At 42.5% G+C, this 72,089-nt stretch overlaps 1 long non-coding RNA gene across 3 annotated transcripts; it reads left to right on the top strand.

Moving 5' to 3' along the window:
• Positions 1–26,522: 26,522 nt before the first annotated feature.
• Positions 26,523–38,429, top strand: LOC123077605 (uncharacterized). Of its 3 annotated transcripts, XR_006436731.1 has the most exons (8): positions 26,523–26,921; positions 27,309–27,410; positions 29,606–29,904; positions 29,989–30,144; positions 30,226–31,083; positions 34,517–34,646; positions 37,528–37,695; positions 38,145–38,429. It is a non-coding gene; the product is annotated as an uncharacterized lncRNA (long non-coding RNA). The 3 variants fall into 3 exon arrangements; XR_006436730.1 differs by having other exon boundaries at positions 29,606–30,144; XR_006436732.1 differs by having other exon boundaries at positions 29,606–30,144; positions 34,478–34,646.
• Positions 38,430–72,089: the final 33,660 nt, after the last annotated feature.

Raw genomic sequence — 72,089 nt, 5'->3', positions numbered from 1 at the left:
CTTATTTTAAGCTTGACTTGATTCTATTTTTAACTAAATTCTACAAAAAATAATGCTCGCGTTCTAAAATTTGAGTCATCTAGCAAAATGTAGTTCAATCTATAAACTTGTTGGTGCAAGCATCCACTCTGCCTCTAAACCTCCATTTCTCTTTCTGTCATGGTCATATTTTTGCAGAATTTAGTTAGAACCATCAAGTGAGCTTTAGTTAACTCACAAGCTTATATACATCTAGAACTCTAAGTTATACTCAAATCTCTACAGAAAGGTGAAAAAACATGCAGGAACTAAGAACAGACCGTGAACTTCTAACAAAACCTCAAAACGTCACATGAGCGGACATATCCTAATATTGAACGTAAGTCGGCATGAAGATGTCCCAAGATACAAACTTCGTGTAATTTATTGATGGAAATATGCCCTAGAGGCAATAATAAAATGGTTATTATTGCATTTCCTTGTTCATGATAAATGTCTATTGTTCATGCTATAATTGTATTAACTGGAAACTGTAATACATGTGTGAATACATAGACCACAACATGTCCCTAGTAAGCCTCTAGTTGACTAGCTCGTTGATCAATAGATGGTTATGGTTTCCTGACCATGGACATTGGATGTCATTGATAACGGGATCACATCATTAGGAGAATGATGTGATGGACAAGACCCAATCCTAAGCATAGCACAAGATCGTGTAGTTCGTTTGCTAAGAGCTTTTCTAATGTCAAGTATCGTTTCCTTAGACCATGAGATTGTGCAACTCCCGGATACCGTACGAATGATTTGGGTGTACCAAACGTCACAACGTAACTGGGTGGCTATAAAGGTGCACTACAGGTATCTCCGAACGTGTCTGTTGGGTTGGCACGAATCGAGATTGGGATTTGTCACTCCGTATGACGGAGAGGTATCTCTGGGCCCACTCGGTAATGCATCATCATAATGAGCTCAATGTGACCAAGTGGTTGGTCACGGGATCATGCATTACGGTATGAGTAAAGTGACTTACCAGTAACGAGATTGAACAAGGCATTGGGATACCGACGATCAAATCTCGGGCAAGTAACGTACCGATTGACAAAGGGAATTGTATACGGGATTCATTGAATCCTCAACATCATGGTTCATCCGATGAGATCATCGTGGAACATGTGGGAGCCAACATGGGTATCCAGATCCCGCTGTTGGTTACTGACCGGAGAGTCGTCTCGGTCATGTCTGCATGTCTCCCGAACCCGTAGGGTCTACACACTTAAGGTTCGGTGACGCTAGGGTTGTAGAGATATTAGTATGCGGAAATCCGAAAGTCGTTCGGAGTCCCGGATGAGATCCCGGACGTCACGAGGAGTTCCGGAATAGTCCGGAGGTAAAGATTTATATATGGGAAGTCCTATTTTGGCCACCGGAAAATGTTCGGGATTTTTCGGTATTGTACCGGGAAGGTTCTAGAAGGTTCCAAGTGGGGCCACCTGCATGGGGGGACCCACATGAACGTGGGTAGTGGGGGCAAGGCCCCACACCCCTGGTCAAGGCGCACCAAGATCCCACCTTAGAAGGAATAAGATCATATCCCGAAGGGATAAGATCAAGATCCCTAAAAAAGGGGGATAACAATCGGTGGGGAAGGGAAATGATGGCATTTCTTTCCCCCACCTTTCCCAACGCCCCAATGGACTTGGAGGGCAAGAAAACATCCCCCTCCACCCCTATATATAGTGGAGAGGCGCATGGGAGCAGCACCCCAAGCCCTGGCGCCTCCCTCCCTCCCGTGACACCTCTTCCTCCCCGCTTGCGCTTGGCGAAGCCCTGCCGGGATCCCGCTACTTCCACCACCACGCCGTCGTGCTTCTGGATCTCCATCAACTTCTCCTCCCCCCTTGCTGGATCAAGAAGGAGGAGACGTCCCCGCTCCGTACGTGTGTTGAACGCGGAGGTGCCGTCCGTTCGGCGCTAGGATCATCGGTGATTTGGATCACGACGAGTACGACTCCATCAACCCCGTTCTCTTGAATGCTTCCGCTCGCGATATACAAGGGTATGTAGATGCACTCCTCCCCTCTCGTTGCTAGCATCTCCTAGATTGATCTTGGTGACACGTAGGAAAATTTTGAATTTCTGCTACATTCCCCAACAGTGGCATCATGAGCCAGGTCTATGCGTAGATTCTATGCACGAGTAGAACACAAATTAGTTGTGGGCGATGATTTGTTCAATTTGCTTACCGTTACTAGTCTTATCTTGATTCGGCGGCATTGTGGGATGAAGCGGCCCGGACCGACCTTACACGTACTCTTACGTGAGACAGGTTCCACCGATTGACATGCACTTGATGCATAAGGTGGCTAGCGGGTGTCTGTCTCTCCCACTTTAGTCGGATCGGATTCGATGAAGAGGGTCCTTATGAAGGGTAAATAGCAATTGGCATATCACCGTTGTGGCTTTTGCGTAGGTAAGAAACGTTCTTGCTAGAAACCCATAGCAGCCACGTAAACACATGCAACAACAATTAGAGGACGTCTAACTTGTTTTTGCAGGGTATGCTATGTGATGTGATATGGCCAAAAGGATGTGATGAATTATATATGTGATGTATGAGATTGATCATGTTCTTGTAATAGGAATCACGACTTGCATGTCGATGAGTATGACAACCGGCAGGAGCCATAGGAGTTGTCTTAATTTATTGTATGACCTGCGTGTCAATGAAAAACGCCATGTAATTACTTTACTTTATTGCTAACCGTTAGCCATAGTAGTAGAAGTAATAGTTGGCGAGAAAACTTCATGAAGAAACGATGATGGAGATCATGATGATTGAGATCATGGTGTCATGCCGGTGACGAAGGTGATCATGCCGCGCCTCGAAGATGGAGATCAAAAGGCGCAAGATGATATTGGCCATATCATGTCACTTTATGATTTGCATGTGATGTTTGTCATGTTTACATCTTATTTGCTTAGAACGACGGTAGCATAAATAAGATGATCCCTCACTAAAATTTCTAGAGATGTGCTCCCCCTAACTGTGCACCGTTGTGAAGGTTCGTTGTTTCGAAGCACCACGTGATGATCGGGTGTGATAGATTCTAACGTTCGCATACAACGGGTGTTGACGAGCCTAGCATGTACAAACATGGCCTCGGAACACAAGCAAAACACTTAGGTTGACTTGACGAGCCTAGCATGTACAGACATGGCCTCGAAACACAAGAGACCGAAAGGTCGAACATGAGTCGTATAGTAGATACGATCAACATGGAGATGTTCACCGATGATGACTAGTCCGTCTCACGTGATGATCGGACACGGCCTAGTCGATTCGGATCATGTATCACTTAGATGACTAGAGGGATGTCTATCTAAGTGGGAGTTCATTAAATAATCAGATGAACTTAATTATCATGAACATAGTCAAAAGGTCTTTGCAAATAATGTCGTAGCTTACACTTTAGTTCTACTAAGATATGTTCCTAGAGAAAATTTAGTTGAAAGTTGATAGTAGCAATTATGCGGACTGGGTCCGTAAACTGAGGATTGTCCTCATTGCTGCACAGAAGGCTTATGTCCTTAATGCACCGCTCGGTGTGCTGAACCTCGAGCGTCATCTGTAGATGTTGCGAAACATCTGACATACACGTTTTGATGACTACATGATAGTTCAGTGTGTGATGCTAACGGTTTAAAATTGTGGCACCAAAGACGGTTTTGAAACGTCGCAGAACATATGAGATGTTCCAAAGACTGAAATTGGGATTTCAGACTAGTGCCCACGTCAAGAGGTATGAGACCTCTGACAAGTTTCTTAAGCCTGCAAACTAAGGGAGAAAAGCTCAATCGTTGAGCATGTGCTCAGATTGTCTGAGTACTACAATCATTTGAATCGAGTGGGAGTTAATCTTCCAGATGAGATAGTGATGGTTCTCCATAGTCACTGCCACCAAGCTATTAGAGCTTCGTGATGAACTATAACATATCAGGGATAGACATGATGATCCTTGAGCAACTCGCGATGTTTGACACCGCGAAAGTAGAAATCAAGTAGGAGCATCAATTGTTGATGGTTAGTAAAACCACTAGTTTCTAGAAGGGCAAGGGCAAGAAGGGATACTTCATGAAACGGCAAATCAGTTGCTGCTCTAGTGAAGAAACCCAAGGTTGAACCCAAACCCGAGACTAAGTGCTTCTGAAATGAGGGGAACGGTCACTGAAGCAGAACTACCCTAGATACTTCATAGATGAGAAGGCTGGCAAGGTCGACAGAAGTATATTGGATATACATTATATTAATGTGTACTTTACTAGTACTCCTAGTAGCACCAGGGTATTAGATACCGGTTCGGTTGCTAAGTGTTAGTAACTCGAAATAAAAGCTGCGGAATAAACGGAGACTAGCTAAAGGTGAGATGACGATATGTGTTGGAAGTGTTTCCAAGGTTGATGTGATCAAGCATCGCATGTTCCATCTACCATCGAGATTGGGGTTAAACCTGAATAATTGTTATTTGGTGTTTGCGTTGAGCATAGACATGATTGGATCATGTTTATAGCAATACGGTTATTCATTAAAGGAGAATAATGGTTACTCTGTCTATTTGAATAATACCTTCAATGGTCTTGCACCTAAAATGAATGGTTTATTGAATCTCGATCGTAGTGATACACATGTTCATGCCAAAAGATATAAGATAGTAATGATAGTACCACATACTTGTGGCACTGCCACTTGAGTCATATTGGTATAAAACGCATGAAGAAGCTCCATGTTGATGGATCTTTGGACTCACTCGTTTTTGAAAAGATTGAGACATGCGAACCATGTCTACTAGTATATATGCATGAATAAAGTCCATGCAGATGGATCATTTAGACTCACTTGATTTTGAATCACTTGAGACATGCAAATCATACCACATGGGCAAGATGACTGAAAGGCCTCATTTTCAGTAAGATGGAACAAGAGAGCAACTTGTTGGAAGTAATACATTTGATGTGTGCAGTCCAATGAGTGCTGAGGCACGCAGTGGATATTGTTATGTTCTTACTTCACAGATGATTTGAGTAGATGCTGAGAATATTTACTTGATGAAACACAAGTCTGAATTATTGAAAGGTTCAAGTAATTTCAGAGTGAAGTTGAAGATCGTCGTGACAAGAGGATAAAATGTCTGTGATATGATCATAGAGATGAATATCTGAGTTACGAGTTTGGCACACAATTAAGAAATTGTGGAAATTGTTTCACGACTAATATCGCCTGGAACACCATATTGTGATGGTATGTCTGAACATCATAACTGCACCCTATTGGATATGGTGCATACCATGATGTCTCTTATCGAATTACAACTATCGTTTATGGGTTAGGCATTAGAGACAACCGCATTCACTTTAAATAGGGCACCACGCAATTCCGTTGAGACGACACCGTATGAACTATGGTTTAGAGAAACCGAAGCTGTCGTTTCTTAAAAGTTTGGGGCTGCGACGCTTATGTGAAAAAGTTTCAGGCTGATAAGCTCGAACCCAAAGCGGATAAATGCATCTTCATAGAATACCCAAAATAGTTGGGTATACCTCCTATTTCAGATCTGGAAGCAAAAGTGATTGTTTCTAGAAACGAGTCCTTTCTCGAGGAAAAAGTTTCTCTCGAAAGAATTGAGTGGGGGATGGTGGAGACTTGATGAGGTCATTGAACCGTCACTTCAACTAATGTGTAGCAGGGCACAGGAAGTTGTTCCTGTGGCACCTACACCAATTGAAGTGGAAGCTTATGATAGTGATCATGAAACTTCAGATCAAGTCACTACCAAACCTCATAGGACGACTAGGATGCGTACTACTTCAGAGTGGTACGTAATCCTGTCTTGGAAGTCATGTTGCAAGACAACAATGAACCTACGAGCTATGGAGAAGCGATGGTGGGCCCGGATTCCGACGAATGGTTCGAGGCCATAAAATCCGAGAGGATCCATGTATGAAAACAAAGTATAGACTTTGAAAGAACTACTTGATGGTCGTAAGGCTGTTGGGTACAGATGGATTTTAAAGGGAAGACAGACAATGATGGTAAGTGTCACCATTAAGAAAGCTCGACTTGTCGTTAAGATGTTTTCCGGCAAGTTCAAGGAGTTGACTGCGATGAGACTTTCTCACTCGTAGCGATGCTAAGAGTCTGTTAGAATTATATTAGTAGTTACTGCATTATTTATGAAATCTTGCAGATAGGATGTCAAAACATTGTTTCCTCGACGATTTTCTTGAGGAAAGGTTGTATGTGATACAACCAGAAGGTTTTGTCAATCATGAAAGATGCTAACAAGTATGCAAAGCTCCAGCAATCCTTCTAAGGATTGGAGTAAGCATCTCGGAGTTGGAATGAACGCTTTGATGAGATGATCAAAGATTTTGGGTTTATACAAAGTTCATGAGAAACTTGTATTTCCAAAGAAGTGAGTGGGAGCACTATAGAATTTTTGATGAGTATATGTTGTTAACATATTGTTGATCAGAAATGATGTAGAATTTCTGGAAAGCATCCAGGGTTATTTGAAAAGTGTTTTTCAATGGAAAACCTGGATTAAGCTACTTGAACATTGAGCATCAAGATCTATAAGGATAGATCAAAACGCTTAATAGTACTTTCAAATGAATGCATACCGTGACAGGATTTTGAAGGAGTTCAAAATAGATCAGCAAAGAAGGAGTTCTTGGCTGTGTTACAAGGTGTGAGTATTGAGTAAGACTCAAGACCTGACCACGGCAGAAGAGAGAGAAAGGACGAAGGTCGTCCCCTATGCTTTAGACGTAGGCTCTATAGTATGCTATGCTGTGTACCGCACCTGAAGTGTGCCTTGCCATGAGTTAGTCAAGGGGTACAATAGTGATCCGGGAATGGATCACATGACAGCGGTCGAACTTATCCTTAGTATCTAGTGGACTAAGGAATTTTCTCGATTATGGCGGTGGTAAAAGAGTTCGTCGTAAAGGGTTACGTCGATGCAAACTTTGACACTAATCTGGATGACTCTGAGTAGTAAACCGGATTCGTATAGTAGAGCAGTTATTTGGAATAGCTCCAAGTAGCGCGTGGTAGCTACATCTACAAGATGACATAGAGATTTGTAAAGCACACACGGATCTGAATGTTGCAGACCCGTTGACTAAAACCTCTCTCGTAAGCATAACATGATCAAACCCTAGAACTCATTGAGTGTTAATCACATGGTGATGTGGACTAGATTATTGACTCTAGTAAACTTTGAGTGTTAATCACATGGTGATGTGAACTAGATTATTGACTCTAGTGCAAGTGGGAGACTGTTGGAAATATGCCCTAGAGGCAATAATAAAATGGTTATTATTGCATTTCCTTGTACATGATAAATGTCTATTGTTCATGCTATAATTGTATTAACTGGAAACCGTAATACATGTGTGAATACATAAACCACAACATGTCCCTAGTAAGCCTCTAGTTGACTAGCTCGTTGATCAATAGATGGTTATGGTTTCCTGACCATGGACATTGGATGTCATTGATAACGGGATCACATCATTAGGAGAATGATGTGATGGACAAGACCCAATCCTAAGCATAGCACAAGATCGTGTAGTTCGTTTGCTAAGAGCTTTTCTAATGTCAAGTATCGTTTCCTTAGACCATGAGATTGTGCAACTCCCGGATACCGTAGGAATGCTTTGGGTGTACCAAACGTCACAACGTAACTGGGTGGCTATAAAGGTGCACTACAGGTATCTCCGAACGTGTCTGTTGGGTTGGCACGAATCGAGATTGGGATTTGTTACTCCGTATGACGGAGAGGTATCTCTGGGCCCACTCGGTAATGCATCATCATAATGAGCTCAATGTGACCAAGTGGTTGGTCACGGGATCATGCATTACGGTACGAGTAAAGTGACGTACCGGTAACGAGATTGAACAAGGCATTGGGATACCGACGATCGAATCTCGGGCAAGTAACGTACCGATTGACAAAGGGAATTGTATACGGGATTGATTGAATCCTCGACATCGTGGTTCATCCGATGAGATCATTGTGGACCATGTGGGAGCCAACATGGGTATCCAGATCCCGCTGTTGGTTACTGACCGGAGAGTCGTCTCGGTCATGTCTGCATGTCTCCCGAACCCGTAGGGTCTACACACTTAAGGTTCGGTGACGCTAGGGTTGTAGAGATATTAGTATGCGGAAATCCGAAAGTCGTTCGGAGTCCCGGATGAGATCCCGGACGTCACGAGGAGTTCCGGAATAGTCCGGAGGTAAAGATTTATATATGGGAAGTCCTATTTTGGCCACCGGAAAATGTTCGGGATTTTTCGGTATTGTGCCGGGAAGGTTCTAGAAGGTTCCGAAGTGGGGCCCACCTGCATGGGGGGACCCACATGAACGTGGGTAGTGGGGGCAAGGCCCCACACCCCTGGTCAAGGCGCACCAAGATCCCACCTTAGAAGGAATAAGATCATATCCCGAAGGGATAAGATCAAGATTCCTAAAAAAGGGGGATAACAATCGGTGGGGAAGGGAAATGATGGGATTTCTTTCCCCCACCTTTGCCAACGCCCCAATGGACTTGGAGGGCAAGAAACCAGCCCCCTCCACCCCTATGTATAGTGGAGAGGCGCATGGGAGCAGCACCCCAAGCCCTGGCGCCTCCCTCCCTCCCGTGACACCTCTTCCTCCCCGCTTGCGCTTGGCGAAGCCCTGCCGGGATCCCGCTACTTCCACCACCACGCCGTCGTGCTGCTGGATCTCCATCAACTTCTCCTCCCCCCTTGCTGGATCAAGAAGGAGGAGACGTCCCCGCTTCGTACGTGTGTTGAACGCGGAGGTGCCGTCCGTTCGGCGCTAGGATCATCGGTGATTTGGATCACGACGAGTACGACTCCATCAACCCCGTTCTCTTGAACGCTTCCGCTCGCGATCTACAAGGGTATGTAGATGCACTCCTCCCCTCTCGTTGCTAGCATCTCCTAGATTGATCTTGGTGACACGTAGGAAAATTTTGAATTTCTGCTACGTTCCTCAACATTTATCATGAAAATTGTCCCTGATACAATCTAAAGTCCAAATTTTCATAATTCTTTATTACATAAAAAGACTTATGTTTTCTTTGATTAAATATGCATACTCGACCTCTCCAACAAGATGCACCCCTTCAAAATGCTTTATGAAGCTGACAGATATAGAAAGCATGTAGCCATACCTATTCTTGTGCATGTCTTCAGAGCTTGAGAAAAATGAGGTACCAACAGAATACTAATAGTTTGCTGAGTGCTAACCACCTTGCAGGCTGAATAAACACGATGGTCAAAGTCCTAATTAATTCAAACACAAACAACATAAAAAATTGAGATAGAAGCCACTGCACACATACTTTTCTGAATCTGACAATCAATTGAATTGGCGCCTTTCTATTTGTACACTTATAGACATCTCAAATATCACAAATTACAGTTCAGATTTTGTTCACATACTCTAGTAATTACTGGTAGTGAAAAAATGGTTTACAAATGGAACATGGTGTGATCTTAAAAAAAGAATAGAACCTGGTGTGTTGTTGCTTCAGCATCACGTTACTACAACGGGAAGCCATCGGCCTCCTTCCCGCTAGCTCCGAGAAACAGCATTTCCGTTGTCGGGGTGCCGGCGTCTTCTTCAACATGATAGCCCTCCCTCCATCTGCTTCTTGCTGTCTCTAGTTGTGCCAGCATCAGAGAACCATCCACCCCTAGCCTCGGCAGTGCGCTGAATGGGCGACAGCAGAGTGAGAGTTGGGCCTGAAGATGCTATCACATGCCTTGGTGATCATGTGACCTGTCAGACAGCAGTGTAAGGATAGGATCGGCGGTCACGCCATCCCCGGATACACAGTTCCTCCGGTCCTTGCCCGCCACAACCCAGAGCCCTCCGCCATGCCCCATCACGACTCAGAGCCCTCCTCCATGCTCCGCTCCTTAGCAATTTGTAAATCTAAGAAGTCAAAATGAACCACTCATATAAATCTTGCTATGAAGTTGCTTCTACACGTGAACATAAGTAAAAGGGGTACCATAAACTACAATTAGGAAAAACTTGTGAACCTTCTTAGTCTCATACCTGAAGCTACAAGGCCGTTGTGGCACCTGTCAGACAGTATACCAATAGATAGGATCGGCGGTCACGACATTCCCGGATGCACAGTTCCTCCGCTCCTTCCCCGCCACAATCCAGAGCCCTTTGTCATGCGCCGCCGTCACCCAGAGCCCTCCTCCATGCTCCACTCCTTAGCAAAATCAAAGAAGGCAAAAGAAACCACACATATAAATTTTGTTGTGAAGTTGCTTGTATACGTGAACATAAGAAAAAGGGGTACCATAAACCAAGGTTGGAAAAAGTGTTAGGCGGTAGGCGGGCGGTGACCCTCTGCCTAGCGCCTTGCCTGCCTAGGCGTAGCCTAGGCGGCCCAAGGCGTTTCGTACGGTAGCATGTTAGGAGGATAATTATTTGGGTAGATTTTGTACCATAGCAGGTTAGAAAGACAATGTAGTGATAAAAAGGATAGCCTTTGTACCGTAGTAGGTTAGAAAGACAATGTGGTGATAAAAATAGCATACATCAGGCAATGTGAAGAACTAAATATAGTCTATTCAATGGGGCAGCACGCCCATAGAAATATCAAATATTCAAATAGATTAGAGGCAAACATCATACAAACCCAATTGGCATAGCATTATAAATTATGAGTTCAACAGTTCACACATCAAAATGAAGTTCTTTAATTCCTAGAATCTTATTGGGAAGACTTCTCTCACAAGTCAAAAAGGGAAATTCCACATGGACGCACACACAAACGGTTCGACTCAATGACATAAAGATATAATATATAAAAAGTACTTAAGAAAAGACACCTGTTCATTTGGGTCTCCTCAATTATCAATAGCCATTCTCCTCATCTGAATGCATCTCCTCCTCATCATCAAACTCCTCTTCTTCAGAATCAAATTCTTCTTCAGAATCAAATTCTTCTTCTTCATAAAGTTGTTTTGGTCTCGCACTTCTACGTGGCTCGAGCAGTTCATCGCCTCCCATTGCTTCTCCAATGCCACTCCCTGGCATCCCTGTACTATTCATCTCCTCCTCATCTTTATCCATATAGATGACTTCTGCATAATCATCTCCGCCCTCAAAAAGAAAACCTTGAGCTTCAGTAGTTTCAGCGGATAAGAGGACATCAGTGATCTTCTTCTCCTTGATCATTTGTTTCTTGGCCATCATTCTCGAGTTGAATTGTATGAACACAAGAGAGTTTAGACGTTCTGTAGTTAGCCTATTTCTTTTCTTCGTATGTATCTACAACAGGAAAAACATAAGGATTAAGAACAGGGAATGTTTTGACATGTGACGGACTAATCAAGCTAGATGTGAGATTAGAGAGTCGGGAGACTAACATTTTCGAAGGTACTCCAATTCCTTTCACAGACTGAAGAACTTGATGTCAATGAGAGGATTCTCACAGCCATCCTTTGTAGAGCTGGTGCTTCAGTTCCATGGAGCCTCCACCATGATGATATGAATTAAAGCACAGAATCAAGTTAACAATGTATTGCATAAATTAGACTTCACAAAATCAGAATGCATACCTGCATTATAATCAAAATTTTGACAACTCCTCGCAAGCTTCTTTGCAAATGATCCTTCTTTAATTCAAAATTGACAGCTTGATCTTGTTTGTCATCATCACCATAATAAAAGGTCTCCACACAGCTAATGAACCCATCGGCATTAAACTACAATTAGGCAAAAATTGTGAGCCTTCTTAATCTCATACCTGAAGCTACAAGGTCGTTGTTATCATCAACCTTTGCTGTTGTATGTGTGTATATTGGTATTCAACCTCAATTCCTCACAATTTATAAATCAAGCACATACCAGTAGCAGCCTCGTTGATGGTCTTTGTCACCGTCTGCTCCCACGAGGTCATCACGAGGCAGCCGCTGCTCCTTCCCATCATCCATCGTCTCCATCTTCCTCGGGCCCACGGGCTCGAGCAGGATGCCAACGACGGCCAGAGGGGCAGCGACGCGCATGCCGGCAGGGGGAAGGAAGAACAGGGCGGCGGTGCTCCCTCCTGGAGGAGGGAGGAGCAGGGGCGGTGGCATGTGCGCCGGGAGGAGGCCAGGAGGGTATGGGCGGCCGGGGGCGAGGGAGGAGGTGGGGGCGGGGCGGCGCCGGGATCCAGGGAGGTTGGGGGTCGGGCGGCGCCGGGAGTGAGGGAGAAGGTGGGGGCGGGGCGAGCCATGATCTGGGGAGGAGATGGGGCGGCCGTCGGGGAGGAGATCGGGGGCTGGCGGCGAAGGGATCTGGAGGAATCGCTAGGTCAGGAGGAACGGCGGGGAATCGCTAGGTTTTTTTTCGTGGGAGGGTTGCGAGTTAACGGAGCTGGGAGGATGATGAAAAAAAACCCAGCGAAATTAAACCGCGCAGACTATTCACCAAGTCGTCCATTAGGGGTAGAGATCTACTACTACTGCAGTAGCGCGAAATACTTAAGAACAACTGTAACCGCACTATAACAAAGTTTGGGAGTTCACATATTTCAAAATAGGCTCATAAATATTCCAAAAATTCATGAATTTGTTTCAAAAGGAAAAAGTTCACATATTCAAAAAAGTTCATGAAAATTGAAAAAAAAATCACCAATTTGAGAAAAGTTCATGAATTTGTAAATGTTCACGGGTTTGAAAAGTTTCCAGAACTTGAAAAGTTCGTCAAAATTGGAAAAAAAAAGTTCACTAATCTCGGAAAAGCTCACGGGCTTGAAAAAAGTTCACGAAAATCTGGTAAAAATTCATGAATTTTGAAAAGTTCATGAAATACAAAAAATTTCAAGGAAATTAAAAAATTTCACTAATTTAGAAAAAGATTACCTATTTGAAAAATAATCACATGTTTGGAAAAGTTTCATGGATTTGAAAAGTTCACAGATTTTGAAAAAGTTTATGAAATTGAAAAAAAATCACCAATTTGAGAAAAGTTCACGAATTTGAAAAAAAAATCACGGGTTTAAAAGTTTCATCAAATTTGGATAAAAAATTCGGGCATTTGAAGAAAAGGGAAAAGATAAAAAAAAGACAAATAAAACAGAACAAAATTGGTTCAGGAAAACCAGAAACAAAAAAAAGCTGGCCGCCACCTGCCTTACATCGGGCGCACAAAAAAAGAAAAAAAATTAGGCACAGCAGGATAACTAGCCAGTTGGTTACTGGAGGTGATGCTAAACCCTAAGGGCGTGAGTTCGAAATCTCATGTCACATGCCCCTCTTTTTTGAACATTAAAATATAGTACATGCTGTGCGGGCCTAGGGCGAGCGGGTGTGCGCCGGTTGGCCGGATAGCCTATAACCGGCACCTTAAGCGTGGAATAGGAATCGCCGAGTACCGAGCAGTGACATTGGATGTGTGCGAACAGCCGAACACACTGGTCTATATAGAGCCCGCTACAAACGGTATGGTCAGATGCCTGATACATAGGCGTATTTGATGGGTTGGCCCAAGTAACGTAGTGTTTTCACCTTTATTTCTCTAATATTATTCTTTGATTTTTAGGTAAAGTACACTAACTTTTCTCCTAGAGATATATATATGAACACCTGTTTCATATAACATTTATATGTAATCAACTTATCTTACTAACTAGATGATACCCCGCGCGTTGATGTGTGAACTATTCGTCATATATGCACACGATAATAGGTAAATTGAATAACTTCATTTGCTTAGTAGATATATGATATTAAAATGAAAAACTGGAATGGACACAATTATGTAATTTTAAACATTGCAAAATGTAAATTTTGTGATTAAAGTTTTTACATTAAATTTAGTGATATGACATTAGTCTCGTATCATTTACACAATTATAAATGTGTATAAAGATGGGTGGTGGGTGGGTAGAAAAATCGACTTTTTATAGGGACTCCCAGATCCGATCGTACATCGAGATCGGGTCATCCGATGTAGCAATCTTTTGAAACCGATCTAACATCTGTTTAGAAGAAGTTTCTCACGCTTCTCCTGACCCTAGTCTGATGCCGGAGACAGGGAGAGCGGCTTTGAGGCCCGATCTGACATCAAACTTAGAAAAGATTCCACGCGTTCCTCCTGAGCATGATCTGAAACCAAGACTAGGGTAAGCGGCTTCGAGATACAATTTAAGATCGCTCCTGGAAGAGGACTCTCACGCTCATCCTGAACTTGATCTGACATCGGGTATGAGGGAAGCGGTTCGTGCTGCTCCTCGACTTGGCGTGACACCAAGTTCGTGAAGATTAGCTCTCTACGACAACCCGCGGTGTACTCCATGCTGCCGAACCTGCCGGTCCGACCCGGAGTGAAGGACTCAACCTGACTGAGGTGGACAGCTGAGTTGGGGACGCCATCGAGACGAACCTCTGGCCGGGCACGAAGACTGCGCGGACGCCGATCTGAGCATTGTCTTGACTCCCATCGATCTGTGATGATCACCCACCAGGAACTGTGTGTTTCACCATTGATGGAACCTAAACCGGTAGATCTCGAGGTAGCTCATTCTAAGGTAGGCGTTTAGGAACGACGGTAACAAGGACACATGATTTTACCCAGGTTCGGACTCTCCGAGGAGATAATACCCTACGTCATACTTGTGTTTATTGTGTTGTAGTGAGTATAAAATATATGTATCTACAAAGAGATTCTTATGTTTTAGACAAGCCCCACCCCTCGGTTTACATGGGTACCGGGGGTCCTAGGGTTACAAGATCCTAGTCGGCTACATACGGAACACCACAATTGTTTTTTTTAGGGAAAGACCTTCTGGCATTTTATTCAACTTGGGGAAGAGTTACATCAAAAAGTACATGTGTTAATAGAAAGGAAGGCATCTCATCTATCCACTCTTCACGAATCTTAGAGTCATAACAGCTAGAAATGTGCAACTTTATTTGCCTTTCTAGGACAATGTCTAAAGGATATCTCGGGGACACCATGAGCAAGGTGAAAGCAATCTGCAAGTATAGCTGAATATGGGCTCAGAATTTTAGTCTCCCCGTTGCATGCTTGCACTAGTTCAAAGCAATCTGTCTCCACTTGTACATTATGACATCCAACTCCATCAATCAGCTGTAGACCCATCCGTAAGGCTTTGGCTTCAGCGGACGGTGCATCAAGTGTGTTATCAATCAACTCCAATACCCCCGCTACAACTTCTCCTCGATGGTTCCGCAAGACCACCGCAGCAGCTCCGCTTCCATCCTCAAAGAAAGAGGCATCAACATTCAGTTTATAGTAGCCTGGAGCTGGGTGTTGCCATCGTATATCAGGAGCTGATGTGTTTGGTCGAACTGCATGGTATATAGTAATAGCTTGGATTGCAAAAGAAGTGCTCGCTGCAGTTTTAACCATCTGACCCTTGACAGCCTCACGACGTTCAAACCATATGTACCATGCTCCCACGTTCCCACCACAATTGTTGTTTGCAGTAATATGCAATTATAGCCTTATATTACATGAGCGTTGAATTTGGAACTCCGCTTCCGTTGTTGTTTACAGTAATCTGTTGTTATAGCTTCTATAAACGCCAACGTCCACTCAGAAAAGGACAGATTGGCACGTGTGTTTACTCAAAGGATAGCACTCTATCGAACAGATGTCTACTTGCAGATTTCCTTCTTCTTTTTGTATGAAATGTTGTTTTAACTGCCTCTTGAACCACAATGTAGGACTTACATCACTCCCAGCTGGACAACAAACGTGTTTATGAACATGATTGGACTGACGTGACAGTTAAAAATCACAAGAGGTACATATGTCCCGACTTTTGTATGATTACATATTTGATCATTTTCTTTATCCTTTAGGTTGTTGCTGTTGCTGATGGAATCCATTTAACATTTGATTTGGATGGTACATAAGCTATCACTGTGGTACATCTACTAATTATATTTTTTTTTGCGGGGACTACTAATTATATTTTTGTAGCTCTGTTTGCATGTAAACATTTTATACACGCCAATTACTATGAAAGAACATGTTGTCCATGTTGTATTTTTTTCTCACAGAGCTACAAAACTCCGTCTGACCCTATGTCCTTCGGTAGGCAACCCCTGTTACTTTTTTTAGGGGTTAAAATCAAACTTTATTGATCAAAATTCCATATGGTGTGGGATACAAAATGGCAACCCCTGTTACTGGGCGACGTCCAGTGGACATCATTGATGCCTCCCCTTCCAAGTTGCCCGAAAGTTGGATCAAGTACGATTCTGGTCCAATATCTTGCTGACGCCAGGGAGGGAGACTCGAATGACTGATTCTGGTTTTTGTTCGCTTTAGTTTGCGGGACAAAAAAATTTATTCATCAAATACCACGCGATCAAGCGAACCAGGCCACAGGGGCCCCCTTTAGCTACCCCCTTCGGCTTCCAGGCCTCCAGGCCCAATTACAATTTTCTTTACACAAAAAGAACAAATATACACTTTCTTATAAACGAAGACAGAGATTTTTTAAACAGAAATGCCATGATCTAAAGAAAGATAAATAAAATTGCCATGCTAAAAAAATAGAGAACATTTTTTCCATAGACCAATAAACTAAAAATGCCATCTCTTAAAATGGCATGATAAAAAATGCCATCTTCATCTCTTAATAATAAAAATCTCATCTACTAATAATAAAAAATGCCATCTCCTAATAATAAAAATGCCATTTCTTAAGAAAAAATGCCATCTTTTAAATAAATAAAAACACCATCACTTAAATAAATAAAATGCCATTTCTTAATAAAAAATGACTTCTCTTATAATAAATAAATGTCACGTGACATAGTTTAAAAATGAATAAAACTGCCATGTCGAATTTTCGTATAGAATATGCCAATTGGTAAAAGAAGAAAAAAAGGGAGGGCGCCAGAATTCGAACCAGGTGGAGGTTTGAGCTATTAGCAGTGCACTGGTTCTAATGTTTTGAAATATAGTTCGCAGGCGTTTTTCTTATAGCGAATTGTTTTGAAAAGCCGACGTGGCTTGCGTTCTGCGCCGGGTAGTGTTGGGGAACGTAGTAATTTCAAAAAAATTCCTACGCACACGCAAGATCATGGTGATGCATAGCAAAGAGAGGGGAGAGTGGTGTCCACGTACCCTCGTAGACCGACAGCGGAAGCGCTATCACAACGCGGTTGATGTAGTCGTACGTCTTCACGATCCGACCGATCAAGTACCGAACGCACGGCACCTCCGAGTTCTGCACACGTTCAGCTCGATGACGTCCCTCGAACTCCGATCCAGCCAAGTGTTGAGGGAGAGTTTCGTCAGCACGACGGCGTGGTGACGATGATGATGTTCCACCGACGCAGGGCTTCGCCTAAGCTCCGCGACGGTATTATCGAGGTGTAATATGGTGGAGGGGGGCACCGCACACGGCTAAGAGATCTCAAGGATCAATTGTTGTGTCTCTGGGGTGCCCCCTGCCTCCGTATATAAAGGAGCAAGGGAGGAGGAGGCCGGCCCTAGGAGGGGGCGCACCAAGTGTGGAGTCCTACTAGGACTCCCTAGTCCTAGTAGGATTCCACCTCCCATATGGAATAGGAAAAGAGGAAGGGAAAAAGAGAAGGAAGGAAGGGGGCGCCCCCCTTCCCTAGTCCAATTCGGACCAGACCAAGGGGAGGGGTGCGGCCACCCTTGAGGCCCTTTTCCTTCTTTCCCGTATGGCCCAATAAGGCCCAATACGTATTCCCGTAACTCTCCGGTACTCTGAAAAATACCCGAATCACTCGGAACATTTCCGAAGTCCGAATATAGTCGTCCAATATATCGATCTTTACGTCTCGGCCATTTCGAGACCCCTCGTCATGTCCCCGATCTCATCCGGGACTCCGAACTCCTCCGTTACATCAAAACTCAATAAAACTGTCATCATAACATTAAGCGTGCGGACCCTACGGGTTCGAGAACTATGTAGACATGACCGAGACACGTCTCCGGTCAATAACCAATAGCGGGACCTGGATGCCCATATTGGCTCCCACATATTCTACGAAGATCTTTATCGGTCAGACCGCATAACAACATACGTTGTTCCCTTTGTCACCGGTATGTTACTTGCCCGAGATTTGATCGTCGGTATCTCGATACCCAGTTCAATCTCGTTACCGGCAAGTCTCTTTACTCGTTCCATAACACATCATCCCGCAACTAACTCATTAGTCACAATGCTTGCAAGGCTTATAGTGATGTGCATTATCGAGTGGGCCCAGAGATACCTCTCCAACAATCGGAGTGACAAATCCTAATCTCGAAATACGCCAACCCAACAAGTACCTTTGGAGACACCTGTAGAGCACCTTTATAATCACCCATTTACGTTGTGACGTTTGGTAGCACACAAAGTGTTCCTCCGGTAAACGGGAGTTGCATAATCTCATAGTCATAGGTACATGTATAAGTCATGAAGAAAGCAATAGCAACATACTAGACGATCGAGTGCTAAGCTAACGGAATGGGTCAAGTCAATCACGTCATTCTCCTAATGAGGTGATCTCGTTAATCAAATGACAACTTATGTCTATGGCTAGGAAACATAACCATCTTTGATTAACGAGCTAGTCAAGTAGAGGCATACTAGTGACACTCTGTTTGTCTATATATTCACACATGTATTATGTTTCCGGTTAATACAATTCTAGCATGAATAATAAACATTTATCATGATATAAGGAAATAAATAATACTTTATTATTGCCTCTAGGGCATATTTCCTTCAGTCTCCCACTTGCACTAGAGTCAATAATCTAGTTCACATCGCCATGTGATTTAACATGAATAGTTCACATCACCATGTGATTAACACCCATAGTTCACATCGTCATGTGACCATCACCCAAAGGGTTTACTAGAGTCAGTAATTTAGTTCACATCGCTATGTGATTAACACCCAAAGAGTACTAAGGTGTGATCATGTTTTGCTTGTGAGATAATTTTAGTCAACGGGTCTGTCATATTCAGATCCGTAAGTATTTTGCAAATTTCTATGTCTACAATGCTCTGCATGGAGCTACTCTAGCTAATTGCTCCCACTTTCAATATGTATCTAGACCGAGACTTAGAGTTATCTAGATTAGTGTCAAAACTTGCATTGACGTAACCTTTTACGACGAGCCTTTTGGCACTTCCATAATCGAGAAACATATCCTTATTCCAGTAAGGATAATTTTGACCGCTGTCTAGTGATCTACTCCTAGATCACTATTGTACTCCCTTGCCAAAATCAGTGTAGGGTATACAATAGATCTGGTACACAGCATGGCATACTTTATAGAACCTATGGCCGAGGCATAGGGAATGACTTTCATTCTTTTTCTATCTTTTGCCGTGGTCGGGCTTTGAGTCTTTACTCAATTTCACACCTTGTAACACAGGCAAGAACTCTTTCTTTGACTGTTCTATTTTGAACTACTTCAAAATCTTGTTAAGGTATGTACTCATTGAAAAAACTTATCAAGCGTCTTCATCTATCTCTATAGATCTTGATGCTCAATATGTAAGCAGCTTCACCGAGGTCTATCTTTGAAAAACTCCTTTCAAACACTCCTTTATGCTTTGCAGAATAATTCTACATTATTTCTGATTAACAATATGTCATTCACATATACCTATCAGAAATGTTGTAGTGCTCCCACTCACTTTCTTGTAAATACAGGCTTCACCGCAAGTCTGTATAATACTATATCCTTTGATCAACTTATCAAAGTGTATATTCCAACTTCGAGATGCTTGCACCAGTCCATAGATGGATCGCTGGAGCTTGCATATTTTGTTAGCACCTTTAGGATTGACAAAACCTTCTGGTTGCATCATATACAACTCTTCTTTAATAAATCCATTAAGGAATGCAGTTTTGTTTATCCATTTGCCATATTTCATAAAATGCGGCAATTGCTAACATGATTCGGACAGACTTAAGCATAGATACGAGTGAGAAACTCTCATCGTAGTCAACACTTTGAACTTGTCGAAAACCTTTTGCGACAATTCTAGCTTTGTAGATAGTAACACTACTATCAGCGTCCGTCTTCCTCTTGAAGATCCATTTATTTCCTATTGCTTGCCGATCATCGGGCAAGTCAACCAAAGTCCACACTTTGTTCTCATACATGGATCTCATCTCAGATTTCATGGCCTCAAGCCATTTTGCGGAATCTGGGCTCACCATCGTTTCTTCATAGTTCGTAGGTTTGTCAGAGTCTAGTAACATAACCTCCAGAACAGGATTACCGTACCACTCTGGTGCGGATCTTACTCTGGTTTACCTACGAGGTTTGGTAGTAACTTGATCTGAAGTTCCATGATCATCATCATTAACTTCCTCACTAATTGGTGCAGGAGTCACAGGAACAGATTTCTGTGATGAACTACTTTCCAATAAGGGAGCAGGTACAGTTACCTCATCAAGTTCTAGTTTCCTCCCACTCACTTCTTTCGAGAGAAACTCCTTCTCTAGAAAGGATCCATACTAAGCAACGAATGTCTTGCCTTCGGATCTGTGATAGAAGGTGTACCCAACTGTCTCCTTTGGGTATCTTATGAAGACACATTTCTCCGATTTGGGTTTGAGCTTATCAGGATGAAACTTTTTTCACATAAGCATCGCAACCCCAAACTTTAAGAAACGACAACTTTGGTTTCTTGCTAAACCACAGTTCATAAGGCGTTGTCTTAACGGATTTTGATGGTGCCCTATTTAACGTGAATGCAGCTGTCTCTAATGCATAACCCCAAAACGATAGTGGTAGATCGGTAAGAGACATCATATATCGCACCATATCTAATAAAGTACGATTACGACGTTCGGACACACCATTACGCTGTGGTGTTCCGGGTAGCGTGAGTTGCGAAACTATTTCACATTGTTTCAAATGTAGGCCAAACTCGTAACTCAAATATTCTCCTCCACGATCAGATCGTAGGAATTTTATTTTCTTGTTACGATGATTTTCAACTTCACTCTGAAATTCTTCGAACTTTTCAAATGTTTCAGACTTATGTTTCATTAAGTAGATATACCCATATCTGCTCAAATCATCTGTGAAGGTGAGAAAATAACGATATCCGTCACGAGCCTCAATATTCATCGGACCACATACATCTGTATGTATGATTTCCAATAAATCTGTTGCTCTCTCCATAGTTCCGGAGAACGGTGTTTTGGTCATCTCGCCCATGAGGCACGGTTCGCAAGCATCAAGTGATTCATAATCAAGTGATTCCAAAATCCCATCAGTAATGGAGTTTCTTCATGCGCTTTACACCAATATGACCTAAACGGAAGTGCCATAAATAAGTTGCACTATCATTATTAACTTTGCATCTTTTGGCTTCAATATTATGAATATGTGTATCACTATGATCGAGATCCAACAAACCATTTTCGTTGGTGTGTATGACCATAGAAGGTTTTATTCATGTAAACAGAACAACAATTGTTCTCTAACTTAAATGAATAACCGTATTGCAATAAACATGATCAAATCATATTCCTGCTCAACGCAAACACCAAATAACACTTATTTAGTTTCAACACTAATCCCGAAAGTATAGGGAGTGTGTGATGATGATCATATCAATCTTGGAACTACTTCCAACACACATCGTCACCTCTCCTTTTACTAGTCTCTGTTTATTCTGCAACTCCCGTTTCGAGTTACTACTCTTTAGCAACTGAACCAGTATCAAATACTGAGGGGTTGCTATAAACACTAGTAAGTACACATCAATAACATGTATATCCAATATACCTTTGTTCACTTTGCCATCCTTCTTATCCACCAAATACTTGGGGCAGTTTCGCCTCCAGTGACCAGTCCCTTTGCAGTGGAAGCACTTAGTCTCAGGCTTAGGTACAGACTTGGGTTTTTTCACTTGAGTAGCAACTTGCTTGCCGTTCTTTTGAAGTTCCCCTTTTATCCCTTTGCCCTTTTCTTGAAACTAGTGGTCTCGTCAACCATCAACACTTGAAGTGGTCTCGTCAACCATCAACACTTGATGTTTTTCTTGATTTCTACCTTCATCGATTTCAGCATCACGAAGAGCTCTGGAATTACTTTCGTCATCCCTTGCATATCATAGTTCATCACGAAGTTCTACTAACTTGGTGATGATGACTAGAGAATTCTGTCAATCACTATTTTATCTGGAAGATTAACTCCCACTTGATTCAAGCGATTGTAGTACCCAGACAATCTGAGCACATGCTCACTAGTTGAGCGATTCTCCTCCATCTTTTAGCTATAGAACTTGTTGGAGACTTCATATCTCTCAACTCAAGTATTTGCTTGAAATATTAACTTCAACTCCTGGAACATCTTATATGGTCCATGACGTTCAAAACATCTTTGAAGTCCCGATTCTCAGCCGTTAAGCATGGTGCACTAAACTATCAAGTAGTCATCATATTGAGCTAGCCAAACGTTCATAACGTCTGCATCTGCTCCTGCAATAGGTCTGTCACCTAGCGGTGCATCAAGGACATAATTTTTCTGTGCAGCAATGAGGATAATCCTCAGATCACGGATCCAATCCGCATCTTTGCTACTAACATCTTTCAACATAATTTTTCTCTAGGAACATATCAAAAATAAACACAGGGAAGCAACAACGCGAGCTATTGATCTACAACATAATTTGCAAAATACTATCAGGACTAAGTTCATGATAAATTTAAGTTCAATTAATCATATTACTTAAGAACTCCCACTTAGATAGACATCCCTCTAATCCTCTAAGTGATCACGTGATCCATATCAACTAAACCATGTCCGATCATCACGTGAGATGGAGTAGTTTCAACGGTGAACATCACTATGTTGATCATATCTACTATATGATTCACGCTCGACCTTTCGGTCTCCGTGTTCCGAGGCCATATCTGTTATATGCTAGGCTCGTCAAGTTTAACCTGAGTATTCCGCGTGTGCAACTGTTTTGCATCCGTTGTATTTGAACGTAGAGCCTATCACACCCGATCATCACGTGGTGTCTCAGCACGAAGAACTTTCGCAACGGTGCATACTCAGGGAGAACACTTATACTTTGATAATTTAGTGAAGGATCATCTTATAATGCTACCGTCAAACAAAGCAAGATAAGATGCATAAAGGATTAACATCACATGCAATCAATATAAGTGATATGATATGGCCATCATCATCTTGTGCTTGTGATCTCCATCTCCGAAACACCGTGCTTGTGATCTCCATCTCCGAAGCATCGTCATGATCACCATCGTCACCGGCGCGACACCTTGATCTCCATCGTAGTATCGTTGTCGTCTCGCCAACTAATTGCTTTTACGATTATCGCTACCGCTTAGTGATAAAGTAAAACTATTACATGGTGATTGCATCTCATACAATAAAGCGGCAACCATATGGCTCCTGCTAGTTGCCGATAACTCGGTTACAAAACATGATCATCTCATACAACAAATTATATCACATCATGTCTTGACCATATCACATCACAACATGCCCTGCAAAAACAAGTTAGACGTCCTCTACTTTGTTGTTGCAAGTTTTACGTGGCTGCTACGGGCTTAGCAAGAACCGTTCTTACCTACGCATCAAAACCACAACGATAGTTTGTCGAGTTGGTGTTGTTTTAACCTTCGCAAGGATCGGGCGTAGCCACACTCGGTTCAACTAAAGTGAGAGAGACAGACACCCGCCAGTCACCTTTAAGCAACGAGTGCTCGCAACGGTGAAACCAGTCTCGCATAAGCGTACGCGTAATGTCGGTTCGGGCCGCTTCATCTCACAATACCGCTGAACCAAAGTATGACATGCTGGTAAGCAGTATGACTTATATCGCCCACAACTCACTTGTGTTCTACTCGTGCATAGCATCAACGCATAAAACCAGGCTCGGATGCCACTGTTGGGGAACGTAGTAATTTCAAAAAAAATCCTACGCACACGCAAGATCATGGTGATGCATAGCAACGAGAGGGGAGAGTGTTGTCCACGTACCCTCGTAGACCGACAGCGGAAGCGTTATCACAACGCGGTTGATGTAGTCGTACGTCTTCACGATCCGACCGATCAAGTACCGAACGCACGGCACCTCCGAGTTCTACACACGTTCAGCTCGATGATGTCCCTCGAACTCCGATCCAGCTGAGTGTTGAGGGAGAGTTTCATCAGCACGACGGCGTGGTGACGATGATGATGTTCCACCGACGCAGGGCTTCGCCTAAGCTCCGCGACGGTATTATCGAGGTGTAATATGGTGGAGGGGGGCACCGCACACGGCTAAGAGATCTCAAGGATCAATTGTTGTGTCTCTGGGGTGCCCCCTACCCCCGTATATAAAGGAGCAAGGGAGGAGGAGGCCGGCCCTAGGAGGGGGCGCACCAAGTGTGGAGTCCTACTAGGACTCCCTAGTCCTAGTAGGATTCCACCTCCCATATGGAATAGGAAAAGAGGAAGGGAAAAAGAGAAGGAAGGAAGGGGGCGCCCCCCTTCCCTAGTCCAATTCGGACCAGACCAAGGGGAGGGGTGCGGCCACCCTTGAGGCCCTTTTCCTTCTTTCCCGTATGGCCCAATAAGGCCCAATACGTATTCCCGTAACTCTCCGGTACTCTGAAAAATACCCGAATCACTCGGAACATTTCCGAAGTCCGAATATAGTCGTCCAATATATCGATCTTTACGACTCGGCCATTTCGAGACTCCTCGTCATGTCCCCGATCTCATCCGGGACTCCGAACTCCTTCGTTACATCAAAACTCAATAAAACTGTCATCGTAACGTTAAGCGTGCGGACCCTACGGGTTCGAGAACTATGTAGACATGACCGAGACACGTCTCCGGTCAATAACCAATAGCGGGACCTGGATGCCCATATTGGCTCCCACATATTCTACGAAGATCTTTATCGGTCAGACCGCATAACAACATACGTTGTTCCCTTTGTCACCGGTATGTTACTTGCCCGAGATTTGATCGTCGGTATCTCGATACCTAGCTCAATCTCGTTACCGGCAAGTCTCTTTACTCGTTCCGTAACACATCATCCCGCAACTAACTCATTAGTCACAATGCTTGCAAGGCTTATAGTGATGTGCATTATCGAGTGGGCCCAGAGATACCTCTCCAACAATCGGAGTGACAAATCCTAATCTCGAAATACGCCAACCCAACAAGTACCTTTGGAGACACCTGTAGAGCACCTTTATAATCACCCATTTACGTTGTGACGTTTGGTAGCACACAAAGTGTTCCTTCGGTAAACGGGAGTTGCATAATCTCATAGTCATAGGAACATGTATAAGTCATGAAGAAAGCAATAGCAACATACTAAACGATCGAGTGCTAAGCTAACGGAATGGGTCAAGTCAATCACGTCATTCTCCTAATGAGGTGATCTCGTTAATCAAATGACAACTTATGTCTATGGCTAGGAAACATAACCATCTTTGATTAACGAGCTGGTCAAGTAGAGGCATACTAGTGACACTCTGTTTGTCTATATATTCACACATGTATTATGTTTCCGGTTAATACAATTCTAGCATGAATAATAAACATTTATCATGATATAAGGAAATAAATAATACTTTATTATTGCCTCTAGGGCATATTTCCTTCAGGTAGTCCTGGCCATGGGCAGCCCGGCCCAGCCCGATGCTGCTCCTGGGCCGGACCCAGGCCTCGGTTTTGAGCCCAAAGACTAGGACAGGCCGGGCCCAGACCCGTTTGTTTTTGCCTTTTACTGAAGAGGCCCGGCCCGAGGCCCGATGTTTTTTTGCAATGGCAGGCCGGGCTTGGGCCTGAAAAGTAGGCCCGGCGACCGGGCCGGGCCGGGCTCGGGCCTGAGTTTTCTACCTCGGGCTTGGTCAGGCCCGGCCCGAAGCCCGGCCCGGTGGATGGCCGGTATAGCGCCAGGATTCGTGCAAATGTATCCGATGGAGGATAGGGGGGTCGCTGCAAAATATGTCATAGCTAAAGTCGCCAGCTAACGTTTCCCTATCTAAAACGTGATTTCGGTTGGGAAGGAGAACGGGGCGTGGAGTGGTCGATCGTGCGGAGAAGGAAAATTATGATTACATTCTAATCTGGCAAGTTATTGTTTGGTTAATTTCAAAAAAAAGTTATTGTTTGATTGAGAAGGATCAATTGAGATATTAGGGATCGGTTGAAAAGGAAGTCAGGCTCATGATGATGGGAAGTTAGTAAAAAGATCAACGTTAGGGGGCGGAAAAGTCGATATGAAAACCGGAATGGAAGGTGGGATTCGATTGGCAAAAGAATCGGGTGGGACGAGGAGCCCCACCTGAAATCAAGGGGTAGAGATTAGATACTTTATGATTTGTGAATGCCACGTGTCATCCATCAGGGCGGGTCTCACCTGCTAACCGTGAGACCTGGTCTCGTATAATTTTTTTCTGATGAGGAGCCCGTCGCACGATAATAATCCAATCCCGCTCCCCGCGAGTCTCCCATCGATACGCTTCTCGGCCGCCGCCACAGCGCCACCCCCAGCTCCCACTACGCCGCTCCCTCCACCGGCGCCACATCTCCTCCATCCGCTGGTCGTCGCGCCGTACCCCGCACGCTGCCGCCCACGCCTCCTCACTCCTTCGTCGGCCCTTCTGCACCGATTGTGCCGGACAATGTCGTCGCCGCTTCGTCGAGGGACCACGCCCCGATTTGTCGGCGAGCAATATTGGATGATTAGCGGCGGCTACCAACACCATGGCGCAGTCAGGGCAGCTCTCGGGCAACAGTGGATCGGGCTCGGTTAGAAACTTTTAATTTACTTGGATGTGCTTCATGCTCGGGCAGTATAATAGTCTAAACTGCATTGTGTAACAAGTTCCACCTGCGTGCACAGGTAAGTGGTTCCGGTATCTTTCCATACTGCTTCTGATTTGCTGGTCATATTTGCTGTCAGTTTGATTGCTGCTATCTACTGTATGTGCTCATTGTTTGGTGCATGGAGTCATCGAAGAGATATTTGCTCTCTGTATGCCAATAAATTTCAAAGCAGATGATAAAATGTGATTTGCTTCTCGATTTGTACTGTATCTGAGATCTCATTTATGACTAGAATATTACTTCATGGTAATTTTAAAGTTAGATGTACCATAGTAAGCCAATCAAAATCTGCACCATATGTAATCTGATGCTTTCTTACTAGCTCATCCTTAATGAATAGGCAGTTTCCAATAGGATTATCTTTGTTGTACAAACTCACTTGTATTTTCCATGTTATTTGCAGGGTATCTTCAAGGTTCATGCTCTGAATATAAATAAGATTGACCAAGACAGCGAATTGATTGTAAAGAACGCGGAGAAATTGGCTTCTGTTGCTTATCTTAAAGTAAGCAGTATTAGTCAGGCCCTGATGTGTGACAATATTGAAAGGTTTTGGTCCTTCTTTGGGAGCCTTGGCCTTCTGTTTATGTTTGTGTTTGCTATTGGTGATATGAATTTAAGCAAATACCCCATAGCATTTTCACTGAGTTTGGATAAAAGTGTATATAAGTATTATTTATACTTTTTTTGTCATCATAATATCATCTTTTTATGCACTTTATTATTTGTATTTATCATAATATGTATTTTCCATATGCTTAATTAATGAGAGCATTTTTATTGGTTCCTGGTGTGAATCAACAAATTTGGATAAAAATGTCTATTTATTTATAAACATATTTAAGTTTGTTTCTGCATATTAATATTAGCTTGAAATTTGAATAAGAAATATAGTTTCTTATCACGTACTTTTAACTTTTATGCATTTGTACGTATACCGACTACTAATGGTACTCTTGATCATGTCAAATACGAATACTAATGGTGCACGCCTTATTCACTGAAAATGAAGTGAGTACAGCTTATGTAGGTTGGTCAGAAGTGAGGACTTCTCATATAGTTGAGGAAAGTGATGTGCAATCAGTGGAAAAGATTAGGATGGGTATTCCAGCGATTCTGTGCATTAGTCTCTATAGATTTTGGTGGCCTATAAAGCAGTGGTATCAGTTACTAAAAAAAATCTTGATTTACTATTTTACAGTATTATGTTCCACTATAATGTTGCTGATGATAGATTAGTAGTACTAGTACAACATATTCTTATAAGATATATCCCACCACTCGTTTGACTTCCAATATTTAAAACCTCCAATTAAATCATACTACTTCCCATTATAGCTTTGTCTCTGTTTAGAGTTCAGTAGCAGTGTATTCTCAATTAGAATATGTATGGCCCTGTAGCAACATCACGAGCACTTACCTAGGAAAACTAGAGTATTTATTGAGGCCAAACACATCAAAGTTTTTAAACTATAGTTTCTACTAACAAATACTACAGTATTCTTCAGAAACTTCAAATACGGTGCTGCCAAACACACTTTAAATATGTGCATGTGAATGCAACGACAAAATAAATCATAAAATTTCTTGCCTGGACATCTATACCAATATAAAAAGACTCAAAGGGGCAGATCCAATTAATCTCGGCCACCAAATCATGTCAATCCAACGACCTAGACTGCTTGAATGTCAAGCGCTCAACACGTTTAGCATGTAGTTAATTTCATACAAAAAATAGTATTAATCACATAATAACACACAAATAATATCTTACTTAATATCCGCATGCACTTAATATACTTCCAAATTAACGTGCATTGCACATACACATTTACTAGTACTATGAAAATACTTTGTTATAGAAATTACAAGCTTTTTTTGGTCATTAGAGGTGAGATCTACTACTGTTGGTCATGGATTTGGGTGGGGCTGCGGCAACAGTTGAGAGAGAAGCTGTTGGTCACTAGGCGTCAAGCCCTCAACAACGAGTAGTAAAGCTGATCGGTTAAAAATGGCTTTTATCTTTGAAACCGGTTTTCTGATTAAATCTTTACTACATGCTGTACTGGTTGTCATCGCAAACTACTAAATGCATGTTAAAAATTCCCCCCCTTGGAGAGGCCCACCCTAAAGTAATATCCTAGCTAGGTAACCTGCTCCTTGCCAGAATGGCCCCTTGTAGTTACCGCGTATTGCCGGTTTTAAGGACAAAAATATGAATGTGGCGTTCATTGTGAGAAAATGCCTATGGTCATATAGCACTGACCAACTGCCACCGTGTCCAGAAAATTCACTCTCATCAAAGTTTTTTTAAGCTGGCAATTATAATTATGGGATAATCCTGAATTAATTTAGGCCACTGGATTATTTATTATTTAGAGAAAAGTAATCAGATTGTTTAGGACAATTACAATTTCATCAGATTATTTGGAGAAAGAGATAGCACCATTTTTAGGAAACAATTGCCATATTCTTTTTACACAACTACCATATTATTAGAAAAATAATCAGCTAACAGATTATTAGAACGGAGTTACCAGATTTAGATTATTAGAAAGGAGTTACCAGATTTTGTAGGGAACTAACAACTTTTATTGATCTTGCAGATTATTTAAAAATGAGGCGCGTCCCTCGTTAGAATTCCTGTTTATTTTAAGTTACATTTTTTTTGCTAAATCTTGTCGTGCCTTCTTTTTGCAGCACTATATGGATTAGAAGCTCTCGACCATTCCTGATCGAGATTAGCCTTTGGATGATCCAAAACACCATCCAGGATGATGGGCGAGTACATCCCTGTTGCTTCAATCTTGCAGTTCGTAAGCCTGCTTGCGCCGAAGTAGAGAGGAATGCAAGCACTGGCTTTCTTGGAAGCAGGCACTTTTCCATGCTCAAGCATGAGCCCTAAGGCAGTCTTGGATGTAACAAGAAAACCGCACCACGACGCTGGTTGGCCATGTCATAGGCCTTTTCCGTAATCCGACGCGTTCAACTCTACAATTGTAAGCGATTCTCATTCTTAAAATTAGTTTGTTTATTATGTTAGCCATGAACATGTGTCTACCCATATCTATTGACAAGAGCAGGACTATGCTGATTCATACGTCCATCAACCCATAACAAACCGAGGAAGCCCTATTGCTGAAGCAAAATTTTAGCAATGTGTTGCAAGCGAGGAACCCTGGTTGGAGTGCCCAATTCATGGATTGGCCAGAAGACAACATTTTAATTACAGACCCATGGTAATGTTTTAAATTGTTCGTGTACATTAGATGCACATCGATATAGCTTTTAACATGTGGAGTTTTTTTGTCACAACATAGACCCTGGATTCAAATTCCTACAGAAAATGGACCATCAGTATGGTACTCTCAGGCATGACATGTTTAGAACTGACGTAAGTATATCTATAGTGAGTTTTGGTGTGCCATATATTTGCTAAATATATGTACTGAGTTCGGCAGAGTCATCTCATATTACTGGTATGAGAGCATTGCACATGCTCCATCGAATAACTATTTATTAGTAATTTCGAACTACAATCGCCTAATGTAAGGACTCTTTTTTTTGTACCTCTAGAAATATTTTAGTTGTGATCTGAAAATTTGTATCCTTTATCAAGCACAAGATCAATGGGTACAACTTTTAGAAGTACATTTGTTTAGTGTTACCTAAGAGATGTTTTTGGTTCATAAGATATTGCTTTTTCTTGACTATTTAACTTAGTTTCTGAATGGGCACTTTTCTCTTCAAATAAAACATATCATTTTACTTATTTGATTAATGTTTATTTAGTTGTATAAACAAAGCACTCGTGTTGTTGATTGTTATAGGTGACATACTAATTGGAACCTTAGTCATAGTCATGGTTGGAACTTCTTTTCTTAGGATTTTCTTTGATTGACATATTATTTGTCGGGGTTGATTATTGATTATATCTGTGTAATGTGTAACTTATCATGTTCCTAACAACACCCTCCGTCCCAAAATTCTTCTCTTAGATTTGTCTAGATACGGATGTATCTAATACTAAAACGTAACTAGATACATCCGTATTTAGACAAATCTAAGACAAGAATTTTGGGACAGAGGGAGTATTATTCAATGCAAACAGTTGTTCAAGAGGAACCTGTCTGGAACTTTGGCACCATCTGCAGTCCTTTCTCCCAGTTGAAAACACTGTAAGTATTATTACACTAATGTGTGAAGTTACTGTTTTCCTTTAGTTCTTGTGCAATACTTAAATATTAAGACTTGCTACACTTCACACTTATTAATGGACAAATTCATAAAGGACAGAGCCACTTCATAGAAGCTCCCACACAAGGTGGGGTCTGGGGAGGGGTTATAGGAACCTAGTCTTAGCCCTGCAAAGTGCAATGCAGAGAGGCTGGTTCGAACCTAGGACCTCTTGGCACAAGTGGGAAGGACTTCACCACTGCGTCAGACCTGCCCTCATCAATGGACAAATTCATAGTGTTGTAAAAGCAATTTGATTGAAAGGCTTAAATTCTCATACACTATGGAAAGATTAATAAAGATAGTAACGAGTTAGTTTGTAAAAACTTGATCCTGTCACGGTGCTAATTGCTTGTCTCTTGCTTATAGTAGTTGCTATGCTTAACAATTCTTATTTTCATTAAAGGGATTTTATGTGGAACAATTTAACATGCAACATCCCTTAAGAGAAAGGAAGCATCACTACACTCAAATCTGTGTAAGTGCTTTTCGTTGACTTACGCCTTCGATATGCACAGAAATCAATGGAACCTTCCAACATAAAGAATAAAGAATTTGGATGTTCCTAATCTAATAATTATTACACCTTTAGAGAAGAGAAATATCCAGAGATGTTCATACCTAGAGGAACTCTCTTTACTTCTTGATGTTCCTTGAATACTTCAGGTGCTCCTCGCCATTTTTACCTCCAGAACTAACCATGCTAGATAGTATGTTATCTGTGATGGACGAGGGGGGAGGAGGTCGAGGGAAGAAGGGATGATAGAGGAGGTTCACATATATAGGAGGGGTAGTTAGATCTTATGTTCTCGTATGGAGCAGTTCTCTTTCCTTTTCCCTCAATGTACATTTCTGTAGTGAAAGATATGAACATGATCAGTAGTATTTTACCCAACATGAAAATAGAAGCGAAAGATATGAACATGATCAGGGGCGGAGCCCAATGGGCCTCTTAGGGGAGGTTTCCAATGGGCGTACCATGATGCACATGCATCAGTGTCAAAAATCCTTTTTAGTGGTGTGTATTATCTCTCTGAACCTTGTTCATCACCCAGGGCCATGCTTTGTGCATCAGGGTGGCATAGAACAGCCCACTCTCGGCATATTTTCTTCTTTGATGTTTTGGTGTGTGACTGTGTAGGAACTAGTAGAGACCCCGCGCATTGCGGCGGGAATATGTAGAAACAACTATAATGCGCACCAAAAATCTTAAGGGAAAGTAAAAATATTTAGGTTAGGGATCACAACATTATTAGGATCTCAAATGCATGTCATGTTAACCGATTTTGTATGCTTCGGGAGTACAGAACATAATACTTTTCAATTTTAGCGAGTAGAAACTACCAACTACCTAAGCACCAGTAATAATAGCATGCATGGAACACACAGATCAGATGCTACAGTTCTTTCATAGCAGTTGTGTTCATCTCACTAACTAATGGGATGTAAGGTATTATCATAGTGATGCTTCAGAGGGTGTAGCATTGCAAGATTGTTCTGTAATATGAGAAACTTCTGTGAAAAATATATTATTGGTCATCATAAGAACTAAAGTGGTGATTTGAGAGCTATCAAGAGGCAAAAGTATTTATATTAATTCACTCGCAATTTTACTGAAAGGCGTATAAAAGTGCTCCAACAGATTTTGGCGTCGAACTAATTGTGTTACTGGTTAATTTTCTGATTAAGCTGCAAAATGAAAATTACAGTTTTGAAGAAAAATACCAAACATATATAATCTTGATTATAAACCTGTAGAAACATCTGGCAAATAACATAGCATGGCAAAAGAAAAATTCAGTCAAGTGTGAGTGTATTACAATGAAGCATACAAAATCGGTTAATGTATAGTTACCTCATCGCAAATAAAGTTACAATTGCCAATCTGCTAGTTGCAAGTCAATTAGGAAGATACAAAGATAATCCACTGTGAAAGTCCAAGGAACTATTTAAAGAACCGAAACTGAATTATGGCATGCACCCAGAATAAGGAATCGCTATATTTTTCATTGCATAAAAATACATGCATGAGCAGATGAGCAGAAAGGAAAGAAAACCTGACCTGTTTAAATGAAGCATAAAATCAGTTCCCAGGTTAATAATATTGCATTAGCATTCCCGTAAGGTGCAGAACAAAGTATCCAAGAAGAAGAAAAGATCAACTTACAGTCTTGATCTAGCAAAACACCAAAATTGGCTCGTTCAATCTGGGTAAGTATAAAACACATGGGTAGATGTCAGGTAGATATTAGATGGCATCGAGTAATATTATTGCATCAGAGTGTACTCTTACCTGAGTAGATCCGTGCATCTGCCTGTGAGGGAAAGAAGCTCCTGTACGGAGTGAGGCAAGCAGAGTTGGCCTCTATGGAATCGCCAGAGGTAGCCAGAGGGAACGACACCGTTTGATCTTGGTGGAACTATGGAAGAGGAAGAGCGCGTGGTTGTGGAAGTGGGCGGAGGGCCCTCAGGAATAAATGTACGGGGAAGGGAGAAGGCACTGGGATAGGTGAAGAGGCATAGGGCAATCAAGAGAAATTCTTCCGTGGAGAAGAGGGGCTGGTCAGGGAGAGATAATTGTCGATAGATTGGCTGCTGTTTGGAATTGAAACGCTGATGTGGCATCCTACTGACATGGACAATGCGCATGTTGAGATAATTGGTAGTAGTGGGGATCAACTTCTTAATAATGTAAGATATGGCCCATGATATGGACATGGGAATGGCTGAACATGGATTAGTTAATACCGATTAGATAGGAACACTATCGATTTTTCCTTACCCTAAACACCAGAGAAGATGGATCCCATCAATTTGTGCTCTGCTCTACCAAAAGTCCTCAAGCCAACATAATCTATTTTGTTGTGGTTCGCTTCATAATTGAATACTTCTCCATCACAATTGCTTTAATATTTCTACTTAAAAAAACAATTGATTTAAATTTGTACAAGCACATATGGAGTTTTGAACAAGTTGAAATACGAATTAACTATATGGCTATTTTTACATTTTTCCAAACATCTAACAAACTCATAGGCTACATATGATGACTAAGTTAATATGGATGTTGTAATTATCTAGTTGATGTAGCATGTGTTCATGTGTCAATGTAGGCACATCACAGAAAAAAAATAGAACATTACCATTATGTACTCTCATTGTAGTGGTAAGAAAAAAACTTTTTCATTAATGGACCTTGCCAAATGCGCAATTTTGGTTTGACATAACAAAATTTGGGATTTCAAACACAAGTAAAATCCAATTTTTTTAATAGTTTCTAAACTTACTACTCCTAAATCCTAATTAAAATATGTTTTCTTTTAAATTTGGTGGCAGCCAAGAGTTGATAATTAATGGAATTTGTTGTGCCCAAAGGTAAAACCAGAGAGTATTAGAAACATCATCGACATGAAAGCAAACTTTGGATCATGTGCGAACATGGAGAGAGGAAGATCGATGAGACCTTGAAGAATCATGTGGTTGACATTTCAACTTCGGATAGAAGGTATGTGCTCAAAAACCATCATCTGTTGGGTTAATGCTCCCTCGTTAGTTTGGCTAGCATGGTTCAAGTTTGATTAGAAGTTAAAGTACATGCTCTTTTACATTCAATCTTCCGTAGCTGGTATCTGTGATGATTTCCGACAATAAAAATGCATGTATAAATGGAGTTATACGATATGAGGAGGTATCAGATGCAAGCCACGATCCACCTGAAAACCTCACAGACTGGGTCCAGTCTACTCCCTCCATCCTTAAAAGAGTGTACTTCCAACTTTGTTGGAAAGTCAAACTTTTTTATGTTTGACCATATTTATACAATAATAGACCAACATTTATGCCATCAAATTAGTAGCATTAGATTCATAATAAAATATATTTTCGTCGTATACCTATTTGGTTTCACAAACATTGATATATTTTTACACAAACTCGGTCAAACTTTGAGATAGTTTGACCCTCCAACAAAGTTGGAAGTACACTCTTTCAAGGACGGAGGGAGTACACCGACAAGCCGCCGGTCTATGTGAACCACGTGAAACATGCACGGTCCTCCAACAAGCCTCCGGTTCACCTGGACCAGTGAAGCGGTTCGGTCTACGCCAACAAGTTGTGGTTCAGTGGGGTTTCAGTCATGGTACTCGGGTTGCGCATCTAGGACGTTTGTATGCAAAATATTTTTAAAAGTACACCACTACAAGTTTTTATGCATAGGCACTATATATCATAGTTTTCATCAGGCCAGCTAGATGCCTTTTCCCTTCTATTCTACTACCATGCTATTGAGTCCTCTCTATTTTGTGTCTGTTGCATGGCCCCATACCGTGGCGACCCCTGGTACCTTTTTTTTGAAATAAACGAAATTTTATTCATTAGCAATAACCAATACATCGTTTGTGAGAATTGTTACAATTTCACTAATAGGCTCCTCAAACCAAACCGAAGTCGAAAAAAATCTAGCTAATCTAACAAGTTCATGTGCTACTTTATTTGCCTCTCTATTACAATGTTTGAATTTAGTCATGATAAAATCACAAGCATAGTGATAGCAGTCATCGAAGATTGCCGCCACCGCTCCCGCTGACTGTCCTCCGTCTTGCATTGTCTCAACCACCTCCAGATTGTCAGAGTTGATAATTAGGCGATTACATCCCGCCCTTTGCGCTAAATTTAGGCCAAATTTGAGAGCTAAGGCCTCCACCATGAGAACGTCCGCACAGTAGTCTATCCTTCCATTCCCTCCTGCAATAAACCTACCTTTGTCGTCTCTCAATACTGCCCCCATCGTACCCTCCAGCAAGTCATGGTCAAAAGAGGCGTCAACATTGAGTTTCACAAAGCCCCTAGGAGGACATTGCCAACCCCCTTTTTTATGGACGCATTTGAAGATGATGCATGTACAAAATTATATGTAAGAGCTATGATCCCCATTGAGATCTGAGTCGCATTTTGAGTGAATTTCTTATGCACTAATTTCCTTCTTTCCCACCATAGATACCAAGCAGAGATAGCTACCATTTCTCGAACATTTTTGTACCCCATAATGCGCAGATCTTGATCTGGAAGGAGTAATAAGTATTCCAGTATTGCCTCCCCAGCACGATCAATCTCACAAGCTCTCTCAATAATCATATCCAACCCTAGCCTTTTCCAAACCTCCTTTGCTTTTCTACATAGGAAAAGCAAGTGCTTTGTATCTTCTACACCCTGGGAGCATGTAGGACACAAGGGTGAGACTTTCATGTGTGTATTAGTGAGTGTTGCCCGACATGGAAGAGTACCATGTAGTGTCCGCCATAAAAATATTTTGACTTTAGCCGGACAAGATAACTTCCATATCTGACACTATATAGGGTTATGTGTGCTCCGTCCCATCCCGTTGGAATATTTTAGTTTGCTCCCATACTGATAGTTCCACTCCACAGAGTAAGCAGACCGTACCGAAAACAGACCATTTTTCGTATAACTCCAGGCAATAAAATCGGTCATATTATGTTGCGAAATTGGGATTGAAAGAATCCGTTGTGCGTCAATGGTCCACATAGTTTGTCTAATCAGGTCCTCATCCCAATCATTGGAGACCGGGTCAATCAAATCTACAACTTTTGATAATAAATGCCCCCTCCTAGGGGTCACAATCTTCCTAGTGGCACAATTTGGGATCCAGGCATCTTCCCAAACATTGATGTTATGTCCATCTCCCACTCGCCAAATATAACCTCGCTTGAGAGTAGTGATGCTTGCCATAATGCTTTGCCAGGTGAAGGAAGCACCATGCTTTGGCTTGGAGTTCAGCAAATCACCATTAGGATAGTACTTTGCCCTTAGAATAGCAGCACACAAGGAGTCAGGATTATCAAGGAGACGCCATGCCTGTTTTGCAAGCAGAGCCAGGTTGAAACAGTGGATATCACGGAATCCCATTCCTCCTTGGTTTTTTGGTACACACATTTTCCACCAGGCCATCCAGTGCATTCTCTTCTGGTTCTCCTCGTCTCCCCACCAGAAATGCGCCATCGCGTCAATGATTCCTTTACAAATTTTTTAGGAATTTTAAAGACCAACAATGCATAGGTAGGTATGGCTTGGATCACCGCCTTTAATAGGATCTCCTTCCCCCCGGCAGATAGTAATTTTTCCTTCCAACCACTAATTTTCTTAACAATACGTTCAATCAGAAAACTAAAGCAGTCTGTTTTATCAACACCCACATTTGCTGGTAAGCCCAAATATTTATCAGTGAGAGCCTCCGTCATTATATTTAGCGTTGTACACAATTGTTCTCTGATCTCTACTTTTGTATTAGGGCTGAAGAAAATACTAGATTTTTCAACGCTTACCAGTTGTCCTGACGCTGCACAATATAAATCTAGTACTGATTTCAGGTTTTCCGCATTATGTTGGTTGGCTTTCATTAAGATCAATGAGTCATCCGCAAAGAGAAGATTTGTGACCGGTGGGGCGTCTCTACAGACTTTTACTCCTGATATGTTTCCATTCTTCTCAGCATGCACAAGCAAGGCATTCAATTCTTATGTGCACAGCAAAAAAAGGTATGGTGATAGCGGGTCCCCCTGTCTCAACCCTCTCGTAGTCTTAAATCTCTCACTTTCCTCTTCATTGATCTTTACTTTGTATTCTACGGTTGAGACGCATTGCATAATCAAGTTAACCCACTCACGACGAAAGCCCAGTTTCAACATAATCTCCTTCAAAAAAGTCCACTCAACTCTATCGTAGGCTTTATGCATATCAAGTTTTATAGCACACAAGCCCTCTCTACCCTCTCTTTTGTTCTTTATTGTGTGAAAACATTCATAGGCCACTAAAATATTATCCGTTATCAATCTACCCGGTACAAATGCACTCTGTGTTGGGCTAATAATTTCTGGTAAAAAAACCTTCAATCGAGAAGCCACCATTTTTGCAACTATTTTATATAGCACATTACATAAGCCGATCAGCCTAAATTGAGTTACCTTCTCTGGTGTATTAATTTTAGGAATCATCACGATCGCCGTATCATTCCAACCCTCCGGTATAGTGCATGTGTTGATTGCTGTCAGAACATCCTCCCAGCATGGGCCAAAACCTTTTATAGAAGATAGCATGGAGTCCATCTGGCCCTGGAGCTTTCAAGTCCCCAATATCAAATAAAGCCTTGCGAACATCTTCCGCGGTATAAGGGGCAAGTAGAACATCATTCATTTCGTTTGACACTCTCCTTTGAACAAGTGATAAAACATCTTGATTCGGGTGTTGAACTTCCGATGTAAAAAGCTTTGTAAAATATCCAGTAATGTGATTCGTCAATTCCTTATCTGTTAACCAGTTTCCAGACTCGTCTAATAGTTTCTTTATATTATTTCTTTTTTTCCTGGCTGTGGCAGCATTATGAAAGAACGACGTATTACGATCCCCATGCGTCAACCAATTTGCTCGTCCTCTCTGTAACCAAAATATTTTCAATTACCATTATAATTTTCTTCTGACGGCATCGAGATTCCGTATTCAATGGGCCATGCCTTAGTTTCTCCAACTCTTTTTTTTAATTTTCTAATTCTCACCTTTGGTCCCTTTAGCGTTTCCCGGTCCCAAGTATGTAGATCGGCATGCACTGCTCTCGTACGGTCAGCAAGTGAGGGTCCAATACCTGCTAGCTTTGCTTTCTCCCAAGATGCCTTAACGATTTCAGTGACCGTCTCTTCCTTCAACCATCTCGCCTCAAATTGTTTAACACGCCCCTCTTGGCGTTTAAAGATTTTTTTCATCCCAATACTCCATATCCAGTACGATTGGCGACCCCTAGTACCTAGTCTGCCATTTTGATGGAAATCCAAGGCCATAGTATTTCTAGTAGGGACGACAGTGAATGAAGGAGAGCGCGACATTTTTCTAATATAATTAGGGCTCACAACCATGGCAGGCAAAATATAGAAGACAAAATACATAGATAAAGACACAATAAGCAAACAATATTGTAGCAAATACATAGTTTATTGAGGCCAAAAACCACAAAGTACTTAAAACTTCATACATAGAAGACAAAATGTTATATGATTATCCGATGCGAAAAACATGTAGTTCCCTAACAAATCTTAATAAGTAAATTAGTTTTCGACATTTATTCACGTAGTGGTCCATCCTCGGTAACTTATGACCATCAATGCCGCTCTAATTTCCCATGTAATGTTATCAAGCAATTCATTGTTCCTGACCTTCAGCATCTGGACCATCAGTTCCTTCCTGAGTGCGAGAAGTCAGAACAGATATTTAACAAATATATGGCACACCAAAACTCACTATAGATGTACTTACACCAGTCTTGAACATGTCATGCCCGAGAGTACGATCCTGGTGGGCTATCTCCTGTAGGACTTGAATCCAGGGTATGTTGTGACAAACCATATGTGAAAAGCTATATCGATGTGCATCTAACGTACATGATCGATTTAAAAGATTTTTGTGTTGTTGTAACTGAAATGCTGTCTTCTGGCCAATACACGAGTTGGGCACTCCAATCAGGATAACTCGTTTGCAACAAATTGCTGATTTTTTGCTTTAGCAATAGGGCTTCCTTCTTCATTTCTTTGTCATGAAAGCCCTCTTCGACAATAGCATTGACATAGGTGTGTGTTCCGTAAAGTGTGACAAGGTTGTTCTCATGAATCTCTATAAATAAAAATCAGTGTCATATTACAAAAAAGAATAGAAAGATAACAAATTCAAAACAATACATAACCCGTACCTCATAGATGATGATAATCCTCGTTAATATTAGGAGAGAATATGAACGTGCTCTCCCTCATAGTTTGCAATCATCTCAACGTCGGATCTAACTAGATGTAAGTAATCACAAGTTTTTCAAACTCATTTTCAGAGTGTTGCCAATGGTAGATGTTACGACCAATGTGCTCCTCACATACACACAGGAAAACTAACTGCCATATATAAACAAAAGCAAACTGTTTGCAATTAAAAAATGAATGTAACGTCTGAAAATCTCAAATTTTAAACGACGCTCATCGAAAGTTCATGAGTCCAATTTCGAGGAAAGGGATGTTGCAACCATCGATTGGATCCCTCTCATACTATATCTTACCAACATAGGCAAGAACATCAACCACATCTGCAAAATGTAATCATAATGGGATTTTTAGTTGTAAAGAGTATAAAATTTTGCAAGTGCAAAGTTAAAGATGATGCACTAGTGGTGGTTTTCTCCCGTAGCGAGAATATGACATCAAGCTGTGGGAAGCATGGTGGATAGTGTCGATTGTATCCTACATGCCGATATCCTAACCTCGGTCTTAGTCTGCAGTTTGACGACAAACTCCATGGTAATACTCAAGATATGTCCATCTAGTATTTCTGTGGGGCAGAATCCGACGCGAATGAAGTCATAAGTCATGCCTGTTTGTAGCATGGAGTTGAAGCGGAATGCTTGATTGTGGTATGCAATCGCTTCCATTTTTGTTCCCAATTTGTTTTACATAGCATCATCATAATTAGGGGAGAAATACTATTTTTCAAATGTATATTGTCATACGTGCTATCAAGCACTAAGGAGAAACAACCTTACATCCTGATCTAGCAGAATACATTGAAGGTAATAGTTCCCCATAACTAGTACCACATGGGGAATTATTACCTTCAATGTATTCTGTTAGATCAGGATGTAAGGCTTACTCCTCACTACTTGATATCACGTATGATGATATAAATTTGGAAAACAATATTTTTTTCCCTATATGATGATGCTATATAAAAAAAGTAACAAAAATGGAAGCCATTGCACACCACAATCAAGCAGTTTGCTTCAACTCCATGATACAGGAAGGCATGACTTATAACGTCATTTGCGTCGGATTTTGTTTCACAGAAATACTAGATGAGCATTTATGGAATCTTGCCATGGAGTTTGTCGTGACACTACATGTTAGGACAGAGATTAGCATGTCGTCATGTAGGATACAATCAGCACTCTCTCCACCGTGCTTCCCACAGTTTAATGTCATATATTCTCCCTACGACACAATACCATCACCGGTGCGTCATCTTTAATTTTGCCTTTGCAAATTTTATACCCTATACAACTCAAAGTCTCATTCTGATTACATTTGCAGATGTGTTTGTTGTTCTTGCCTACATTGGTAAAATATAGTATGATAGGGATCCAATATGTGGTTGCAACATCCCTTTTCTTGAAATTGGGCTCATGATCTTTCGACGAGAATCATTTAAAATTTAAGATTTTTAGACGCTAGATTTATTTTTAATTGCAACCACACACTAATGTTTGCTTTTTATAGACGGCAGTTAGTTTTCCTATGTGTACGTGATTAGCACGTTGGTCGTAGCATCTACCATTGGAAACACTCTAAAAATGAGTAAGAAAAACTCTTGTCATTACTTACATCCAGTTATATCTGACGTTGGAATGGTTGCAAACTATGAGGGAGAGAATGTTCACATTCTCTCCTAATATTAACAAGGATCATCATCACCTACAAGGTACAGGTTATGTATTGTTTTGGATTTTTATATTTCTATATTCTTTTTTGTAATATAGTATACTGTCATGACTGACATAAATTTTTATTTGTAGAGATTCATGAAGCGAGTCTTCTCACATTTGACGAAACACACGCCTAGTCAATGCTATTGTCGAAGCTAGGAACAATGTATAGAACTAGAGGTAGCAAACTTGATACAAGTGCACATTTTGTCTTGAATAAATATGTATCGAAATGGTGTACAAGACATCAATATTTTCTTGCCAAGTATATCCCTTTTGGTTTGATGTATCCTATAATGCATGAAGATTTATATCCTAGCTGGGAGAGAAAGATATGATCGCATACAATCGGTATAAATGATCCAACATTGATTCTTAGTCGGAAATGGTCTCATGCTGGGAGCAACCATGTTCAACCAGGGCTCTCCGCCCCACCTAGGAGTCACGATTAGAACAGAGAATATTCGTTTATGCTGTTTTGTGTCACTTATTTTGATTTGTCAATCTGCCGGGAATAAGTCTTCTATATTAGGAAAAAAAAGAGTGGACATGGAGAGCTCGGTTGATTTGGGTAGGTTAGGAAGATGATTTATGATTTGATACAATGCAAGGATTGTGCGTTAGGTAAAAAATGATTGAGAGGAATGGTTTGGTTGTTTCGGGTATGTTAGGGAAGTCTTATTTGTGATTTGTTAACCTACCAAGGCAAAGAAAGTTGTGAACGGATCGGATAAGGGAAACTCTAGCCTTCAGCCGGTGGATCACTCGCGAGCATCCGCCGTCTCATATGTGCGACGCGTGTCCTGCGTCGGCCCCACTTAGCACATCTCTGCAATGATTGGTTTTCTTCCTTTCCTATTCGATCTATCTCCCACGAACGGATAAGGAGGCAGCCAGCCATATGAATCTATGTTGTCGACATGGGAATCGATGCCGTTACAGCATGGTCCATCACAAGCGCCGCAGCGGTCGGCTGCCTCCACCATGAACGTCGGACGTCGCCAAGCTCCTCGCCGGATCTGGCCGCCCAAGTTCCTGCAGCAACGCCTGGCCGCCCAAGCTCCTGTAGGCTGTAGCAACGCCCGCAAAGTCAATCGGCATGGTGTGCAAGTTCCTAAGGCGGAGTGGACGAAGGCGACGAGGCATTGGAGGAGGTTTTGTTTTTGCAGCAAAGGGCATGTTGTAAAAGAGCCCTGTTTCACAAAAAAAACTCGAATTATTTTTCTGCAACAAGGTCTTTGTTGCGATAAATTTCTGCAACAAGAGCTTTGTTGCGGGAATTTTCTGCAACAAGACCTCTGTTGCAGAAATACCGTAACATCACTCTTGTTGCAAAGTGATGGTTGCTCACGTGGACACATCGGACGGCTATTAGGGTGTCCATCCAATGGTCAGCGAGGCGGCAGATATTTTTCATTATTTGCCGGTCGACGCGTAGCACTGCCCATCGGATAAAGGGCTCGGTTGATTTGGTCACGTTAGGAAAAGAACAAACAACTTGGAAGAAACCAGATGGGAGGTTGCGTAGCATTGAAAAAAAATCGGTGGAGGGGTGGAGATGTCGTTCGTTCGATGGACGTTACAAAGCGAAATGAAACGAGGATATGGAAGTAAAAGGAGGGCCGATTGCCTTGGTGCTAAAATTAGACAATGGTAGGTTTTGAACCGTAATCATGCACATATGGAAGTAGTGTACGCGTGGCTTTTTGGAAGGTACAAATACTTGGAAAATCGGCCGTCGTTCACTACCCATCGTTCATATAAACTCATCCTATTTCACCACCCATCATTCACTGCCCCTCACTGACAACTCTTCCCTCACCAACTATCGATCGCCCATGGAGGTTGTGCCCGCACCGATCAAGGTTGTTCCACGCCAATCGTGGCAATGCCCAACTTTCATGGCGTCGTAGATGCAGTCGAGTACATCTGGAAGTTTATCACCTTAGAGTATGTTCTAACGACCCTTAATGTATTTTATAGTATAGTGCTATACAGTTTTTGCACTTGTTCGCTCCAGTCCGTACCACTATGCTTTGCACGTCTCTACATATAGTATAACCAGTAAGATTGTTGTGTGTTTTGCTTCTGGTTACCACTTTTTTTTTGAGGGAACTTCTGGTTACCACTTTTTCCTACATAGCTAAGGTATTATTTAGAAAAGGTATACCAGATATTTTGGGACAACTACAATTGTTTATATTATGATTATATTATTTTACAAAGAGTTGGTGCTTTTTTAGAAACTAATAAAGTAAATCTTAGTTTGGTAGCATAGATTTATCATTTATAAAATCCATAAACCTCAGTTTCTCAATGCTTGGGCAATGAATAATTTGGCCCTGTAGATAGCTCGGTTTTCTCTATGTATCACGCAATTACTACAGTTTCTGTAATTACCATTATTTTATTTACTATGAGCTCTTTGGCTACCACCGAAAACTGTAGTATTAATTCTGTAGTATTATCAAAACTGTGTTATTTCCTCTGTAAAAAGAGAACCCTCGACCGCTTTTTTTTAACAGAGCAAGGGAAAAACGAGTCCGTTCGTATTATCTTCCCTACTGGCCACCGCTCGTCTTGCATTGTTAGGACCCCGATTCTAAGTCACACCGATCTAGCATGTAACACATCTTATCACTTTGCGGCCTCACGCACGGTATTCCCACGGGTGCCGCCTTACCTGGACCGGGACCGTTTGCGTCTTTTGGCTCACGTATATGATAGTGTCGCTAGCATCCATATGACAGAGAACCCGGGCCGACATGACTAGTCGTGAACCCAAAGTGGCACTAACTTACGGGGACAGGCATACATGACCCAGCTTCGAACGTGTCGGTCATCAGCGTGTGAATCCGGGCTGTAGCAACTGGGCTAATAGGACTCCGGGAACCCAGGCTGTAGCAGGCTAGCAGGACTCCGGAAGTCACCGCGTGACATTTCCCCGAAGGGACAGACACAGGAACGAAGTGGGACACATGCCGGCCAGTCTGGGTGTTCCGGAGTAGTAGTAACTGGGCTAGCAGGACTCCGGTAAACCGGGCTGTAGCAGACTACCATGGCTCAGTGGATGCACCAGACTACATTTCCCCATAAGAGAGGCTACCAAGGATAGACAACTAGGTTATCGGATCCCACACATACCAAGCATTTCAATCATACACACAATATGCTCGATATGTGTAAATACAACAGGCATCACAACAAAACTCTACGACTCAAAGTATTAGTTCATTAGGTTCCGAGGAGCCAAGTATTACAATCATGGGTCTCATGACCCAACATACAGAGCATACAAGAAACAAGCACATGCGGAAGCTTAACTTGTCTGAGTACAGACAACTACAAATGAAAAAGACTGAGAAGCCTGACTATCTACAAGACCCTGCCGAAGGCACAAGATCGTAGCTGAGGTAACAAGCTAAACGTCGAAGTCCACGTGGAACTACTAGCGAGACTGAAGTCTCTCTGCAAAATATAAATTAAGCAAACGTGAGTACAAATGTACCCAGCAAGACTTACATTAGAACTATCTACATATGCATCAGTATCAACAAAAGGATGGTGGGGTTTAACTGCAGCAAGCCAGCTTCGACTCAGGGGCTAATCTGAACTACGACTGCAAGTAACTCCTTTGAGGTGGCGCACACGAGTCCACATATTCACCATATCAATACACCACTATGGATCCGCTCCCATCTCCCTACGAGAAGGCCACCATAGCACTCATGCTTATCTTGTGAGTTTTAGAGTATCCACTTCAAGTTATCTATGAACTATACAGGCAACTCAAGAAGTTCTTTACCGCGGACGCGGCTATTCGAATAGATCATTTATAACCCTGCAGGGGTGTACTTCTTCACACATGTTTCCACCACGCAGCGTCTGCACATGACATGTGCTCGGCAGACTTCAAGCGAAAGCCGACGTGGGTGTAGACCACGACCCGACTAACCACACAAGTCTCTAGTCCATGTTTATCGCCTATTCAGGTTCCATCCGAAGGGAGTCTGGCCGAGGTTTCCACTTACGGCCCCGAACGATGTGTGCAGGGTTCCCGAGACACCAAACGGGCGACTCGGTACACCGGGCCATGTTCCTACCGCATCACAGCCCACCCCTCGGGTCAGCGCTACGCACGGCCTCCAGCATACTACAAACACCAGAAACTACTTGCCACTCCTGGACAGAGGACAAGGGTGGTTAATAAGTCGAGGGAGTCAATTAAGGATCCCAATGTGTGATAGTAGCTGTTCATGGATCACAAACATATAACTCAGTTCCTGAGGACGGTTTCAATGAGACAACCCACCATGTACTCCTACATGGCCTCTCACCGCTACATTTACCAAATCGTGTTCACACACTTAGCTCACACACAGTAGGACATGTTCATCACCATTCCAATTCATCCCCGATGAGTCGGACCTGACTCAACTCTAAGCAGTAGCGGGCATGACAAACAAGCATGAATGAGTAGGCACATCAGGGCTCAAACAACTTCTACTCATGCTAGTGGGTTTCATCTATTTACGGTGGTAATGACAAGTCATGCAGAGGAAAGGGGTTCAACTGCCGCAGCATGTAACAGTTGAATCGTTGTTGTCCTAATGCAGTAAAAGAGAGCAGGAGCGAGATAGTAGGATTGTATTGGAATGAACAAGGGGTTTTTCTTGCCTGACAGAGTGGTCGAGGGTACTGCCCTTCAACTGGATACACGTGAATATCCTCGGGAGCAGAACCTACCACGGAGACTACACCGGTAACACAATCAATACATGGCGATATGCAACAATATGATGCATGCACATGCCATGGAAAAATGAGTGTGTTGCGCTAATGCAACTATAACCAGATGGGTTTGAGCCATTTTGAACCAAAGGTTCAACCCCAAACTCATCTTATGAATTTAAATAGTGCTTTATCATGTTTTGATATAAACAGCAGGGTTAAGTTTCTTTAACATGCATAAAACCAGTACAGATGGATATATTGGATTTTTCTGATCATTTTTCATATATAAATCTTTACATTTGGAGTTATAGATTAATTTCTATGATTTTTAGAAGTTAGCACTATTTTGTGGAATTTCCTGGATAAGAATAAATCCAGAAAAGGCATTACTGCATCAGCATTGTGTCAGCACTGCGTCAGCAGGTCAACTGTGCGGTCCAGGTCAAACCTGACCAGTGGGACCCACTGGTTAGTTTCATAGTTAGTTAACTAACTAATTAAGGTTAGTTTAATTGCTAACCTAGGTTTGACCAGGGGCGGGGCCCACATGTCAGTGACCCAGGGAGGTCAAATCCCCGGTCAACTGGGTCAAATCGCCGGCATTTAGCCGCCGGCGACGACCGAATGCGGCGGAGGGTGCGGGTTTCGCACTCCAGCGACCAAATGGACGGCGGAGACCACCTATGAGCAGCTGGGAGCAAGCCGCGTCGAGGAGTGGTGGTGGTTGAGCTCGGGGTCACCGGAAACGACACCAGCGACGAGTTTGGCGGCTGCCGGAGTTCGGGTGAGCTCGAACTCGACGCTACGGTGATCGCAGGGGCGCGGGGCTAGCTCCTAGAAGGCCTACACGGTGCGGTGAGTGCGTGGGACACAGTGGTGAGGCCGTTGCGTGGCCGGAGCCACGTCGGCGACGAGCTTAGGCGGCGGCGCGTGCGGGCAAGCTTCGTGCGGTCGCTATGGTGCACGAGAGCGAGAACGGAGAGGGGGAGGACGGAGCAGGGCTTACTGCGATCTCAGCGGAGCAGACGACGAGGTCGGGGGCGGTCAGAGCTGAGAAGGGCGGCAAGGTGGATCTTCGGCGACGGGCGGTGAAGACGAGGATGGAGCAGCGACTCCAGGGTGAGCGAGCGCTCGGGGCTCGGTCCGCTCGACGGGGTGGACGACGGCGGAGCTCGGGGACGCGGCGGGGCGACGAGGGTGAGGCGGTGGCTGCGAGTTTCACGGCGGCGCGAGCGCGGCGGCGTCGGCCATGGCAAGGAGAGGCGAGGGGGAGAGCAGGGGGAGAGTGAGGTGTCCAGGGGCTCGGGGCGGCGCCGAGGAGGCCCTTCGAGGCGCTGCGCTGCGCTGGCGCGGGCGACACAGGCAGGCAGGGTGGTGGCGTGGCGAGCTCGGCGGCGTCGCGGTGTCCCTCCTCTGCCTACTGGCAGAGGTGGGTGGTGACTGGCACGGGCCAGGTGGGCCGGCCCAGTGCAGGTAAGTGGCCTCTGGCCTTTTCTCTCTCTCTCTTTTCTATTTATTTCAGTTTTCTATTTTCTGTGAATGTTTTTGGCTTTATTTAAAATGCCAGAGCACTCTCAAAAATCCTGAAAATAATTGTGGGCTTTGTTTGGAATATTTCCAACAGCCCTCACTTAAGTTCAGAATTATTTGGACATTTAAAATATTTTATAGCATTCAAATGTCCAAATGCAAATAGCTAACGATTTAATCCAGTGACCTTAGGTGTCCTAGAAAAATGTGAACCAATTTTGGCAGAGGTTCTAGACCAAGACAAAAGTGATGAACATTTTTGAAGGGCATTTCAGGTTCATTGGGAAAATATTTTAGTAACCCTAGTTGGTTTAAGTGGTGCTGGGGTTTGGTTCATCCCCATTTCAAGTTTCTGGAAATTTTAAACATGATGCGCACATGAAGGGCTAGCCTAGTGCATACCAGAACTAGGGATGTGACACACATGCGCTAGTCCTCCCGCTGCCCACATGCCCTCGCGTGCTTCACCCCGCAGTCCATACACTGTGCATAGCCGTTGGACAGGATGCAGCCAATAAGACGGAGCATCGCCGTGCCCTAGAGGCCGTCACTCACCAGCACACTGCTCCTGACCGCCGGCCACGTGCCCCGGCGCTCACCACAGCTTGTACGCCGCACCATCATCGGCCAAACACACAACCAAGCCAGAGAGTCACCGTTCCCTGCTCAGTACCGAGCTGCGCCCTTCTGTGTCCTGCCACCGTACTCCGTCCATCATTGAGGCCCAGCTTGCCACCGCCTACAGGGCTACTACATGCCGAGATTTTTTTTTTTGAAAGATCCAGCACCTGCTGGCGTTTCATTGATTTAGCAGAGAGAGCGGGTACAAAGATGATCAAGTGATCGGGTGAAAAATATGAGAGAAGGGAGCTACATGGTGACATCTAGTTCTCGCGCCCCTTTGGGCCCAAGAGCTGGTGCTGGTTTGCTAATCTCTCACTATCGTGGCCCCAAAGGGGTGCTCAAGGTTCTTTGCTCTGGCGAGCTGCCAGAGTTCCAAAGTGCTTCTGATCTTGGCTAGCACCGAAGGCATGGATGTTGTCTTGAGTCTGAAAGTGCATGCGTTTCTCTCCTGCCAGATTTCCCAAACGATGAGAATTACCATGGACCTAAGAGCCTTCCTATCCTTGTCGCAGTTTGGCTTTCGGTCGATGCTCTTGAGGGCTTCCAAAGTTGACCCGGCTGTGCGCCAAGAGTCAGGATTCAGCGCAGCACAGCCGGACCAATCTTTGACTGTGCTCCAAACCTGCATGGTGACTGGGCATCTCCAGAACAGGTGCATTGAGTCCTCTAAGTTTCTGAAGCAAAACTAGCAGAAATATCCGTTTTCCCATCCTCGCCTCTGTAATCTGTCATTGCACCATAGGCGATCCAGCAGAAGGAGCCAGAGGAAGAGCTTTAAACGGCGGGGTGCCTAGGGCTTCCAGATGAAAGTTCTGAACTCCGGCGCCGGTGTGTCGTGGCACTGCAGCAGGTAAGCTGATCGCGCAGAGTATTGTCCCGAGGCGTGCTTTGTCCATCTGATCACATCCCGCTGCCCAGGGTTGATGGTGGTGCCGGCAGCCCTCAACATACGCCATAGAGCCAGGAACTCATGGATGAGCCCATCGACCTCCCCGTGACGCAGGTCCTGGATCCATCTTGATTTGTGCAAAGCAGCGCTGACCGTCCCATTTTTCCTTCTTGAGTGCTTGAACAGCACTGGGAAAACCCGGGAGAGCGGGCGATCACCTAGCCAGGAGCTGCGCCAGAAGGAAGCAGTTTCCTCATCGCCGATGGTCACCGCCGTCGCGCTGGCAAAGAGGTCTTGATCTGAATCGTCGCATGGGAGGGTTCAGCCCACCCACGGCCGATCTGGCCTTTCCCAGGAGGACCAGAGCCAACGTAGACGTAGGGCAGTGCTGAATTTGGACAGGTTTAGAATGTCGAGGCCTCCCTGTTTGGTTGGAGTGCAGACCCTCAACCAGTTCACCTTGCAGTGTCCGCCCTTGATGTCTTGATCTCCTACCCAGAGGAATTTGCGTCTCGCCATGTCTATCTCTTTGAAAAACTTCTGGGGCGCCCTGAGGACTGAGATAGCGAATGTTGGTAGAGCCGTCAGTACGCAGCGCACAAGCACTCACCAACCTGCCAAGGACATGAGTCGCCCCTTCCAGCCCACGAGTCGTGCCTTGATCCTATCTAGGATGAACTGAAGGTGAACTATGCGGAGCCTAGCTAGAGTGATTGGCAGCCCTAGGTACTTTAGCAGAAAATCTACAGTCTGACCGCCAAAATTTTGCAGGATTTCCCTAAGGTCGAGGTTGTCCCCTCTAATGGCCGTCACCGATGACTTTGATGGGTTGATTTGAAGACCTGATGCCTGCCCGAAGTGCTGTAGGATGTCCATCAGCGCGTCTATTTTTTGCTTTGATGGATTTGCAAAGAGGACGGCGTCTGATAACCCACCAGTATAGGGGATCAATTGTAGCCTCTTTCGATAAGTAAGAGTGTCGAACCCAACGAGGAGCTAAAGGTAGAACAAATATTTCCTCAAGTTCTATCGACCACCGATACAACTCTACGCACGCTTGACGTTCGCTTTACCTAGAACAAGTATGAAACTAGAAGTACTTTGTAGGTGTTGTTGGATAGGTTTGCAAGAATATAAAGAGCACTTAAATAAAAACTAGGGGCTGTTTAGATAAAGACACAATAAAGTTAGTATAGCGAGTGTGGAAAAGTGGTGGTAGGAGTTGCGAAATTGTCCCTAAGCAATTGACTACATTACTAGACCGATAGCAAGTTTTATGTGGGAGAGGCCACTGCTAGCATGTCATCCCTGACTTGGAATTCTATGCACTTATGATTGGAACTATTAGCAAGCATCCGCAACTACTAGAATTCATTAAGGTAAAACCCAACCATAGCATTAAGATATATTGGTCCCCCTTCAATCCCGTATGCATCAATTTCTATGCTAGGTTGAAGTTTCTGTCACTCTTGCCCTCCAATACATAGTCCTATCAACATACAATTAACCCTATGGTGTGATCCACGCGCGCGCTCATATGAGGGGCACCAAAGGACAGCAACATAACCACAAGCAAATTAAACCAATAAGGGCAATTCACCAATTACTGATAGGACAACGAAAATCTACTCAGACATCATAGGATCACAACACATCATTGGATAATAATATGAAGCATAAAGCACCATGTTCAAGTAGAGGGTACAGCGGGTTGCGGGAGAGTGGACCACTGTAGATAGATGGGGGAAGGTGATGGAGATGTTGGTGAAGATGACGGAGGTGTTGGTGTAGATTGCGGTGACGATGATGGCCCCGGCGGTGTTCCGGCGCCACCGGAAGAGAGGGGGAGAGAGCCCCTTCTTCTTCTTCTTCCTTGACCTTCTCCCTAGATGGGAGAAGGGTTTCCCCTCTGGTCCTTGGCTTCCATGGCATGGGAGGGGCGAGAGCCCCTCCGAGATTGGATCTGTCTCTCTGTCTCTCTCTGTTTCTGCGCTCCCTGATTCTGGCCTTTCACCGTTTCTTATATTCCTGGAGATTCATAACTCCGATTGGGCTGAAATTTGAACACGATTTCTATCCAGATATTGGATTTCTTGCGGCGAAAGAAGGTCACCAACCGCCTTACGGGGTGGCCACGAGGGTCAGGGGCACGCCCCCTGCCTCGTGGCCCCCTCGGGCATCGTCTCGCGTTCATTCTTCTTCCCAAAAATCACATATATTCCAAAAAAATCTTCGTCAGTTTTTATCCCGTTTGGACTCCGTTTGATATGGATTTTCTGCGAGACAAAAAACATGCAACAAACAGGAACTGGCACTGGGCACTGGATCAATATGTTAGTCCCAAAAATAGTATAAAATGTTGCCAAAAGTATGTAAAACTTGTAGAATATTGGCATGGAACAATCAAAAATTATAGATACAACGGAGACGTATCAGCATCCCCAAGCTTAATTCCTGCTCGTCCTCGAGTAGGTAATTGATAAAAAAGATAATTTTTGATGTGGAATGCTACCTAGCATAATCTTGATCATGTAATATAATCATGGCATGAATATTAAGACACGAGTGATTCAAAGCAATAGTCTATCATTTAACATTAAGACAATAATACTTCAAGCATACTAATAAAGCAATCATGTCTTTTCAAAATAACATGGCCAAAGAAAGTTATCCCTACAAAATCATATAGTCTGGCTATGCTCCATCTTCATCACACAAAATATTCAAATAATGCACAACCCCGATGACAAGCCAAGCAATTGTTTCATACTTTTGACATTCTCAAACCTTTTCAACTTTCACGCAATACATGAGCGTGAGCCATGGACATAGCATTATAGGTGGAATATAATATGATGATGGAGATTGTGTGGAGAAGACAAAAAAGAAGAAAGTCTCACATCGACGCGGCTAATCAACGGGCTATGGAGATGCCCATCAATTGATGTCAATGTGAGGAGTAGGGATTGCCATGCAACGGATGCACTAGAGCTATAAGTGTATGAAAGCTCAAACTGAAACTAAGTGGGTGTGCATGCAACTTTCTTGCTCATGAAGACCTAGGGCATTTGAGGAAGCCCATCGTTGGAATATACAAGCCAAGTTCTATAATGAAAATTCCCACTAGTATATGAAAGTGATAACTCAAGAGACTCTCTATATGAAGAACATGGTGCTACTCTGAAGCACAAGTGTGGTAAAAGGATAGTAACATTGCCCCTTCTCTCTTTTTCTCTCTTTTTTGTTATTTTTTTCTCTTTTTTGTAGGCTTCTTTGGCCTCTCTCTCTTTTTTGGGGGCTTCTTTGGCCACTTTTATTCTGATAACCTCACATGGGACAATGTTCTAATAATGATGATCATCACACTTTTATTTACTTACAACTCAATATTACAACTTGATACTAGAACAAAGATATGACTCTACATGAATGCCTCCGGCGGTGTACCGGGATGTGCAATGATCTAGTGTAGCAATGACATTACCATCATGCTAGCTATCTTACGATCATGCAAAGCAATATGACAATAAATGCTCAAGTCATGTATATGATGATGATGGAAGTTGCATGGCAATATATCTCGGAATGGCTATGGAAATGCCATGATAGGTAGGTATGGTGGCTGTTTTGAGGAAGATATAAGGAGGCTTATGTGTGATAGAGCGTATCGTATCACGGGATTTGGATGCACCGGCGAAGTTTGCACCAACTCTCGAGGTGAGAAAGGGCAATGCATGGTACCGAAGAGGCTAGCAATGATGGAAGGGTGAGAGTGCGTATAATCCATGGACTCAACATTAGTCATAAAGAACTCACATACTTATTGCAAAAATCTATTAGTCATTGAAACAAAGTACTACGCGCATGCTCCTAGGGGGATAGATTGGTAGGAAAAGACCATCGCTTGTCCCCGACCGCCACTCATAAGGAAGACAATCAATAAATACCTCATGCTCCAACTTCGTTACATAACGGTTCACCATACGTGCATGCTACGGGAGTCACAAACTTCAACACAAGTATTTCTACAATCCACAACTACCCACTAGCATGACTCTAATATCACCATCTTTATATCGCAAAACTATTGCAAGGAATCAAACATATCATATTCAGTGATCTACAAGTTTTATGTAGGATTTTATGACTAACCATGTGAATGACCAATTCCTGTCATCTCTCTAAATAGATATAAGTGAAGCAAGAGAGTTTAATTTTTTCTGCAAAAGATATGCCCACACTCTAACAAATATAAGTGAAGCAAAAGAGCATTCTACAAATGGCGGTTTTCTATGTGTAGGGAAACAGGCAATCCAAACTTCAAATGATATAAGTGAAGCACATGAAGCGTTCTATAAAGCCATACTCAAAAAATATAAGTGAAGTGCAAAGAGCATTCTATAAATCAACCAAGGACTATCTCATACCAGCACGGTGCATCAAAAAAAGTGAAAACTAAATGCAAAAAATGCTCCAAGATTTGCACATATCACATGAACGAAACGAAACAGAAAACATACCAATACTTGTTGAAGAAAGATAGGATGCCTTCCAGGGCATCCCCAAGCTTAGACGCTTGAGTCTCCTTGAATATTTACTTGGGGTGCCTTGTGCATCCCCAAGGTTGAGCTCTTGCCTCTCCTCCTTCTCCTCACATCGAGACTCCTCGATCTTCGAACACTTCATCCACACAAAACTCAACAGAAAGCTCGGTAAGATCCGTTAGTATAATAAAGCAAATCACTACTCTAAGTACTGTTGCAAACCAATTCATATTTTGTTTTTGCATTGTATCCACTGTAATATAACTTTTCTATGGCTTAATCCACTGATAGAAATCGATAGTTTCATCGAAACAAGCAAACTATGCATCAAAAACAGAATCTGTCTTAAACAGGACAGTCTGTAGTAATCTGAACATTCACCATACTTCTGGTACTCCAAAAATTCTGAAATAGTTAGGAAAAATAAAAAATTTGTATATAAAGACAGTGCAAAATGTTCCAGATCCGTTTGACGTTCCAGTAAAAAAAATGTAAAATCGCGCACTACAGCCAAAGTTTCTGTTTTGCACCGCACAAACCAACAAGCAATGTAAACATCCTAAAGGCAAATCTTGGCACATTATTTTTATTTTTAAACTTTATAAAAGCACACAACAGAAATAAATGACTCTCTAAAACTTCTGGGTTGTCTCCCTGGCAGCGCTTTCTTTAAAGCCATTAAGCTAGGCATATAGTGCTCAAGTAATGGATCCACCCGGATCCCAAGGTATATCAAAGCCAATTTTAATTAACAATGATTTGTGATTTAGTAGTGAGCACAAAGTAACATATATCATGTAATGACGAAGTCTAACTCTCTTCCTATGCATCGGCATGTCATAAAAGAACAATTCATGCACACATAGTAAAGGCCAATGCATAGTATAAACAGTTTCTTGCAATTTTATCTTATTGAAAACATGGAGAGGCGGAGATGTGGTTCCTCTCTCATAATAATTGAAAGTAGGAGCAGCAAGCACATGCATATTATATCTATCAAAATCATCATGTGTAGTAGTAAAACGCAACCCATCAATATAATCCTTAATAAGGGTAAATTTCTCTGATATAGTGTAGTCGGGAGAATTCAATAAGATAATAGGACTATCATGCGTGGGTGCAATAGCAACAATTTCATGTTTAACATAAGGAACTATAGCAAGTTCATCTCCATAAGCATAATTCATATTGGCATCTTGGCCACAAGCATAGCAAGCATCATCAAAAAGGGGTATTTCAAAAGAATCAACGGGATCACAACAATCATCATAGCATTCATCCTTCGGTAAGCACGAAGGGAAATTAAACAATGTATGAGTTGAAGAGTTACTCTCATTAGAAGGTGGGCACGGGTAGCTAATCCGCTCTTCCTCCTTTTGTTCTTCGCTCTCCTCATCATCTTTTTCATCCAATGAGCTCACAGTTTCATCAATTTCTTCTTCCATTGACTCCTGCAAAATGTTAGTCTCTTCTTGGACAGCGGAGGAGTCCTCAATATATGGTTTAACATAGACATTAGAAGCATAATTACCATAACAATATTTAAGTACGGCAAAATTTTCAGATTAGTAAAGAGTAGCATCATACGTTTCAATAAAAGAAGCAATTTCATAAGCACCCTTAAAAGCAACAAATTCTTCAATTTGTTGAACATCATAGTAATTATAAACACCCTTAACATACGAAGATAAGATTCCATTATCACTAAACAAACATTGGTAGGGAAGGTGTTTCTTAGGGTCTTCAGAACAACAAGTAAAATCATACATTTCACATAAATTCCAAGCATAGCATTGCAAACGATGAATTTGATCCAGTAAAAGTTTCCCTTTTTGAGATAAGCGGTGTCGCACATAACAAGCATGCTCATCTAAAGATTTTCCCTCAACTAAGCTAGTTGGGGTTTCAGCATGAGCACATAGGGATCGAAGATGATCCAAGTAAAAAGCTTCAGGAGTGTGATAGATTTTGAGTGGTTCTTCAACCATTGGTGTAGTAGGTACAACTAATTTTTCTGGTTTTGCATTTCCTACCCATAACTAAAGATAGCAAACAAGAGCACAAAATAAAAACTACTTAGTGATAAAGCAAACAAGCACACAGGAGAATATTCACCCCATGCTATAACTCCCCGGCAACGGCGCCAGAAAAAGGTCTTGATAACCCACAAGTATAGGGGATCAATTGTAGCTTTCGATAAGTAAGAGTGTCGAGCCCAACGAGGAGCTAAAGGTAGAACAAATATTCCCTCAAGTTCTATCGACCACCGATACAACTACGCACGCTTGACGTTCACTTTACCTAGAACAAGTATGAAACTAGAAGTACTTTGTAGGTGTTGTTGGTTCGGTTTGCAAGAATATAAAGAGAACGTAAATAAAAACTAGGGGCTGTTTAGATAAAGACACAATAAAGTTAGTATAGAGAGTGTGGAAAAGTGGTGGTAGGAGTTGCGAAATTGTCCCTAAGCAATTGACTACTTTACTAGACCGATAGCAAGTTTTATGTGGGAGAGGCCACTGCTAGCATGTCATCCCTGACTTGGAATTCTATGCACTTATGATTGGAACTATTAGCAAGCATCCGCAACTACTAGCGTTCATTAAGGTAAAACCCAACCATAGCATTAATATATATTGGTCCCCCTTCAATCCCGTATGCATCAATTTCTATGCTAGGTTGAAGCTTCTGTCACTCTTGCCCTCCAATACATAGTCCTATCAACATACAACTAACCCTATGGTGTGATCCACGCGTGCGCTCATATGATGGGCACCAAAGGACAGCAACATAACCACAAGCAAATTAAACCAATCATAGCAATTCACCAATTACCGATAGGACAATGAAAATCTACTCAGACATCATAGGATGGCAACACATCATTGGATAATAATATGAAGCATAAAGCACCATGTTCAAGTAGAGGGTACAGCGGGTTGCAGGAGAGTGGACCGTTGTAGATAGATGGGGGAAGGTGATGGAGATGTTAGTGAAGATGACGGAGGTGTTGGTGTAGATTGCGGTGACGATGATGGCCCCAGCGGCGTTCCGGCGCCACCGGAAGAGATGGGAGAGAGCCCCCCTTCTTCTTCTTCTTCTTCCTTGACCTTCTCCCTAGATGGGAGAAGGGTTTCCCCTCTGGTCCTTGGATTCTATGGTATGGGAGGGGCGAGAGCCCCTCCGAGATTGGATCTGTCTCTCTGTCTCTCTTTGTTTCTGCGCTCCCTGATTCTGGCCTTTCACCGTTTCTTATATTCCCGGAGATCCGTAACTCCGATCGGGCTGAAATTTGAACACGATTTCTATCCGGATATTGGCTTTCTTGCGGCGAAAGAAGGGCAACAACCACCTTACGGGGTGGCCACGAGGGTCAGGGGCGCGCCCCTGCCTCGTGGCCCCCTCGGGCATCGTCTCGCGTTGATTCTTCTTCCCAAAAATCACATATATTCAAAAAAAATCTCCGTCAGTTTTTATCCCGTTTGGACTCCGTTTGATATGGATTTTCTTCGAAACAAAAAACATGCAACAAACAGGAACTGGCATTGGGCACTGGATCAATATGTTAGTCCCAAAAATAGTATAAAAAGTTGCCAAAAGTATGTAAAACTTGTAGAATATTGGTATGGAACAATCAAAAATTATAGATATGACGGAGACGTATCAGCGTCATCAGCATATAAACTAATCCGTACTTTGATGCAGGGGTCTGGCAGAGGGGAGAGCAGCCCCATGGCCATGGCACGCTCCAGCAAGCGGTGCATAGGGTCGATGGCGATGATGAACAACAATGGCAAGAGAGGATCACCCTGACATCGGCCGCAAGCATGGAGCACGGCGTCACAGAGGGTCCCGTTCAGGGAGCACCGAGAGGAGGAGGTGGACAAGAGAGGGGCGATCCAGTCTCTCCAGCGAGTGCTAAAACCTAACCGATGCAGAAGCTCTAGCAAGTACTCCCAAGACACAGAGTCGAAGGCTCTAGCTATATCTAGTTTCAGTAAGAGCGAAGGTTTGTTTTTTCGGTGTAGAGATCTAACGCAGTTTTGCACATATAGGAAACTGTCTTGGATGCTCTTGTGCTTCTGGAATGCACTTTGTGCCGGGGAGATAATATTTCCAATCACAGTGGCGAGCCTCATGGAGAGCACCTTGGAAATTAGCTTTCCAATGGAGTGTATCAGGCTAATTGGCCTAAAGTGATCAACTTCTGTTGCTCCATTATTTTTTGGCAAAAGAGTGATCATAGCAGAGTTTAGGGGGTTCAGATCACCGTTTGCTAGGTTGTAGAAGTGCTGAAATACCGCCATGATGTCATCTTTGATTATTGGCCAGCATGATCTGAAGAAGCCACCGGAGAAGCTGTCCGGTCCAGGTGCTTTGTCCACACGAGAATCAAGGATGGCCGCCCAGACTTCATTTTCTGTAAATGGCAGGTCGAGGCCTTCATTGATAATGGAGGGGAGGTGTATCTCATCCCAGTTGATGGTGCACTGTCTGCTACGCTTGGTGCCTAGTAAATTACTGAAATGCTTGTGGATCACCTCTGCCTTGTCGTCATGATCTGATACCATTCTATTATATTATCATTCTTGCATGTTTTATAATCATTTTATAGTCATTTTATATCATTTTTTGGGACTAACTTATTGACATAGTGCCAAGTGCGAGTTGCTGTTTTTTGCATGTTTTTTACATCGCAGGAAATCAATATCAAACGGAGTCCAAACACCGCGAAACTTTTTGTGGATTTTTATGGACCAGAAGACCACCAATGGGCCAGAGCAGCACCTAGGGGGTGCCCCGAGGGGGCACAACCCACCAGGGCGCGCCTGGGGGCCAGGCACGCCCAGGTGGGTTGTGCCCACCTCGGTGGCCTCCCGCACCCCCTCTTTACCCTATAAATTCACAAATATTCCGAAAACCCTCGGGGTTAACCTAGATCAGAAGTTCCACCACCGTAGGCCTCTATAGCCATGAAAAACCAATCTAGACCCCGTTCCGGCACCCTGCCGGAGGGGGGAATCATCTCCGGTGGCCATCTTCATCATCTCGGCGGCCACCACGATGAGGAGGGAGCAGTCCACCCTCGGGGCTGAGGGTTTGTACCAGTAGCTATGTGTTTAATCTCTCTCTCTCTCGTGTTCTTGAGATTTCACGATCTTGATGTATCGCGGGCTTTGTTAATATAGTCGGATCATATGGTGTTTTCCCCTCTCTATCTTGTTGTGATGAATTGAGTTTTTCCCTTTGAGATTTTGTTGTTATCGGATTGAATTATTTTATGGATTTGAGAACACTTGATATATGTCTTGCAATTGAATACTCGTGGTGACAATGGGGTATCGTATTGATTCACTTGATATATGTTTTGGCACTCAACTCGTGGATTCCCGTGGTGACATTGGGGTAATCTATGCATAGGGGTTGATGCACGTTCTTGTCTTTGTTTCTTCGGTAGAAATCTTGGGGCACTCTTTGAAGTTCTTTGTGTTGGATTGAGTATTATGAATATGAATTTGCTTTGGTGTTATTTTAGTACGAACTCTAGGATAGATCGAACGGAAAGAATAGCTTTATGTTATTTTAGTATGAACTCTTGAATAGATCGAACGGAAAGAATAGCTTTGAGGTGGTTTCGTACCCTACAAACAATTTATTCTTATGTTCTCCGCTAGATAGGAACTTTGGAGTGATTCTTCATCGCAGTTTGAGGGATGGTTATATGATCCAATTATATTAGCATTGTTGTGAGATTGCACTAGCGAAAGTACGGACCCTAGGCCTCATTTTCAAGCATTGCAATATTGTTTTTGTGCCCGTTTACTATTTGTTACCTTGCTGTTTTTATTTATTCAGATTATAAAAATATATTTATATCATCCATATTACACTTGTATCACCATCTCTTCGCCGAACTAGTGCACCTATACAAATTGGCATTGTATTGGGTGTGTTGGGGACACAAGAGATTTCTTGTATTTGATTGCAGGGTCGTTTGAGAGAGACCATCTTCATCCTACACCTCCCACGTATTGATAAACCTTAGGTCATCCACTTGAGGGAAAATTGCTACTGTCCTACAAAACTCTATGCTTGGAGGCCCAACACGAGTCTACAAGAATAAAGTTGCATAGTAGACATCAAGCTCTTTTCTAGCGCCGTTGCCAGGGAGGTGAGTGCATGAAGGTATATCTTTAGATCTTGCAATCGAATCTTTTAGTTTCTTGTTTTATCACTAGTTTGGTTATAAAAATAAAACTACAAAAAATGGAATTGAGGTTGCATCATATTATTCATCTCTATAATGTCTTTCGTGAAAATTATGGAGCGGAAAATTGTGCTCAATTGATAGAAGAAGAATTCAATAAAATGTTTGGCATAAAATCTTTGAATGATGAGCATAATTGCAATGTTATTAGTATGAATTATTTGAATATCTATGATGATAATGATATGCAAAGCCATAAGCTTGGGGATGCTATGTTTGATGAAGATGATACTTTTAGTCTCCCAAGAACTGATGTGCAAATTTGTTATAATGATTACATGCCTCCTATTTATGATGATTATAATGATGAAAGTGGATTTGGAGAGGTCATGACTTTAATTAATGATGAATCCAACATTTTGGATGAGGCTTCAATTGACTATGATGACAAAGTTGCTATCTATGATGATTGTGGTGATGGCATGTATGCTATAAAGAATAATGATAACCATGAAACTTGTCATCATGATTTTAATTTTCAGTCACATGATAGTTATTTTGTTGAGTTTGCTCCCACCATTATTGATGAGAATAAATTTGCTTATGTGGAGAGTAACAAAATTTCTATGCTTATGTATCATGAAAAGAATCCTTTATGTGATAGCTATATTTTTGAATTCATTCATGATGCTACTGAAAATTATTATGAGGGAGGAACTTATGCTTGTAGGAATTGCAACAATGTCAAGTTTCCTCTCTATGTGTTGAAAATCTTGAAGTTATGTTTGTTTTGCCTTCCCATGCTAGATGATTCTTGTTCCCATAAATTGTTTGCTCACTAAATCCCTATGCATAGGAAGTGGGTTAGACTTAAATGTGGTTGTCATGTGCTTCATGATGCTCTCTTTGTGTTTCAATTCTTATCTTTTATGCGAGCATCATTGAAATCATCATTCCTAGTTAAAAGGCATTAAAGAAAAGCGCTTGTTGGGAGACAACCCAACACTTTTACCTACGGTTTTTGTGTGTTCACATGATTAGGCTACTACAGTAATCATGTTTTATTGCTTTCGTTTCAATAAAGTGCCAAGTAAGACCTTTGGGATGGCTTACGGTGATAGTTGATTTGATCTTGCTGAAAAACAGAAACTTTTGCGCTCAGGAAAACAATTCTCATTTTTAACAGAAGCGTGATAAAATGCTGATTCTTTTTGAAGAAGATTAATAGACAAATTGCCCAGGTTTTCCTATTTTTCAGGTTTTTGGGGGTAGCAGAAGTATGGTTGGAGTACAGATTACTACAGACTGTTTTGTTTTTGACAGATTCTGTTTTCAATGCATAGTTTGCTTGTTTTTCTAATTTCCATGGCTTATATTGCTCAAACAAATTGTGGAAATGATATGGTACAGTAGGCATTGTGTGAGAACAATTATGAATCTTGTCTTTGACAGTACCAAAAGTGAAATGGTTTTCTCTTTATCATACTAACCTATCTCACAAAGTTCCGTTAAGTTTTGTGTGATTGAAGTTTTCAAGTTTTGGGTGAGATGTCGATATGAGGAGAATAAAGAGTGACAAGACCCTAAGCTTGGGGATGACCAAGGCATCCCAAGGTAATATTCAAGGAATATCTAAGCAGCTAAGCTTGGGGATGCCCCGGAAGGCATCCCCTCTTTTGTCTCCAACATTATCGGTAACCTCACTTGGAACTATATTTTCATTCGTCACATGATATGAGTTTTACTTGGAGCGTCATTTTATTTTGTTAGGATTTGCATGCTATTATTTAGAATAATGTTTTGCATCTTTTATTTCAATAAAAGTGGCATTCATAGCCTTTACTATGCTTATTTTGCAAGTCTACATGTTGCTGTTTGAAAACAGAAAGATTATCGATGTTGCAAAAATTCCCTAGAAAAGTAAGAATGTGATAAAATATTGTTTTTTTTGCAAAATGAGATCTGATAAATTTTCTACAGTGGGGTAAAATTTTCATAATTTTGGAGTTTAAGAAGTATTGATACTCTTGCATTCTTTACAGACTGTACTGGTTTGGCAGATTGCTGTTATGTTCGCATTGTTTGCATATGTTTGCTTGTTTAATGATTCTATTTGAGGATAGGAGTATTAAATATGCAGAGGCATTTAGTATGCAATGTTGAATAATAATTTTAGTGATTTGCTACAGTAGAGAATGATAAGGTTTTTGCATTGGTTTATACTAACTTATCTCACGAGTTCTTGTTGAGTTTCGTGTGGATGAAGCTTTTGAGATTTAGGAAAACCGTGATATGAGAGAAATTAAGGAGACACAAAATCTCAAGCTTGGGGATGCCCAATGCATCCCAAGATAATATTTCAAGAAGTCTCAAGCATCTAAGCTTGGGGATGCCCCGGCAGGCATCCCACCTTTTTTCTTCGACAATTATCGGTTAGTATCGGTTGAGCCTAAGTTTTTGCTTCTTCACATGATGTGTGCTATCCTTGGATCATCATTTTATTTTGTTTTGCTTGTTGTTTTAATAAAGTACTTAGATCTGAATTTTTTTAAATAAAATAGAGTCCTCAAATAGTTGCCAGGGAGGCTAAGTAAGCGGCATTCACATCCCGTCAACGAAGCTCTTTTCTGTGGAATTGGTCTAGTGCTTCACTTATATCATTTTGAGCATGGTGTGCTTTAGTATTTTTGAAGAAATTCTCTCTTGCTTCACTTAAATTAATTTGAGAGAAAAAAAATATTATGCTCATGATCTTCACTTATATTTGTTTGAGCTTATCAAAAGCAACAGATGAAAATTAGTCCCAAAGTGATAGATATCCAAGAATGATATAATAAAAACTTTCATGAAGATCATTGGACAAAATAAACTTGATTCCTTGTAATAGTTTTGAGATATGATGATGTGATATGTGAGTCATGTTGATGAGTAATTATGCTTTAGTAAGAATATTGGTGTTAAGGTTTGTGATTTCCTATGCAAGCACGAAAGTCAATAGTTATGCAATGAAATTATATCCTACTTGTGGTGCATTATTCGGTGTTAATTATGCTTAATGCTCGCTTATGAGATTATTCATTTCTTGGTTGGTCGCTTCCCAATCTTTTGCTAGCCTTCATTTTGCACTAAGTATCACTGGTACAGCGACGTCCTAAACAAACGGTTTAAAACCCCTTTCCGTGACGGCATTTGGAACCGTCGCCAAGTGAGTGTGGGCGATAGGGGGTCCTTCCCACATGACCCAGAAATCATCGGGGATAGGCCCTTGTGGGACCCAGGCTGGGGCCGTGTGCGATCGGGCGAGGCATGGAAACCCAATCATTTCCGTAGGTATGTACATCCAACACGGTGAATCCTAGAAATCATTTCTGTAGGTATGTACATCCCACACGGTGAATCCCAGAAATCATTTCCGTAGGTATGTACATCCCACACGGTGAATCCCAGAATCATTTCCGTAGGTATGTACATCCCACATGGTGAATCCTAGAAATCATTTCCGTAGGTATGTACATCCCACACGGTGAATCCCAGAAAATCATTTCCGTAGGTATGTACATCTCGCACAGTTCTTTGTGAGGAAACGTTTGTGCAAGGTGGCCTAACGCAAACAGTTCGCTGCCGGAACCCGTGTGTGATTGTTAGTTGATCGAACATGACTACTTTCTAGAAACCGTGCGGGTTGTTTGAGTTCATCGCCCACGGTGCTGTCTGAGTAACCGTTTGCAATAGAAAACCCTAATAAGCAGGGTAACTAGCCTATTATAGATAATCCATGTACTAATCAAACTGCTATTTCTTATAAAACATGCCAGATATTTCATATCCGTATAAAACCAACCAGGATTTCATAATCGAATTACATCAGATAGCTTCGGCACTTAGTTACGCCATTACACAACAGCACCAAGTTTCACATGCAGCATCAAAAACCTTTGGAATGTAGCATCATACATGGTAAATAGACAGATGAATCTCATCTGGGAAACTGCAGAAGCGGAAGGCAAATATTGAGCCTTCAGTGATGTTGAATGTCCTTGCAACTTTAGGCCAGTGGCTATGGATAATTGCCCGCCCAACCTTCGTCCTCTTCAGCAAGACTTCAATATTGTACCGTGGGTGTTGAATGAATACCTTCCTCGCCTCTTGACCATGCAGGTGGTTTGAGAGGTAATCATCGGTGAACTGCTTTGAAAAGTACTGAAAACAAAGCTATGCATAAATCGCTATTGTAAATTTTGAAATGGCACAAGGGGTAAAAACAAGGTAAAATAGTTGGTACCATCCTATAGTTGACTGATGTCTTCTTCATTGTGCAAACAAATATCTTGCTGTTATTCGTCGCAAGTTTCTTCATCCTAACAATCTTTCCGAGTTTCTTGACTTGACTAATATTCATGGACATCTCATTTCCCCATATGCAAAATGGGTCGAACAGTGGGTCTAAGCCTCTGACAGCAGGACCTACATGTGCAAGACCAAATTGTAAGAAACCTAAATATTAGAATGATTCCTGCAACTGCACAATAATGTGCTATTAGCCAAAGGACCCTGCTTGAACAAACCTCGATGGTAAACCGCAGTGTCTCCCATTGTTTCCCTGCAACACACATAAGAAAGATATTGATCAGGTTAACTGAGAGTTGCCATACTATCAGTAGAATATGTATTGAGTACAGCCAAATTCGATTGGTGTCACATGCATAACAATACAAAATTGTACCCACAGCAAATGAAAATCAAATTGCAGAAGTGAACCAAACAGTTAAATGGACAGCAGACCAAATGAACCAAAAAAGTTAACTGAGCACGACATTGCAGAATAGAAACATGTACTAGAAGATAAGACAGTTAACAAAACAAAGAATGCTTGAGAATAGTACTACGAAATGTAGCAATTGTTGGACCAAAGTGTTAACTGAACATTACATTTCAGAGGACCAAACTGTTAACTGAACATCAGATTGCATATTAACATTACAGAGGACAAATCACTAGAAGGCACTGGCGGTGGCCTCGAGAAAACATCACGAACTGTATTTTAAAGTAGACAACCGCGCGGCGGTGTCGACGGTGGCCTCGAAGACGAGGTGCTCCTCCAAGATCTGGCGGTCGGCACACATGTCGGCCATAGCAACCTCGTTCGCGCGTGCGGCCGCATGCTACTCAGCTCCATGTTATACTGCGTGTAAAATTGATACGTCTTCAACGTATCTATAATTTTTGATTGCTCCATGCTATATTATCTTCTGTTTTCGACATTATTGGGCTTTATTATTCACTTTTATATTATTTTTGGGACTAACCTATTAACCAGAGGCCTAGCCTAGAATTGCTGTTTTTTGCCTATTTCAGAGTTTCGCAGAAAAAGAATATCAAACGGAGTCCAAACGGAATGAAACCTTCGGGAACGTGATTTTCGGAACGAACATGATCCAGAGGACTTGGACCCTACGTCAAGAAATCAAGCAGGAAGCCACGAGGTAGGGGGCGCGCCTACCCCCCCCCCCCAGGCGCGCCCTCCACCCTCGTGGGCCCCATGTTGCTCCACCGACGTACTCCTTCCTCCTATATATACCTACGTACCCCCAAACGACCAGATACGGAGCCAAAAACCTAATTCCATCGCCGCAACCTTCTGTACCCACGAGATCCCATCTTGGGGCCTGTTCCGGAGCTCCGCCGGAGGGGGCATCGATCACGGAGGGCTTCTACATCAACACCATAGCCTCTCCGATGAAGTGTGAGTAGTTTACCTCAGACCTTCGGGTCCATAGTTATTAGCTAGATGGCTTCCTCTCTCTTTTTGGATCTCAATACAATGTTCTCCCCCTCTCTTGTGGAGATCTATTCGATGTAATCTTCTTTTGTGGTGTGTTTGTTGAGACCGATGAATTGTGGGTTTATGATCAAGTTTATCTATGAACACTATTTGAATCTTCTGAATTCTTTTATGTATGATTGGTTATCTTTGCAAGTCTCTTCGAATTATCAGTTTGGTTTGGCCTACTAGATTGATCTTTCTTGCAATGGGAGAAGTGCTTAGCTTTGGGTTCAATCTTGCGGTGTCCTTTCCCAGTGACAGTAGTGGCAGCAAGGCACGTATTGTATTGTTTCCATCGAGGATAACAAGATGGGGTTTTTATCATATTGCATGAGTTTATCCTTCTACATCATGTCATCTTGCTTAAAGCGTTACTCTGTTCTTATGAACTTAATACTCTAGATGCATGCTGGATAGCGGTCGATGTGTGGAGTAATAGTAGTAGATGCAGGCAGGAGTCGGTCTACTTGTCTCGGACGTGATGCCTATATACATGATCATACCTAGATATTCTCATAACTATGCTCAATTCTGTCAATTGCTCAACAGTAATTTGTTCACTCACCGTAAAATACTTATGCTCTTGAGAGAAGCCACTAGTGAAGGCACCCCCAAGATAATCTAAGGACACCTAAAAGCCAAAGCTTGGGGATGCCCCGGAAGGCATCCCCTCTTTCGTCTACTTCCATCGATAACTTTACTTGGAGCTATATTTTTATTCACCACATGAATACTCTATGTGCTTCACTTATATCTTTTGAGTTATATAGTTTTTGCTCTAGTGCTTCACTTATATCTTTTAGAGCACGGTGGTGGATTTGTTTTATAGAAACTATTGATCTCTCATGCTTCACTTAGATTATTTTGAGAGTCTTAAATAGCATGGCAATTTGCTTTAAAAAAATCCTAATATGCTAAGTGAAAGAACATGCGATGCCCCCATGTTTGGTTTTGGTAATTGATGACAATCTCTATGGACTAATGGTTGCCTTGAGTTATATTTGAAGGATTTGTCCATAGGCATTTCTTGAAGTTCATGTGTTGGTTTCAAGGAGTTTATGTGGTGACCAAGGTGTTATTAAGGAATTATCCAAAGATTGGTCATGTGAGAGTTGAGCTTATTGCAAGCATGTCTTGGAGAAGAAGATTGTGTGATCATTCATGTATATCTTCAAGACATCATCCAAATGAAGAGAGTTGAAAAGATTCATGGTTGATCAAGACTAAGTCAAGAGTGAATCAACTTGATCAACTCACAAAGCGTAGAAGATGTACCGAGAGGGATCAAGCGATCCCATGGTGTGGTGAGCATTGTCAATTACGCTTTGTGTACTAACCCATGATCTTCGTGAGAGTTGTTTGTGGGGTTAGGTTGCGGTGTGCAAGTTCAAGTGAAGCATCATGAAGAGATAAAATTCTTGAAGCTTGCCGTTCATTGTGGTGACAATGGACCTGTGAAGATGTGCGGAAGAGTGGCTCACCCATAGTGGAGCATGGGGGAGCAATCAACTAGTCTTCATCGAGCCAACGCAACCAAGAAAGGTGGTCCAACTTGAGGGAGTCTAGATCGTCATCATCTAGCTCAAGTGGACCATGTGCAAGGCAAAGGTTTGCTCTTGATAGGTTTTCTATTTTACCGGTCTCATAATGGTAGGTGGGAGACCGAGTTATAGGATCGATTGCCGTACTATCAAGGGGGGTTCTCGATGAGTAGCTTGATCGTATCGTTCATAGAGAGCTCAAACCATTGCATCCTTGCATCATCTTTATTGGTTCCTGTTTGGTTCTTCTCTTTGTGAGTTTTGGAGCTTATGGTCATCTTGATGACAAGCTCGAGTTCATCGAAAACGGAGTTCACTCGCATCTTCTATGATGTTTTCGATGTTGGAGGTTATGCCGGTTCTTCTCGGTTGGAGGTTTCACTCCTCTATTTGTTGGCATACCTCCCCTGCCTCTTCTCGGTTGGAGGTTATGCTGTTTTGATGCTACTCGTCTTCCTCTATCCAACAAGCTTGAGTTTGCTCAATTCGGAGCTCATATGCAGAAGTTATGGCAGTTTTGGTTTCCTAGCGGTAGTACCGCGGGCCGGAGCGGTAGTACCGCTTGGGTGCTACAAGCGGTAGTACCGCTCCTGAGCGGTAGTACCACTGGTAGCCCCCAGCCGTAGTACCGCTGGGGTCTCGTGCTAGTACCGCCTCAATTCGACGGGTCTTTTTTCATGTCGGGTTTTACGGTACTGGCCACGGCAGTGGGGGCCGTTGTACCGCTCGTATGCGGTAGTACCGCCCTGCCACCGTGGTAGTACCGCTCTAGGCCCAGCGGCCGTACCACGAGGGGGAGCGGTAGTACCGCTTATAGGGGCAAGCGGTAGTACCGCTCTCTGTGGGGCTGAAGTGGGGGTAACGGTTGGATTGTTACCCCCACTATATAAGGGGGTCTTCTTCCCCAATGAACTTTATCTCTTGAGCTCGTGTTCTTCCCCCATTGTTGACCTTCTTCGAGCTTTCTAACTCTCAATCCCTCCATGGATTCTTGCTAGTTTTTGAGGGAAAAGAGAGAGGAGATCTAGATCCAAATTTCCACCAATCACTTTCTCCTCTATGTGAGGGGAACCCATTGGATCTAGATCTTGGAGTTCTTGGTGTTCTCCTTCTTGTTCTTCCTCTCATTTTCCTCCCTAGCATTAGTTGCTTCGGTGGGATTTGAGAGAGAAGGACTTGGGCACTCCGTGTGCCCTTGCCATTGCATTTGGTGCATCGGTTTGAGTTCTCCACGGTGATACGTGGAAGTTACAAGTTGAGAAGCTTATTACTCTTGGGTGCTTGGTGCCCTTGAGCTTGTTCCTCTTGGGTGCTTGGGCGCCCTAGACGGTTGGTGGTGTTCAGAGCTCAATCATTGTGGTGTAAATCTCCGGGCATGCGTCGGGGTCTCCAATTAGGTTGTGGAGATCGCCCCGAGCAATTTGACGGGTACCGGTGACCGCCCCCAAGGGTTGCCAAAGTGTACGGGTTCGGTGACCGCCCCCAAGGGTTGCCAAAGTGTACGGGTTCGGTGACCGCCCCCAAGGGTTGCCATTTGTACGGGTTTGGTGACCGCCCTCAAGGGTCCCTTAGTGGAATCACGGCATCTTGCATTGTGCGAGGGTGTGAGGAGATTACGGTGGCCCTAGTGGCTTCTTGGGGAGCATTGTGCCTCCACACCGCTCCAAACAGAGATTAGCATCTGCAAGGGTGTGAACTTTGGGATACATCGTCATCTCCGCGTGCCTCGGTTATCTCTTAACCGAACCCTTTACTTACGCACTTTACTTTGTGATAACCATATTGTTTCTTGTCATATATCTTGCTATCACTTAGTTGTTTATCTTGCTTAGCATAAGTTGTTGGTGCACATAGGTGAGCCTAGTTGTTGTAGGTTTTGTGCTTGTCAAATTAACCGCTAGGTTTATTCCACATTTGTTCAAGCCTAAACGGTAATTATTTTAAAGCGCCTATTCACCCCCCCCCCTCTAGGCGACATCCACGATCTTTCACTAAGTATTCAAGAATAGTAAAAACTTTCTTATAAGTGTGTTGAATACTAAGAGAAGTTTGATGCTTGATGATTGTTTTGAGACATGGAGGTAGTGATATCAAAGTTGTGCTAGTTGAGTAGTTGTGAATTTGAGAAATACTTGTGTTGAAGTTTTCAAGTCCCGTAGCATGCACGTATGGTAAACGTTATGTAACAAATTTGAAACATGAGGTGTTCTTTGATTGTCCTCCTTATGAGTGGCGGTCGGGGACGAGCGATGGTCTTTTCCTACCAATCTATCCCCCTAGGAGCATGCGCGTAGTGCTTGGTTTTTGATGACTTGTAGATTTTTGCAATAAGTATGTGAGTTCTTTATGACTAATGTTGAGTTCCATGGATTATACGCACTCGCACCTTTCCATCATTGCTAGCCTCTTCGGTACCGTGCATTGCCCTTTCTCACATTGAGAGTTGGTGCAAACTTCGCCGGTGCATCCAAACCCCGTGATATGATACGCTCTTTCACACATAAACCTCCTTATATCTTCCTCAAAACAGCCACCATACCTACCTATTATGGCATTTCCATAGCCATTCCGAGATATATTGCCATGCAACTTTCCACCATCCCGTTTATCATGACACATTCATCATTTTCATATTGCTTTGCATGATCATGTAGTTGACATAGTATTTGTGGCAAAGCCACCATTCATAATTCTTTCATACATGTCACTCTTGGTTCATTGCATATCCCGGTACACCGCCGGAGGCATTCATATAGAGTCATACTTTGTTCTAGTATCGAGTTGTAATCATTGAGTTGTAAATAAATAGAAGTGTGATGATCATCATTTTCTAGAGCATTGTCCCAAGTGAGTAATAAAAAAAAGAGAAAGGCCATAAAAAAGAGAAGGCCCAAAAAAATGAGAGAAAAGGAGAGAAGGGACAATGTTACTATCCTTTTACCACACTTGTGCTTCAAAGTAGCACCATAATCTTCATGATAGAGAGTCTCTTGTTTTGTCACTTTCATATACTAGTGGGAATTTTTCATTATAGAACTTGGCTTGTATATTCCAACAATGGGCCTCCTCAAGTGCCCTAGGTCTTCGTGAGCAAGCAAGTTGGATGCACACCCACTTAGTTTCTTTTGTTGAGCTTTCATATATTTATAGCTCTAGTGCATCCGTTGCATGGCAATCCCTACTCCTTGCATTAACATCAATCGATGGGCATATCCATAGCTCATTGATTAGCCTCGTTGATGTGAGACTTTCTCCTTTTTTGTCTTCTCCACTTAACCCCCATCATCATATTCTATTCCACCCATAGTGCTATGTCCATGGCTCACGCTCATGTATTGCGTGAAGGTTGAAAAAGTTTGAGATTACTAAAGTATGAAACAATTGCTTGGCTTGTCATCGGGGTTGTGCATCATGAGAGCATTCTTGTGTGACGAAAATGGAGCATGACTAAACTATATGATTTTGTAGGGATGAACTTTCTTTGGCCATGTTATTTTGAGAGGACATAATTGCTTAGTTAGTATGCTTGAAGTATTATTATTTTTATGTCAATATGAACTTTTATCTTGAATCTTTCGGATCTGAACATTCATACCACAATTAAGAAGAATTACATTGAAATTATGCCAAGTAGCATTCCACATCAAAAAAAATTGTTTGAATCATTTACCTACTCGAGGACGAGCAGGAATTAAGCTTGGGGATGCTTGATACGTCTCCAACGTATCTATAATTTTTGATTGCTCCATGCTATATTATCTTCTGTTCTGGACATTATTGGGCTTTATTATTCACTTTTATATTATTTTTGGGACTAACCTATTAACCGGAGGCCCAGCCCAGAATTGTTGTTTTTTGCCTATTTCAGAGTTTCGCAGAAAAAGAATATCAAACGGAGTCCAAATGGAATGAAACCTTCGGGAATGAACATGATCCAGAGGACTTGGACCCTACGTCAAGAAATCAAGCAGGAAGCCACGAGGTAGGGGGCGCGCCTACCCCCAGGCGCGCCCTCCACCCTCATGGGCCCCACGTTGCTCCACTCACGTACTCCTTCCTCCTATATATACCTACGTACCCCCAAACTACCAGATACGGAGCCAAAAACCTAATTCCACCGCCGCAATCTTCTGTACCCACGAGATCCCATCTTGGGGCCTGTTCCGGAGCTCCGCCGGAGGGGGCATCATCACGGAGGGCTTCTACATCAACACCGTAGCCTCTCCGATGAAGTGTGAGTAGTTTACCTCAGACCTTCGGGTCCATAGTTATTAGCTAGATGGCTTCCTCTCTCTTTTGGATCTCAATACAATGCTCTCCCCCTCTCTTGTGGAGATCTATTCGATGTAATCTTCTTTTGCGGTGTGTTTGTTGAGACCGATGAATTGTGGGTTTATGATCAAGTTTATCTATGAACAATATTTGAATCTTCTGAATTCTTTTATGTATGATTGGTTATCTTTGCAAGTCTCTTCGAATTATCAGTTTGGTTTGGCCTACTAGATTGATCTTTCTTGCAATGAGAGAAGTGCTTA

This window comes from Triticum aestivum, chromosome 3D (assembly GCF_018294505.1).
Source record: "Triticum aestivum cultivar Chinese Spring chromosome 3D, IWGSC CS RefSeq v2.1, whole genome shotgun sequence".
Classification (NCBI taxonomy): Eukaryota; Viridiplantae; Streptophyta; class Magnoliopsida; order Poales; family Poaceae; genus Triticum; species Triticum aestivum.
This window is presented reverse-complemented; position numbering and strand designations above follow the sequence as displayed.